The 72089-nt window shown below is 43.1% G+C and overlaps 1 protein-coding gene across 1 annotated transcript; it reads right to left on the bottom strand.

The window, feature by feature from the left end:
- Window positions 1-37181: 37181 nt before the first annotated feature.
- Window positions 37182-54657, bottom strand: LOC137209187 (Fc receptor-like protein 2). The gene is made up of 6 exons (XM_067710525.1): window positions 54631-54657; window positions 51234-51306; window positions 47956-47976; window positions 41601-41888; window positions 40877-41167; window positions 37182-37510 (listed from the first exon to the last, which is right to left on the bottom strand). Exons 1-6 carry the CDS (start codon window positions 54655-54657, stop codon window positions 37182-37184), a joined length of 1029 nt encoding a protein of 342 aa, XP_067566626.1.
- Between the last annotated feature and the right edge of the window lie 17432 nt (window positions 54658-72089).

The raw sequence follows: 72089 nt of genomic DNA, 5'->3' as shown, positions 1-72089 counted from the left end.
TCCTTGTAGTTGTGGGACTGAGGCCCTCAGCTCCTAGAAGCCCACCCTCTCTATAGGTGCTCACACTATGAATGTTTACTTTTTTAAGGCCAGCAGAAGCCTGTTTCTGTTGCTTTGAGTCTCTTCCTTCAGTGAGGGCCCAGCTCCTCTATTAAGGGTTTTCGTCTGATTAAGCAGGCTCACTCAGGATAATCTCCCTTTTAATTAACTCAGAATCACTGATTTGGGGCCTTAATTACATCTGCAATATCCCTGCACCAAGTTTGTGTCTGACCTGCCCTCATCACTGCCAATAGACTCCTACTTGGTACCAGCCAAGTTTCTTCTCCAGACACCCTTCTGGCACACAGGGCAGGCACCCAGGTCCCATCTCTTCCCTCCTTGGAATAAATGTCTCAGAATACCATCACCTTGTCAGACCTACATTTTTTTCTTTTTTGTTTTTTGGTTGTGTTGGGTCTTCGTTGCTTCGTGAGGGCTTTCTCTAGTTGCAGTAAGCGGGGTCTACTCTTCATTGAGGTGCACGTGCTTCTCACTGCAGTGGCTTCTCTTGTTGCAGTGCGCTCGGGCTCTAGGGCATGCAGGCTTAAGTAGTTGTGGCTCATGGGCTCTAGAGCACAGGCTCAGTAGTTGTGGTGCACGGGCTTAACTGCTCTGTGGCATGTGGGATCTTCCCGGACCAGGGATCAAACCTGTGTCCCCTGCATTGGCAGGTGGATTCTTAACCACTGTGCCACCAGGGAAGTCCCCAGACACACATTATACTATTTCCTATGGGATCAGGTCCAGCATTTACAGCCTCCATGACCGGCACTACCAAGCCTCCCAGTCCTATTTCCTAGTTATCCCTTACAGCAGAGGCTCTGGACCCACTAGCCTGCTTATTACTCTTCCACCCCACCACCATCAACTTATTCCAACTTCCATGCCTTTATTTGTCCTGACTACACTGCCTGGAATGCCTTTTTCATTTCTTTCCACTGATTCTGCTCTCTTCCATTGCTTATATCTTCATTTAGCAATTATTTTTTGAGAGACCTCTGGGTGTTCTGAGGATGCAGAGGTGCAAGGCACTTTCCAGGTCCTCAAGAACTTTGCAGACTGGAGGAACAGATGAGCAAGCGATAACAAAGCGCTGTGTTAAGTGCTGAGCTAGAGATAGACGTTGGCGAAGGGCACAGTGGGTTAACAGAGGGGAGTACAAAACCCAATGTGGGGGTCAGGGAAGGCTTCCTGGAGGAGGTGGTTCTTGAGCCATGTCTTGAAGATTGACTACATGTGAGATGGGTGAATAGAGGAGTTGGCTGGGCTTTATCTGGAGAGAAGAGCATGTTCACACCTAGGTCTATGAGCAAGAGGAATCTTGAGAAAGGCAGAATGCAAGGTGTGAGGACGGCCTTGGCAGGACCTGAGATTGGAGAAGATTTCCCAGCACCACAGAAGTCATTAGAGGTGTTTGGATTTTATCTTGAAGGCAAAGGGGAGTTTAAAGGCTAGAATCAGGGGAGCGATCTGTGTTGTAGTAAGGATATTAAACAGCGGACTTGCGGCTAGAGAGCTCACTGGCTGCAGTGGGCAGAGATCAGGCTGTAGATAGGAATGGTTAGGATGAGATGGCAACAGCCCAGGCTCCAAGTTCTACCTTCCCCAGGAAGCCTTCCTGGGGAACTCACACTGGCCTCTCCCTTCCCAGAATAATGATTGTGTCTAGTAGCAGCATCAGTTGTACTAGAAGCAATAGCAATTTAAATAACGACACGTTCATTCTTGTAAATGATAGCCCTGTGAAGTAGGCAGGAGAGTTATTATTTCTATTTTACAGATGAGGAAAACAAGGAAACTTACCCATAGCATAGAAGCAGCAGTGATGGACCATGAACTCAGATTGTCAGAATCCCAATGATATGTTATTGCCACTATAGCCAACTGCCTCTTGGTTTGCTTTGCATTTAAAGCCTTTTCTTAGTATTTAGTCTGTTTAATAAGTATATACATTGTGTCTGCTGACTTGTACACAGTGCCTGGCTCAGGGGCTGCACTCAGTCAAATGTGAGTTAATGAAGAATATGGTGGTTCTTGCGGGATCCAATGATACATTTTCTCCAATTCTGATGAATGAAGGGATGGTACATTCATTCTGTCTTCATACCCTCTCCCAGTACCTAGTTCAGCTGCAGGGTGAAAAACAGGCATTAGTAAATTTGTGTGGAATTTAACTGGCTGATGAGGAACATCAACCATTTAAAAGAGAAGTCAGGACTGTCTGTAGCAATTCTGGAAGGGAGGAGGGGTCGGGAGCCAGGCTGGGCCTATGGGGATTGGCTAGTGGGACAGAGAGCCACCCACCGAAGGTCCCCCAACCTGAGCAGCCTTGGCAGCCAAGTTGAGTCTAAGTAGCACTTTTCTGTTAAGTGCCCTGTGGGGAGGTGTATGGTGTCTCTATTTAAAATTAATTTTTCAGAACTGGAAGCCCTATTCTGAAAGGCAGTGCTCCCTGGGTAGCTTCTGGCAGGATTGGAAAGCCATAACTTTGTAGAGAAACACAATAAACCAGAAATTTCCTCCCAGGTGAGCAAGAAACTGCCTCTTTCTTTTTGAAGAGGGCATTTTCCAGAACTTTACTCACCAAGTAGCTGGTTTTCAAGTCATTTCTTCTATTTGTAAGTGAACTACATTCCAGTCGACTGTCTGATAGAGGGAATAGAGGCGTAGGCAATCCGCACAAACAGGAGAACAAACAAGTAATTTCTCTTTGGCTTGGGGCTATGTTTCTGTATTTACATGTGAATGGAGTGACATCTGATGCTTTGAAAATGTGCAGTGCTTGCTGCCAATGGAGAAACACCACTGTCACCGTACAGTGGATTTTGGAGGACTTGTTCAGTTCCACAAATGCTCGTCTAGATGCTAGGGTTACAAAGGTTCATTCATTCATTCATCCAATATTTATTGAGTGCCTACTATGTGCTAAGTATTGCACTAGGCATTGGAGAAACGGCAGTAATTAAAGCAAACCAACCAACCAAATAAAAACTTCTACCTTTCTGGAGGGGAAATAGACAATATTATAAGTAAGTTTATAATTATAATCTTATAAGTTTATGTAAGACAATATTATAAATAAGATAGATAGATAATTAGATATAACTAAGGAGATAAATAAAGCAAAAAGAGGGAATAGAAAATGTTAGGAGAGGGTTGCCAGGGAAAGGTTCATGGAAAAGGTGACATATAATGAAGAACCGTAGGAGGTGAGGGAGTTAGACATGCAGAAATCTGGGGAGAGCATTCCAGAGAGGGCACAGCAAATGCAAAGGCCATAAGCGGGGAGCACATCTAATGTGTCTGAGAAACAGCAAAGAGAGGAGAGTGTAACTTGAGCACAGAGGGTGAGGAGCACAATAAAAGGACAGAAAGGGAGAGGTCAGAAAGGCCTTAGAGATCGTTGCAAAGACGCTGACTTCTAATATGGGTATGATGTGCTGTGCTGCCAGTGGAAGGTTTAGAGCAGAGGAATGATAATGATACAGCCTGACATGTTTTCACAGGAACGTTTTGGCAGCCATGGGAAACAGGCAGAAGCAGACGGGCTGGGTTGGGGGTGAGGGGGTGGGGAGGCGTGGCTCACCAATCATGTAAGAGTGACTTGGACCAGAGTGAGAGCTGTGAGAGGGGTGAGAAGGGGATGGAGTCTGGTTTTGCTTTGAAGGTGGAATGGACATGATTCATTGACAGATTAGACGTGAGGTGTGAGAGAAACGGCGGAGTCAAGAATGACTCTCAGGGTCTGAGTGCCAGGAGGAGCCACGGTCATTTCCTGAGACAGGGAAGAACGCAGAAGGTGCAGGTCTTGATGGGAGAGGCTGGAGGGCACAAGGGAAGGTCAGGAGCTTGGTGTTAAATATGCTAAGATTGAGGCGTGTATCAGACATGTAAGTGGAGCTAGCCAGTGAATAGTTAGGTAATGGAATCTAGAATTCAGAAGAGGATATTCTGAGCAGGTAAGATAAATTGGGGAGTTGTTAGCATATATATGGTATTTAAAGCCACGAGACAGGATGAGATCACCTAAGATGTGAGTGTAGATAAGAAAAGAGAAAAGGTCCAAGGATGGAACCTGGGGACACTCCAATGTGTAGAGGTCAGGGAGATGAGAGGGAACCAGCAAAGGAGACTTGGAAGGAAAGTGAAAAGAAACACAAGGAAGTGCGTGTGGTGTCCTGGAAGCAAGGGAAGAGGGAATTTCTAGCAGGAACAAGTGGTCAGCTGTGTCAAAGGCTGCTGGTAGGTCAAGATAACAATGAAAATAAGGAAGTCCTGGGTGACCTTGACGTAAACCTTCTTGGTGGAGTGATGAGGGCTGAGGCCTGGCTGAAGGGGGTTCCAGAAAGAATGTGAGGAAAGACGTTAGAAACAGTGAGTACAGACAACTGTTTGAGAAGTTATGTTGTAAAGAGAAGGGAAAATACGGTGGTATCTGGAAGGGGAAGTAGGGTCGAGCTTTTCCCTTCAGTTTGGAGAAATAAAAGTGAATATGGTAGAGTCTGTCCTCAAGTTCCTTTCATTCTAAAAGGAGAGACAGACACATCAGCAGAAGTCATCACATAGAGATACTCACCTGGTTCCAAAGCAACACACTCTAGAAAAATCCAAAAACTCTAACCTAATTTAGGGGAAAAAAGATACTTTGAAAAGAAGTCCTACACCAGGACCTAAAAGATAAGTGATCTTTATCCAGGGGAAGAAAGAAGGAAATGATATTTTAGATAAAAGGAAGAATATAAGTCAAATCATGGAAGCCTGAAGCAGCTGGTTGGGTGTGGGGATCGCAAAGAGATCAGCATTTCTGTTCTAGAAGTCGACTTCCTGGGTGTGACTCCCAGGCTCTGCAAGATAATGTGACCTTGGGCAAATTACTAACCCACGCTGTGAATCTGTTTCCTTACCCATAAAGTGGGGATACAGTAGTATCTGTCTCATAGGGTTGTCATGAGGAAGAAACAAACAATACATGTGAAATGCTTATAACAGTGTCTGGTACATAGAAGATGCTCCGTAAATACTAGTTCTTCCAATTACTGGGTGCAGACAATGATACAGGGATTGATAGGCTGTAAGATTGAAGACATCGCTAGCCAGACATAGAGGGACTTGTATGTCATACTAAGGGTTTTGACTTCATTCTGGGGATGGGAGCCGTTGAAGGGTTTTAGGCTGAGGAACAACACAATTTGATGAGTGTTTTAAGAGTTTCACTGTGGCCGCCTATAGGATGGTTGTAAGGGGGATCGCAAAATCCTGGAAGCAGGATTCCAAAGACCTGATTGTGTGTCCTGGCTCATCACATTCATCAATGTGCGAGCCAGTTCTTTCCTTGAGCCTTGTTTTGTTGGGAAGCAGGGTGTACAAAATGCAAGCAAAGGGCTGCTGTGAGGAGTAAATTAAATCATAGAAGGAAAGTGTCTAACCCAGTTCATGAAACATAGTAGATATGCAACAAATATTTGTTTTTTAATTAACTAATTAATTTTTTATTGCATTGGGTCTTTGCTGCTGCGTGTGGGCTTTTCCCTAAGTTGCAGCGAGCGGGGGCTACTCTTCGTTGAGGTGCACAGGCTTCTCATTGCGGTGGCTTCTCTTGTTGCAGAGCACAGGCTCTAGGCCGCGGGCTTCAGTAGTTGTGGCGCTCGGGCTTAGTTGCTCCACGACATGTGGGCTCTTCCCGAACTAGGGCTCGAACCCGTGTCCCCTGCATGGCAGGCGGATTCTTAACCACTGCGCCACCAGGGAAGTCCTAAACATTTGTTTTGATTTTATTATGAGAAGGATTACATGTGAGGAGCAAAAATTTGTAAGTTTCCCCGTCTTTTTTTTTTCTTTTCTGGCTGCACCACGCAGCATGCGGGATCTTAATTCCCTGACCAGGGATCGAACCCTCCTCCCCTCCACTGGAAGCGTGGAGTCTTACCTTAACCACCAGACCGCCAGGGAAGTCCCAGTTTCCCCATCTTTATGCCCCATCCCACCAGGCCCAGATCTCCCTTGCTTCTGGAAACAAGAGAGGGGCCCCCAACCTACGCAGCATCATTCTCGCTCTCTCCTGTCCCACTTTTCTCACCTCTGTAGCTGTCTGGTTCCCTCCGCTCAGTGGTCAGACCCTGATAGCCCTAATGTGCCTGCCTTCTCCAAGGCCAGGACCATGTCCACAGGACTGGAAAGTGGGTAAGGAGAGCTTCTGAGGTCACAGCCTTTCCTTTACCAGCTGCTTGTTATCAGAGGGCTCTTGTTCTTCCACTGACCCTTTACACCTGTAACACCTTTTGCTTTAAGTCATTTCCCAACACACATGTGTCATTCTCCCCAGTAGCCGGCACATGTCCAGGAGGCCCAGACGGCACCGTAGAGATGCCTGAGGCCCCACCTCTCCCAGCACAGCACCTCGCTCAGGGTAGGGACCTGGTGTGGAATGAACTGAATAAAGAGTTGACTGATGCTCCTGCAGCACCGATAGCCTGCCAGGCTGTGAGTAAGTGTGAGTTGGTTGGATTGTGAAAGATAGGAAAGCACGTCTTCAGTTTTAGAGTGGAAATAAAACCTCGCAGCCGCCCCAGGCCTACTTAGACAGAGTGGGCAGGGCTACGACCTGTGGGCCCAGAATGGTACCTTTGGTAAGCTAAGCAACAGGCAGCTCATTAAGCCTTGTGGTCCCCATGAAAGTTGAAGAAGGCACGGAGCCTTGATGGTCAACGACAGTTCAGGGCCCTCCTCCCAGCAATGGGTTTGGGTCTCTACCAGTCAGCTTGAAACACTCAGAGCTAAACAAGCTGATTTACAAGATCTTTCCCTCCTGTTCCCTTGGCACACGGCTTAGGCTGCCGTGAGAGCCACAGGAACAGATGCCTCTCTGGCCTCTGGGAAGGCAGAGGAAGCCCATGCCACATCTGGTGTTTCTCTTCTTCTTCCCAGGCCACTGGGAACTTAGGCCTGAGTCATGCAGGACCAGTGCAGGGAGGTGGGCCAGAGAGCGGCAAGGCTTGAGGGTGATGACAGTTGGAAGGGAGAATCAAAGGCCTGGGAATGGAAGGGGAATTCAAGAGATCATCTGGTCCAGCTCTCAGGTCTTTAGGTGATATTGTTGTTCTGGATTTGCAGTGAAGTAGGTACCTGAGGCCTGGCGTGGGGGAGTGACCTGTATGAGGCAAATGCTTAGCGTGTGTGCAAAGAAGATGGAAGATGGTGGCGCAGCTGCTCAGGCCTGCTGCCCTGCCGTCACTGCCATCTGCTTCTGATTGAAGATGGTGCTGGTGGTGATGGAGAGCAGATGCTGGGAGGATGGTTCACCCAAGAATAAGTTCACCAGTGAAAGTCAGTGTGCATATACGTGTCGGTGCATGTGTGTTGGTGGGTGTGACCCATTCACTCTTCCATATTCAGCTTCTGCTAGGATACTACTACTGCGATGACTACTACTGCTACTACTGATAATGAGAACTGTAATAACAATAGCCAATCAAGCTACTGAGCACTTACCGTGTACCAGGCACAGTGCTAAGTGTATAACATGGGTGATCTCACTTAATGCTCTAAAAAATAGTACTTATTATTATTACCCCTATTTCACAGCTGAAGAAATGAAAAGATAAAGAAGTTCAGGAGTTTGCTGACAGCTGTATAGCTAACACATTCCTAGAGTCAGAATTTGCACTTGCGGTAAGCCTTCGGGCTGTTCACAAATATTTCTCCCTCTCAAACTGTCTCTGTCCCTGTCCCTGTCTCTTTCTGTCTTTCTTTCTCCAGGTTGTCTCCGTTGAACTGGAGCACAGCTATATGACTCCTCTGGCCAGTGAAATGGGAGTAGAAGGGACTCTTCCGGACAGCAGCTATAGGATCTGGGGTGTGCTTTGCCACATTCTCTTTTTCCTCGGCTGCAACGACTGGCAGTGTCCCAGGTGGTGCTGTACCATCAGCCTGGGTCCTGGTGGGAGGATGGTGGTGGGGTGGAGTAGAGCCCTCAGCTGAGCTGCAGTAAGTCTTTGTGGTTGTACGACACTGAGATTGTAGGGCTGTTTGTATCACAGTGACACAGTGCAGCCCATCTCGATTGAGTTGGAACCAGGCCTCTCTAGACAGTGAGCACTCTTAAATCCCACACGCAGGTGTCTTCCCCAATTTCTCCAGGTGAGTTCGCTATTTCCCCAATGGGCTCGAGTAGCACTCTAGCGTGGCTTTGATCACATTGTATGTCCATTCTTGTCTCCATCATTAGACTGAACTTGCAGGGCACACTTCTGTGTTTTTGTTCACTGGCACAGAGCCTGGAACACGGGAGGTGTTAAGAGCATGCTCACTGGGTGAATGTCTGTAGGAAAAGAACCCTGGGCACGGCAGTTACCCTGCATATAATGAACCTCCAGGTGGCCAAGAAGGCCAGTCTACCTCTGACCTCACATTCTTGTGAGGTGACACGGGAGGATGTCCTCATCCCTGGGGACTCTGCCAGGTGGCCTAGCACCTGGAAATCTACCCAGCTGGCTAGCAGAATTTGTCCCGTCTTGTCCAGACTGCAGCGGTAAATCAGCAGGTGTGAGGAATTTACCCCAGAGAGTGATTCAGCAATGGCACGAATGAGTAATTTACAAAGCCCATTAAGGCAGCACAGAACTACTTATTTATGAGAACTTTTTGACAGATCTGTGGCTTAATCATTTATCCCTCTGAACATTTAGCCAGGGTCACTAGTAAATAATTCACTTATTACACACTCTGGAGTGGTTTATGGTCCTGTGACTTATGATCTCACACAAGTACACAGCCAGGGGAACTGGAATGGGAAGGCCAGGGAAGGGAAGGGAATGGGAGCTGAGGGTCCTCCCCCCAGATCTCTGCTGAGCCTTCTGGATCCAGGAGGAAGACGACGTGCAGGCCCCAGTGATTTGCTCTAAGTCAAATCGATGTTACGGGGAGAAGGATGTGAGTCCCTAGTCTAATCTTTGGGGAGACAGTGAAGGGAGGAAATAAATGTGCAGAGACTGGTCTAGAAATGTTAGGTCTTACCTCTAGGTGGAGGGGAGACACACCCCAGCTTCAGGAGCTCTCCAGGGCCTCATGTGGAAATCTAAATGCCCACCTGACATTCAAGACCCTCCAAGAACTGTCCCCAGTTTGTTCCCAGTCTTATCGTTCCTCCTCTTCTTATCCCTGCACTAGCCATTGGAGCCCCCAGACAAGGTGTGTCTCGTCCTTTCTCTAAGCATTGGCTTGCAGCATCCCTCCTGCTTGCATTGCCCTTCTATTCTCTTGTCTAACTGCTACTTTTTTGTTCAGTCTTCAGCTCAAAGCCACCTCCTGCATGAAGTCTTCCCAGGCTACCTGAACTAGGCTTACTGCTCAAAGCCACCTCCTGCATGAAGTCTTCCCAGGCTACCTGAACTAGGCTTACTGCTCAAAGCCACCTCCTGCATGAAGTCTTCCCAGGCTACCTGAACTAGGCTTACTGCTCAAAGCCACCTCCTGCATGAAGTCTTCCCAGGCTACCTGAACTAGGCTTACTGCCTCCGTGAAGTTCTTGAAAACCTACGAAGTGCCAGGCATACATGAAATACATTACACATGCCATGGATTGGCCTGTCTCCCCGGCTATACTAGGTGTCTCCTTAAACAAGGTGACTCAGCATTAACTGAACATGACCCCTGCTCTAGCTAGCCCAGAGCCTGCCCCGCCCAGGGAGTTAAAAAATGTGGGCTGTTGTTGATGATGCTACTAATGAGGATGATAATAAAAACAATTGTGATGTTGACCTCCTCAGCCTCCTACCTCTGCTCGCCTTCTCTCTCTCATATCTTCCCCAGTCCCCAAAGGCAGTGGAAGCACATGGCCAATCTTGAAGGTTCTTTGAGTTTCTAACTGGCACTATAAATGGAGAGAGGAGCCCCTGTTGGGATGGAGAAGCGTGTTTGGGTGGAGTCACTGGAAAGGAAGCAAGTGGACGCAGATCCAAGTGCAAGTGTCGTGCTCTACACTTTTATCGAAGATCCTTTCCAAGCACACCTATCCCACCCATAACCTTCCAGCAAAACCCTACAGATTCCAAATGTGCTTCCCAGTGTCCTGACCTTGAGGGGGTTAGCTGTTTCCCGAGGTTGAGGCCACCTGAATGAGGTCTCTTCCCTTTGTATCAATACCATCTTGCCTGGATAGACGACAAAGACTTCAGTTTTCCCTATTTATAGATCTCCAGTGGGAAGAGAAAGGAGATAATTTACCCTCTCTCACCTTCTGCCTAATGCCTCTTGCCCACCAGCAAGTCCTTTCTAAAGTCTAGTGTTAGGCAGTCTTGCTATGACGTTCAAGAAGAAAGTGTAGGATATTAAACAGCTCATCTTTCAGGGAGGGAAAGCCTGGACCTGCCTGAGATGAGGTAGGAGAAAACAAAGGACACCATCATTCTCCTTCCTTCCTTAGGGAATTTTAAACAGGTCTCTAGTCACTGCCTAGAGTGGACAGAATCATACGGTTTGTTATGTATTTATTTTGATGGATTCCCATAACATCTATGTCAAATAGGTATTCTTGTTAGCTCCTGTTACGGACCGAACTGTGTTCTTCCCAGATCTGTATGTTGGAACCCTAACTGCCCAACGTGACTGTGTTTGGAGGGCCTATAACGAAGTAAGTAACGTTAAATGAATTTGCAAGGATGAGGTCCTAATCTGATAAGAATGGTGTCCTTGTAAGTGCAAGAGACAAGAGAGAGATTTCCTCTCCTTCTCCAGCGAGTCCCCCCACCCCCCATCCCAGAGGACACGTGAGGACAAAGCAAAACTCCAGGAAAAGAGGTCTCATCAGAAACTAACTCTGAGGGCACCTCCGTCGTGGATTATCCAGGCTTCGGGACTGTGAGAGAATAAATGTCTGCTGTTTCAACCACCCAGTTTGCGGTATATTGTTATGGCTGCCTGAGTGGACGATGACAGCTTCCTTTTACAGGTTGAGAGAAGTGAAAAGGCTTTGCCTAAAGTCACCCAAAGGGTCGATGACAGAGTGAGGTCTTAAAATTAGGACGGGGTCCCATTGGATGTACCAGATCCTGCTGACTCCATCCTGGGAGTGAAATTCCGGAGCTGAGGCTCAGCATCTAGCAGTCTCCCTACTACCCTCCCGCTGTGGGTTCTGGTCACAGCTTCTGCCTCTTCTCTCTGCTCCCTACTCCAAACCCATCCCACGCTTCCTGTTGTTCCTCCCAGTCTTCTTGTTCGGGACACTTTGGTGTCCCTTTAGCAGGGTCACATCATATTCTGTGGTGCAGTGCTGCCATCTGCTGGCCGGAGCCACCAGCCAATCCAGCTGCCAGGGCAGTCGTTTTTCTGTTTATTTTTCTTGTGGCAAGAACACTTGACACGAGGTCTACCGTCTTTAAAAAATTTCAAGTGCACAATACAATGTTGTACAGCAGAGCTCTAGAACTTATCTTGTGTAACTGACACTTTCTTTACCACTCTCTATTTCTCTTACCCCAAGATCCCACCCACCTCTCCCTCGTAATTCCAATCCCTCTAATCTTCTCCTGCAGGTAGGTAACTAACATGATAGGTCCCTGTTCAAAAAAACAGGAAAAGAAAAGAAGGCAGACACAGAAAACCGTCCTCTTGGGTCTGAGGGGAAAACTGACTGCAAAAGGGAAAACGCAGTTAATTCCCAAGGGTGAGGTCCCCACACTGTCAAGCAAGCCCCTCCAAGTCCAGGCCAAGGAGCTGGCGGAGACCTGAGGCTGTGGCTGTGGTGCCCCTTGACAGGAGCACTGAAGGCCTCCCTGTGTATCCTGAGGAGGTGAAGGGGGCAGGTGCTTCTGGAAAGGCTGTAGGAAGAGGCTGTCAGGAATCTAACACCCTCCCTTTCTTCCAGGAAAGGAGTTGTGTCCTGTTGTCTGGTTTCTCTTCGGCACCTTTCCATAGTGATCCATATGGTGAGTAATCTCATACTCATTTAACTGATGAGGAAACTGAGGCTCAGAGAGTTTATAACCCAGAGATTAGTGCAGATGAATGATATCAAACTGTATATCATAGTGTGAGTGTTGGGCCTGGATTGTAGTTCAGGGTCTCTGAGAGCTCTGACCCATCTGTCCATGCATAAGAAATGTTGACATCAGTGTTTATGGGGATCCCACAGTCTCTGCTCCACAAAAACCCCAGCCCGAGCATCTCTCTGTGAGGTCACCCGGTGTCTATACGGATAAGTGGGGCATGCTACAGCTGGTTGCTGCTCTCCCGTGTCCCCGAGGCTCAAGAGGGGCAAGTGTGAGCATGGAGAAGTGTGCAGAGAGGAGGAATGGCCAAGGAGAGCCACAGAAGAGAGGGGAAGGAGGCAGGAGGGGGCACAGAAGGAAAACACTGAGGCAAGATAGAAAGATAGACTTTGAGTCTGCAGTTACCAAGCTGGGTCTTCAGGGCAATGTTTTCATCTATGAAGTAGAGATAATACAATTGTACCTATTTCACAGTACTGTTCTGAAAGCTAAGTGAAATAACAGGGTGAAACCAGTAGCCCCTGGGTTCAGCTCATAGTCAGCCCCCAGTAAGTGTTTGTCGAATGTGAAACCATGAAGAGTAGAGGACGGATTCAGTGCTGCTTATGTCCTGTGACTATTAACTTACATTAACATTGAGCCACTCATTCACCAAAAGCACATCTGATGACTAGAGGCTTTGCGTCTGCCCCAGCCCATTCCAGGAGCCAGGAGGTGGTCTTGCGCCCTCCAACGTTGCTCTAGTGATCTCTGAAGATGCAGGCTTTGCCTCATTCCCCTAAATTCATCAGCATTCGCAGAAGCTGTGTCTTATACACTAGACTGAAGCAGGTCCTAATTAGGAGTCCCAGGGAATCACATGTTTTCCACTGGGAGGAGGTCATTTTGGTCATTTTGATTCTTGGGAAGGACAGCACGACTCTGGGGATTTGCAACATGACTAAAGAGCTCTCAGTGCACTCAGGAATCTGGATTATGGTCCAGGCTTGGCCACGTCCTGTGTTATCCTGGACATACCTCTTTCTTCCTTGGGGCTTAGCATTTTCTTCTATGAACTGAGGGGGTATGTCTACTAGGATGATCAGCCATTCTTGTTTACCTGACATCAAGGGAGTTCCAGGGTGTGGAATTTTCAGTGCCCAAACCAGGAAAGTCCTGGGCAAACCAGGGCAAGTTGGTCACCCTAACTCTAAGCCCCGTCTTCTCTAATATTCATGTTTCAATCGCTGGTTTACTTGATTTTACCTGTTGGAAATGTTTTTGTTCATGAGATATAAAATACTCAGCTAACATTGGCTTCTGATATGAGAGAATTTATGGTTTACAAACAAGCATTCTGGGCATAGGCAGTCTCTGTGCTGATGTGTCAGCTCCGTAGCATCATTGAGGACCTACGCACCGTCTTTAGCATCTTGGCTTTGCATTCTCATGACTGTCACCCTGAGGTCACAGGATAGCTACTGCAACTCTAGGTATCACACAGCTACTCAAGGCAGGAAGGAAAGCCAGTGCCACCAACTGCTCCTGTCACTTTTATGAGGAAGCAAAAGATTTTCCAGGGGCTTCCCTGGTGGCGCAGTGGTTGAGAGTCCGCCTGCCGATGCAGGGGACACAGGTTCGTGCCCCATCCGGGAAGATCCCACATGCCACGGAGCGGCTGGGCCCGTGAGCCATGGCTGCCGGGCCTGTGCGTCCGGAGCCTGTACTCCGCAGCGGGAGAGGCCACAACAGTGAGAGGCCCGCGTAACACACACACACACACAAAAGATTTTCCAGAAAACTCCTAGTGGATGTCTCCTTAGATTTCACCTGCCACCTCTCACTGTAATAGAAGCTTTCTAACCTCCATAAGTGGGAGGTGGAAAGGAAGGAGCCACAGAGTATGCTGCCCTGATGAACATACGCTCCCTAGTGTTGCTTTTCTGAGAGCAGGGATGAGGTACCAGTGAATAAACTGATACAGAGGGAGAAAGAGCTCTGAAAAGCCGTAGGCCTTCCCCTTGGAGTTAGACAGGGGTGACTGTAATATGAACATTGTGAAGTTCAGGGCTCTGGGGCCAAGGGTGCAGAACAGAGGTGTGGGAAGGCCTTGAAAACAGCAATATGTTTTTCCTGGATTTGCTATCCTCAAAGCTTGGAGGTATATCTAGGGGAGATTCCCCAGCTGTCCATATCTGGAGCATCAGCGGCTTTTAATGTGTGTCTATCTCTGTGGAGCTCAAGGAAACCTGGCAAGGGTATCCTCTTCTTTCCTCATCCTCCCCAGAGGCTCTGGAACCTCCAGGCGCCCAAACCTATGTAGCACATAGATGTTGCTGAGTCCTGATACGTGACACCCCTGTGCCTCCTTTCAGGAGCTCAACTACTTCCTGACTCCATCAAAATAGCCACGTGGGTTCTGCCCATTCCGGAACAACTGTGCCTGTGGGATCCCAATAAAGTAGGCTGTTTCTTCATCATCAGCACAGATATCATTTATTGAGGGTCCACTCATGCCTGAGACTGCACTGAGCTCCCTACATAGGCTATCTCAATTTTATCCTGAGAAGGGAATTTGGCACTATCCCTGACTTAAAGACCAAGAAACAGAGGTTTGGAGATGGGTTGCCCAGGGCCACATAATTCCGCAGTTCAGTCTGACTCCAGCGGCCCTCCGTTTCTTGTTGTAATAATGTGACTTCTGAGTGGGTTCCCCAGATCTTGTGAAATATCAGGCACTCTGTAGGCACTCAGTACATCTATGTGTGGAATTGCTAATTTCCTTGACCAATTCATCTCCCTTTTCTGATTTCTGAAGACCTCAGCTTTTTGTTAGAGAAGAGTGTATCCTCAATGTCTTTCAGAACCATGCCTGATGCGTACTGATATGTATTTGTGGAACGACTGTTACATAAAGTAGACACTCATTTCCCCAGGCTTCCTGGTATTCGCACTGTTAGAGAAATGGGTGTGTCAACAAGGGTCTGTCATTCTTAGAGATTATTTGATTCAATTCTCTACTTTTATAAGTGACACAGAGACTAGGAGAGATGAAATGACTTGCCCAAAGCTCACATAGCAACGTTAGAAAGCTCCTGGACTCTACTCTATCCCCAAGAAGCAGCTGTGCCCCGATCCACTCCCGTCCTGGGGGAGACCGGGAGGTGGCAGTTATATCTGGACATTTTCAGGTCAGATTTCCACATCTGCTACTGGATCCTGGTTTACTGTGGGGGACACTGCTTCACTCTGACATGAGACTTAATGCACCTGTGCAGAAATCAGCTTTGCTTTGGAATAAAACGTTGGTTTGAATCTCAGTTTTACCAGTAACGAACTTGAGAGTCTTGGACAAGTTGTTTAACCTAAGTCTCAGTTTCCTGTCCTGTAAGGTGGAAATGATAACAGCTCTTATCTTGTATGATTGCTGTGAGGGGTATACAGCGTTTTAGCACACAGTAAACACATAACACAGAGTGAGGTTTCAATAAATTGTCGTTGTTCTAAGTGCCCATCAACAGATGAATGAATAAAGATGTGGTGTATATATATATATAATATATATATATAAAATATATATATATATATATACACAATGGAATATTACTCAGCCATAAAAAGAATGAAGTAATGCCATTTGCAGCAACGTGGCTGGACCTTGAGCTTATCATACTAGGACCTTGAAGTTATCATACTAGGTGAGATTATCATACTAGAAGCAGACTCACAGTCATAGAAACAAATTTATGGTTACCAAAGGGGATAAGGCGGAGAGAGGGATAAATTAGGAGTATGGGATTAACAGATACACACTACTACCTATAAAATAGATAACCAACAAGGACCTACTATATAGCACAGGGAATTATATTCAATATCTTGCAATACCCTATAATGGAAAGGAATCTGTAAAAGACTATATATATATATATATATATATATATATATATATATATATAAAATATAGATTGTTATGGTCACATTACTACCATTATTAGACAGTGGCAGGTTGAAGTAGAATATTCAGTTTTGTGACTTTCCAACATTCTTCTCACCCTTGCTCCGGAGGAGCTCTATGGCTGCAAAGGGTCACTTATGACTGAGGTTTTGCACCGCTCCTCTGTCTCTTCTGACACACCGTTCTGCCTGTTAATGCCCTCCCAGCTCTCCTAGAATCTTCCACGTGGCTCAAATGGGCAGTTTGTTGGGGTCCAACTGCCCTGCTGGAATGCCCTGACATTTTCTGGGGACCCTTTTCTGGTCAGTCAGCTGGTAATTAACAGAGCCTGGAGACGAACTGCCAGGGTCCAGGAAAAGGACACCAGCCGCTGCCTCCTACGCGGTGCTCTTCTGCTATGCTGCAGCTGGATTAAGCCACTTGTTAAATAGCCAGGGATTTGGGGAGCCAGTGGTTAAACTGTTGGTAATTTGAAATCAACTGTGGTTGCAGTGTTTACACCATGGAAATCGGTAAATAATACAAATCCAGGAATGGTTTTCTCCTCCAGCCACTGGTTTACCATTGCATCACCGAACAAACCCTTCTCCTCCTAAAACTCACTAGCTGAGAGGGAGACTACAAGATTCTGGACTAGACACTTTGGTTAGCATACCCACATTTTTAGAAAATGAATTATTTAGATTATAGAGGTAATACAAGGTTGTTATGGAGCACCTAAATAACACAGGACAAGTACAAACTGAAAAGTCAAGCGCTCACTCCATTTATCCCTTCTGGTTGCAGAGATATCCACTGTCATTTCCTTTTGTGTTTCTCTAGAATTCTTTTGTGGATACAGAAGAATAGCTATATATATAGTTTTATTGAATGGGTTGAACTTGAAACAAGAAACAGCTTCATTTTTCTCTTAGCTCTGCTGTTGCTATCTATCACATTATATAGAAGCTTGCTTGCCCCTGAAGACTGGCTTGAGCAGACACAATAGCTTTCAGGCAGTGAAAAAATAGTCTAGTTTAGTTCCATTTAAAACTTAAGTGTCACATCCAGTTCAAAGCTTTTCTTTTCCCCTAATCATCGGCCTGACCTGTGGCTCAGACACCTGCAGTGGGAAAGGGGCCATTCATTCTCCTTCTGTCCCCTCCTCCTAGGACCAGAGGAAGAGGGATAAAGGGATAAAGTTCTTTTTATTTAGTGGCTGCTCTCTTGGCTGACGTAGTTGCTACACATCTTCTAGTGTGGCAGCAACTTCTTGGGAGGTCTGTCATAGGGGACCTCCTCACTCTCCAGTTTCCTGCTGGCTGACCTATTGGGAACCTTACTCGGGACCTGCCCCTACAGGTACAATCAATAGCTTCTTACCGGTGGACTCCATTTGCCCCAGAGGGCAGCCTTGTTGGGTGGGATCTCATCAAAGCGGTTCTAGTATGGCTACTTTTATTTTTTCAATTGGGATATAATTGCTTTTCAAAGTTGTGTTAGTTTCTGCTGTACAACGAAGTGAATCAGCTATATGTATACCTATATCCCCATATCCCCTCCTTCTTGGACCTCCCTCCCCGCCCCATCCCGCTCATCTAGGTCACAACAGAGCATCAAGCTGAGCTCCCTGTACTATACAACAGGTTAATTCAAAAAGACACATGCACCCCAATGTTCATTGCAGTACTATTTACAATAGCCAGGACACGGAAGCATCCGGGGTGTCCATCGACAGACGAATGGATAAAGAAGACGTGGTACATATATACAATGGAAAGTTAGCCATAAAAAGGAATAGTATGGTTACTCTTCATAGCATCCACTAGGCTTATAGGAAACTCATAGGAAAGCCAATGGAAAAAGTCTCGACCCACTGAATGCTGGAAGTGCAGCTTGCCCAACCACTGACCCCTCTCCCCGTGTCCTCCGTCATGTCTAGCTCCAGCCAGTGGTAAGTAGGCAGCAGTCCTTTGCTCAGAACTCTCACCTTGTTACACTGTGGTACACCTAGGTAAGCCTATGAGATGCAAGTGTTAAGCTAGGCAGTAAGAAGCCAGTCTCCCTTTCCTGTAGGTACCTCTTGTCTTGTCAATTATTCCCTTGGGATTTTCATCTATTGGCTGGTTTTGAGGGGAAAAAGAAAGCATCACAAGACTCTACTCATATGAGTAACCTAAACTTCCCTTTGATTTTCTAGTCTTCTCTCTAGGACACTTCTCTTTAGAATGCAGGGGTCTTTAACACCTACCGTTTTCAGCTTTGGGGCTTGAAATGAAACTTAAAGACAGTCCATATAATTTAATTCAGCAGATGGGATTATTCTACACATATTATTCTACCATTTGCTTTTCTTGCTAAGCAAAATACTATATCTTGGGCATATTTTCTGTCATTATATGTATATCTACTTTTTTCTTTTAGTTGCATTTTATTTTTCCTCACACATTTCTCTTCTCTCATGCGCGTGACCATTTCATAAACCAGTATTTTTAGAACTGCCTAGTATAGCAAGCAGTATTTTTTTCTTCTTTTTTAAGATTTTGCATTTTTTAATTGTTGTGGAGTGTCTTAAGAAAGGTTGGGGAATTTGAATATGCCTGTGTTCACTAGGGATGCACCGCTTTACCCTAAGTAGCATAGATCTTTAGAAAGAGTTTAATATGTCATTGTATTGATATATGGTGATATATTTAATCAGTTCCCTGCTGGTGGACATTTAACTGTTTCCAGTTTTTCCCTATTATGGACAATGTTACATTGAACATCCATGTGTCTTATATTCTCATGCACTCACTGACTTTAAGTAAGTGAGACATCATAATATCAGATCCTTTCCCATAGAACACTTTTTCAGAAACCACTTTGTAGCTAGAAGGCAGAGAGAAAGACTAGACTCAGGACACATGGGTTCCTGGAAAGGATACTTGAATGATGTTCATCCTGTTAACTTTCCTTTTCAGTAAGAATTCTGCAAGAGTTGCACCTGGTGGGCTCTGAATCCAGGTCATGGACCACTGATCTGAGGCCATTGAGCACCCAGTGCCTGTCATTCAGCAGGAGCTCAATGTGTTTGTTTACCCTGAAGCATGTGAACCATCCCTGTATAATGGCAGGCAGCTCAGGAACAGCTGTGCATATAGCTACAACTCAGACAGATTGACTTAACTGTACCTTGTAAATCAGGCTTAGTTTCAGCATCCTACTGGTCCTTGAGTTATGTCTTCACGGCTCAGCACCCCCAGTAGGGTCATGGGACCCCATGAAAGATGCTTGGCCCAGAGTGTAAATACTTGGAGCACAAGGGAGGAGGTGCCCACACAAAATGCGATCAGAGTATTACTTTTTGAGCCTGGACTAAGTCACATTTAAAGAAATAGCGTCTGGTAGAAAAATGCAACTGAAAGTATTTCAAGTGTTTCACCAGGAAGCGTATGTTCATACAGTGCAGTCCTCTTTAGACACCCTCTTAGCTTCAGTCTGTCTCTTTCTTCAGGCAGTGGGTCTAGGACCAACTCTTTCCTCTCTTTTCTCTCTCTCCTTTCCACGAACTCCCCTTATCTCTGAGTCCACTGAGCTCTCCTGTGCACTTCTCTGCCTTTCTAGGCATCTCCCTACTGTGGAGTTCTCCCTTGTTGATCACACACACACACACACACACACACACACACACACACACACACACACACACACACACCCCTCCAGACCTGTGAACTTGTTTTGCTGCACTGTATTCCCTGGGAAGTATAATTCACCCTACTCACACACATGACTGCAGCTTTTCTCACAACCATCAGAACCTTTGGGAATTCCAGGGAATACAATTTTCCACTGCTTTGCACAATAAAGTGTACATGGTAAAGGCATCTTCCCCGGGCTGTCACACATCCTCATCTCACATCTTCCTCCGTCTATGTGGCAGACACTCTTATTGGACCCTTCCTCCAAATCCTGCTGTACAAGAATCAGAGACATGTGCAAGGCAATGTTTCTGAAGTCTGGCACTTATGCCATGATTTCTGGATGCTTGGGAACGCACATGAATGTCTTCCTCCCAGGATCAAAAGCACCCCTGCTGTGTTCAGTGGCTGGAGCCATCTGGGGAGAGGTTAACATTGCTTCAAATGCTGCAGTGGATCCTGAAAGTTCATTCTTGGGGACAGGTTCTCTCTTAGAGGGAGATCTGAGCAGTGTACCTTCCAGGCTGTCACAGGGCGCCTTCTAACGCTCTCCAGGAGGGCCAGGAATGCTGCCCATCCTAGAAGCACGTGATGTGCAAAAGAGCTTAGTTCCTGTGGCTGGATGCAAACTGAGCAGGTCCATTCATAGGAGTCCCTAGCAGCTTCTCTTTAGCAGAACTGAGTGGGCAACTCTGAGCAGGTCCTCTCCAGGGACAATGATGTTCAGCTTCAGGTGATCTGACATGTGTGCTTGGGTGGGCTCCCAAAGCAGCCCAGAGCCCAGAGGATGCGCAACTTATTTTTAAGCAAATGTTTCATCTCTTCTACCATCAGTTATTGAATAGCAATGATGCAACTCTTGTACTAGTTACAGGTGATAGAACAGAAAACAAGAAGAAGCTTCTGCTCTCAATTTGCTTACAGTTTAATGAAGGAAAAAAGAACTAAGTAGTTAATTATATATCGCTTGGAGTAATAACTACAACTAAGGATCCTGATAAGCACAACTAGCATTTGTGAACAGTATAGGGGTCATGTATTAAAAGGAAGTGGAAAGAAGAGAGATGGTTTCTCATACAAGCTTCATCTGTTCGCTCCTTGGAAATGAAATCAGGAAAGTGGAAGTTTTGGAGTCTTAGAGGTCTCCAGAGGAGGGATGTCTAGGACCCAGACTCTGGTCCAGCCCACTGATACCCATAAATGTGGAAATTGGGAAGGGAGCATCGTGATGGGCATAAGGGGTAGAGGTGTCAGAGGCATCTGGGTCTTTTTTTTTTTTTTTTTTTTTTTTTTGCGGTACGTGGTCCTCTTACTGTTGTGGCCTCTCCCATTGCGGAGCACAGGCTCTGGACACGCAGGCTCAGCGGCCATGGCTCACGGGCCCAGCCGCTCCGCGGCACGTGGGATCTTCCCGGACCGGGGCACAAACCCGTGTCCCCTGCATCGGCAGGTGGACTCTCAACCACTGCGCCACCAGGGAAGCTCCACCCAAATTTTCTGTATCATGAAGTCATTGAAGTACTTTCCCACAGTCTTCCAACATGGATGGTCAGAGCTGGACTATTAAGAGGCCATGTAGCCAATGTTTTTTCAGGGAGTCTGCCCCTCTGGTGTCCAAAAGTCTCCCTCTCCTTCTCTTGTCCTGTATGGCCAATGGTTTGCCATGCTATATCTGGACCATGGCCATTGGGTAGATGCTTGTCTATGTTTGTCAATCTCTCTCTCTCTCTCTTTCTCGCAGTGCCCCTTGGATTCATTTTTATACCATTTTAAAGAATTTATGAAGGGGAAGTTAAAAAATGAATGACAATAATATCACTTGTCATTTTTCTTTTCCTTAGAACCTCAGCAGGAGCTGGAGTGGTTAGGAGACCCCTCCAATCCTCACCCAGTGGTGACTTCACCACATCTCTCCTCCCCCTTGGGTTCAGTTCTGGAATTTAAGCCCAAAGGAAATCATCATCATTGCTACACACTGAATGCAGCCCCACTGGAGCAGGGGAATTGGAATAGGGGGGCCTCTGGGAGCCATCCCAGGCTGCATGTGGACCCCTGTGGCAGCAAGGAAAACATAGTATTCACTGAGACAGTAAGTGAAAATAGGAGAGGAGCCGGTAAGAAAATAGGGCTCAGAGAGAGAATCTCAGAAAGTCAGCAGTCAGGAAAACCAAAGACCCTATACTGCTAACAAAGGGATGCAATTTGTGTGGGATTTTTCAGTGTGGACCCCGTAGTGGGGGAGGGGCAGGAAGAGGCAGAAGATGGCCAAGGGGTGCCTCAGCAGGAGGAACGGACAGGCAACAAGGCTCAGGGCCAAAGCGTGCTCATTATGCAGTAACCTCAATTCTCCATCTGGCTTGGTCTTAAAATTAATCTGGATGCAGCAGCAGGAGGTGATGTGTCCAGAGGGCTCGGGCTGGATGGAACTGACTGAATGTTTTTCACAGCTCACATTGCAGTACCAAAGGGATGCACACAACAAGAGCTGGTCTGTGTCAGCAGAGGGCACTCTTTCCTAATGGATGGGGCTGACTCTGGAAGACTGGGCTGAGGGAGGAAGGCTCAGCCAGAATAAGAAGAAACCCAACTAGCCATTCTTTTCAGCCAGAGGGGATCAGGGTGCCTCAGTCAGAGCTGGGACAGTGGCCACCTATGTGGTGCAACCAGCGGGACTACCTGATGCTGAAAGAGTCATAGAATTGGGCTCTTGTCTGTTGATGTGGCATTTATTCTATAAATATGGATTGAGTGCCGTCTATGTGTTAGCTGTGGATACAGAAGAGATGGATGAAGAGGCAGTATTTTATGGTGAATAAGAGAGTGGGTTCTGCATATGTATATGTATAACTGATTCACTTTGTTATAAAGCAGAAACTAAGACACCATTGTAAAGCAATTATACCCCAATTAAGATGTTAAAAAAAACAAAAATAAACAATATATAACATCATTAATATCTTATTAGTGTCTCTATCTGCCTGTACCAAGTTTACAGCTCTAGATAAATCTCCTGCCTCGTCTTAATGAATATTTCTGGAAATAAACAAGAGATGTCTTACTGTCAGTCATTAAAAAAAAAAAAAGAGAGAGTGGGTTCTGATATACAATGCCTGGGTGAGAGACACAGGCAGGCCACTTCCTGTGTGATCCTGGGTAATTTACTTAATCTCTCTGGGCTGTACTGTCTTCTCTAAGATGGCAAAGATGATAATGACTCAGGGTTATTCTGAGGGTTAAATAAACTAACACAAATAAGTTCTTTGAACTCTGCCTGGCACACATAAGCTCTCATTAAATGCTGACTATTAGTCTTGTTCTCAAGAAGCTCTCACTTTAGTGAGTCTGTCAAAAAATATTTATTGAGTATTCTGTAATATTTCAGGGACTCTGTCAGGGGCTGGGGATGGTGTGGTGAAGACAGATGTGATAGTACCTGTATGGAGCCTACAATCTAGATGGTACAAAAACCCCTTATACATAAATGAAATAGTTGGAAGTATTCTAAATGTGAGAAGGAAGTATGGGATGTTACAGAGCTAGTGCCAGCTCTGCTCCCACCAAACATGGTGAGCTTGGGCAAGTTACTTCATCTCTCTAGCTCTCAGTTCTCTTCATCTAGAGAGGGGGAAGATCAGCTTGATCACGGGTTTTGCAGACTGGTTGCCATCATGATAGTAGCACTGTCAGATCCACCTGGCAGTTCAACGGGTCCATCATGGGGTGGTTCCACTGAATCTGAAGGGCCCCCCCCATACATCTTTTTGTCCCCTCCTTGCACATATTAGAAGCCACTATGGTCTCCCATGATGCTTTTAGGGTGAGCATTGTCTTTCCATCCACAAAGGTGGGGATCCTTGACCAAGCTGATCTCTGAGATTCTTTCTAACTTCAATATTCAGATTCCATGAAAACTTCTTCCCTGTGGATCTGCTAGCAGGTCTGGAATATTCTGTTCTTTCTCTATCAAGATGCAATTATTACTTGTATGGGGTATTATCTTTTGCTGTAACTTCAGTTGATCAGATGTGAGTTGCCTGTAGCCATAGGTCTTAGAGCCATAGGAACTCTCAATAGTGATGCCCTGGAGGTCAGTATCATAATAGAGGACCTCTGCAGAGGGAACGCCACTCGATGTTCTGTGGTAACCTAAATGGGAGGGAAATCTGAAGGGGAGTAGCTATATGTATATGTGTGGCTGGTTCCCTTTGCTGTACAGCAGAGACTGGCACGGCATTGCGAAGCAACTGCACTCCAATAAAAATTAATAAAAAAAATAATAGAGGGCCTCTGGGTCCCGGCTGTTAGAACCCAGCTGAGGGTGAAACTAGCTTTCCACTTCTGAATGACAACTGAATAATTGGCTCACGTTGAAAGCCTTGAATGGGCAATGGCAGCTCTGGCTGTGATTTTCAGAGTTTCTGATTGATCTGTCCCCCATCTGACTTGAAAATCGTACTGTTGTCTGAACCATCCTCATGAAGCAGCACAAAACTCTGCAGTGTCATTTGTGTGAACAAAAGTCAGGTAGGATGATGGCCTTTTGGGGTGCTGGCAGTTACAGAAAAGGCACCTGGTATCTCCCTTTCACTCACGAAGGATGTATATGAACTTCTCGGAGGGGTCAGTTCTCTCCAGGATGTCTCATACATCTGATAGGTCAAATGCTTTTATCAAGTACAGGAAATGCAAGTAGAATCTGCTGGGGTTCCTGGTTGTTCTTAGTCATGAAAAGGAGACTATGGTGCCCACTGTTTGCTGATCCATCCCAAAGCTGCCCTGATGTTCAAATTAGATGCCTGAATGCCTATAGCAAATCAGCAAATCTTCTGAGTGTGCACTGTGCTGGTGCCTTCTCCCATGGTGAAACATGGGTTAAGCTATAATGACTGTGATCAGGGCTGATGGACTCTGTACTGCTGGCCTGGACTTGGGAAAAGTGTGTTATCTGTGTTCTCAACCTTCTCATCAGTCTCTCTACTCTTCAGACTCTCCATATACCCACCAACAGGGTATTCGTAAAATAGGATGAACAGTGTTTCTTATCCTCTTATCAACCTTCAGAGGTTTCCTGCACCAACCAAGTAAAGAGCTCCTTATTGGAGCATTCAGTGCCCTTTACAGTCAAGTTCCAACTTGCCTGTCTAATGTCTCTGTATCATTTTACTCATTGACCTCTGTATCTGTCAGCCCAGGATGCCATACTGAATACCACAGACTGGGTGGCTTAAAAAACAGAAATTAATTTTCTCCCAGTTCTGGAAGCTGGAAGTCCAAGATCAAGGGGCTATCAGGGCTGGTTTCTGGTGAGGCCACTCCTCCTGGCTTGCAGGTGGCCGCCTTCTCACTGTGTCCTCACGTGGCCTTTCCTCTGTGCAAACACACTCCTGGTGCCAGTTCTTCTTCTTCTAAGGACGCCAGTCATATTGGTGTCCTTACGACCTCATTTAACCTCAGTTACCTCCTTAAAGATCCAGTCTCCAAATACAATCACATTGGGGGTTGGGTCTTCAACATATGAATGGTGGGTGAGGCACAATTCAGTCCATAACAACCTCTAAACACATTGTGACTTTTCATATTTCTGTGGCTTTTTCACCTGCCAATCCCTAATGGTACTATCCTGTTCCTTACTTCCTATCTACTGAACTTTTACTTACTCTGCCCAGTTTAAACGTACCTTTGAGGAGGTCATAGAAAGCAGTGGTTACCACCTGGGGAGACAGACCTTAGTGTGAACCCTAGCCCACCATCTCTAGTCATGAGACTTTGAACATATTACCTACTTCTTACTTAATAAAATGGGAAGAACATAATTTTCCTTAGAGGGCTGTTCTGATAGTTAAAAGTCATAATGCTGGTAAAGTTGCTCATCCCAGTGTGGGGCACACAGTAAGCCTCTAAGAGAACTATTCTTGGTAATTTTATAGAATCTTAATAAAATTCACCATCTGTAAAGATAGATTCTATTTCTGTCAGAATACTGGATTTATTTATTTATTTAGGCTATGCCACGTAGCTTTCGGGATCATAGTTCCCTGACGAAGGACTGAACCTGGGCCATGGCAGTGAGAGCACTGAGTCCTAACCACTGGACCCCCAGGGAACTCCAGAACACTGGATTTAAAGAGGAATCTTTACATATACGTGTCTGATACTAGATTATGAAACTCCCTAACAGTGAAGAACTATGTCTGACTCATCTTTCTCTATATATACCTTAGGCCATGCATATTATATAACAGAGGTTTCATGACAACAGCTCCAAAGAGTTTGCAGTTGGTAAGTCAGTTCTGAACATTCCAGCAGACGTTTAGCACCGAAAACATCGCTTTCTCTTTGAGTATCTATTCAGTTCTTTGCTTGCAGAGTCATGAAGACAAGAATCTGTTGAAGAATGCCTTCTGCATTCTCCCTCCTTTTGCATAGGGAGAAGGCAGGTCTGTTCAGGGCAGCTCCAGTATCTAAGAACAGAAGCCACTGGTAGCTATGGTCAGCCTGACACAAAAGGACAGCTTAAGTTACTGTGACCTCTGTAAAAACTAAGAAACAAGGTGCCCTTTCAGGACAAGTTTTCTCTACTCAGCATCTGGTTGCTTATTTTACCATCCAGTGTTAGGAGGGGGAGAGAAAGAGGTGTTTTGAGATTGATTTTTCTTGTCTTGCTCACTGAAACTGACTCTGTGAGAGAGTGGAAGTTCTCAAGAAGATTGAGAGATGTGGGTTAGATATCAGATCACTTGGAAGACAGAGATTCAATCAACTCCCACCTCAACACACACTAGTGCCCTTTTTCTTGCAGGGTGGAAGTGTCCATGTTCAGCTGTGTGAGTCAAGGGTGGAGATTCATGTCCCCCATAGGGACTATGTCGTGTGAGTTGGAGGGGTTCAGTAGCCCACTCTGTGGTTCCCATGGGGCTCTGAGCTCACAGATATGAGCTAGTAGGGACCACAGACAGACTCTCTGATCTAAGAGAGAACCTCAGTCTCTGTGCTGATGAGGACACTTTTCTAGGAGTGAAAATGATACAGGGAAGAGGGGAGAACTATGATGAAGGGAGATTGACAAGAGTTTAGAATAAAAGGTAGTGACAACTGCTGTCCTTACTGACTTGAGGCAAGGAGCAGGAAAGGATAGGAGTGACTCAGAGATGGCAGCTGGGGCCAGTGAGAGAACGTTGAAATCTACAACAGAAATAGGACATGAGGAAGAGAATTAGTTCTGTAGAAGAAGAGGTTTTTGATTCTAGATGAGTTAAGTTGAGATGACTGAAATGCCTGAACAAAACTTCTAGTAGTGGAACAGTCCTTTAAACATGGAGCTCAGGAGAGAAGTTAGGGGATGCAGATTTTTGAATTATTCGCATAGAAGCCATAGTTAAAGCTCTGAAAGTGATGGGATTCTTGAGAGTAGAAAGGCTAGAGGGAAGAACCAGGCCTTGAGAAACAATCCATCAAAAGGATGAGGAAGTCCACAAAGGACCGAGCAAATGTGAGGTTGGAGTAAGATTGAGCCCCGAGAGATTTAGGGAAGCAAGGGAGAGATTTGCTGGAGAGATGAGGTTGCAAACTAAAAGTCAATTGCTGCAGAGAAGGTAAGAATGGGAAGTCCTATCAGGCTATTGTGGTTAGACATTAGGTGGTCATGAGTAAGCTTTAAATCGACCAACAGGAGATAACAGATGAGACTTGCTATGGGCTGAGTCGTGTACTCCAGAAATTCATGTGTTGAAGTCCTAACCCCTAGGACCTCAGAATGTGACTGTATTTAGAGATAGGACCTTTAAAGAGACAATTAAGTTAAAATGAGACTATTAGTGTGGGCTGTAATCCCAATATGACTGGTGTCCTTATAACAAGAGGACATTTGGATACAGACACATACAGAGAGAAGTCCATGTGAAGGCACAGGAAGACCACGACCATCTGCAAGTCAAGGAGAGAGGTCTCAGAAGAAACCAACCCTGCCAACACCTTGACCTTGGACTTTCAGCCTCCAGAATGGTGAGAAAGTAAATTTCTATTGTTTAAGCCACCCAGACCCTGGTACTTTGTTATGGCAGTCCTGGAAAAAACGAATACAAGACCAAATATAGTTTATCCATCACTTTCTTTTCTGGATCCAAAGAAAATCAGAATATCAGCAGCATGGAGGATGATCTAGTGAATGAGGACACAATCCCTCTCAGGGCCAGCAATCAATGTAGGGGTCTGTAAGATCTTAAGTAGTTTTCAGTTTGTCTAAATATTAGAATCACCTGGGGAATAAAATGAATTAGAAAATCTTGATTCCCGGGCATCACGTCAGATTCTTAAAGAATTTGGAAGGGAGTTCCAAGCATCCATACCTTTTAAAGACCCTCGGTGATTCCAATGTGCAGTCAAGATTGAACCAATGACCTCATGAGATATGCATCCACCACAGGCCAGGGAAACAGACTGCATGTCTGAAAGTCCCCTCAGGCAGTGAAGGCCTAGCCATGCTGGGAAGTCCACAGGGCCTGGGAACTCTAGGAGACACAGACTCAATGATCACTGCATTTGGAAGGCCCATGGCATGGGTAGGACTTTTAGGTGATAGAAGACACACTCCCTCTTTGTCCCCCAGAATGTAGTGAATCCTTGAGAAGTTGTCAGGGGGAAAATGTGACAGGTGCAGATTGAGCAATAAAGATATTAATTAATCTTTACTCCAGTAGCCTCTAAGAGAATCAATAATTGGTGGAAAAGAAAGAGAATCAATGCTTAGTAGGGTAGTTTTCATCTTCACATTCAAGGCCAATTCCCATTTAACAAACTAGGAATTGACATGCCCATGTTATAGGAGAGAAAGCTGAAAGGCTCTGCAGGATTAGATAATTTTCCTAAAGACCCATGTCTGGTAGAGATGGATTTTGAATCCAAGTCTGTCTGACTAAAAAAATTCATGATATTGTCATCATATCATGCTTCCTCCCCAGTTAGGGGGAGTGGGCCAGGATGGGAAGTGTGGTAGACTTGCACTGTGTCAACTTAGTTAAGCAGGAATTAAATTCCCCAGAATTCCCTCCCCTGCATAGTTCTATGTAAGCGTGGATCACACAAGATATTTGTGGAAGGTTCGCAAGGTGGAAGTAAAGTAGTAGCTCTCTATCCTTTTTCTGCTTTGAGAGGCATAGCTGTACCCAAGACGCTGTGTGGTTCTCTCTCTAGTAGCTCACTTTGCTGGTGTGGGGCAGCAGTCTGCAGCTCAGCTCCTACCAGATCTTCTCCTTCAGCTCTCTGACCCCTGGGCCTCGTTCATGTCTAGCTTAATGATGAAGGGTGCTGACTTCTCCTGCAGGGCAACCTCATCATCAATGTGGATGGCTTGCAATTCTCAGCGACTAATGCATGTCTCAGCTCATTCTCATAGGTACCACTCATTCATGCAGGTTCCAGAGTGTCCTTGCTTCTCATAAATGCCTGCTCTGTGGACGTCAGCCTGCCACATCAGACACAGAAAGCTCTTTAACCAGTCCATCTTCAACCCAACCATAGACTGTTTGACAGTTCCCAGAATTGTGTAATGCCAAATATCTACAGTAATATTCTTTATTCTATATATTGCCTAGTGGTTCTGTTTCTTTAACTGAGACCCGATGACACAGGAAGCATGGTGCCCAAAGCTTTTTAAGTGCACAAAGTAGAATCACTATACTGAGAAATCTTGTTCTTAGATATCTCTCACTTGGGTAACTTGTCAGAGGTACTGCCACATGCTCTCAAATCAGACAGTAGTTTTGGGCCACAAGGGTTGAAATTACGTGTCAGATCAGTGGCTTGTGGCTCATGACCCAGGGATAGCCAACCAGTGACAAAAAGTGTCTCTGCCTCACTGCACTGGGTCCTGGGGCCTTTGTCAGCCTCACAGGCATAGTTCCCAGATGTTCTGGGTCAGAGAGAGGTCGAAGGATGGTCCTTCTCCAAAAGGGGCTGAAATGTTATCCTCATGATAAAACTGATACAAGTTTGTGGGAGAGACTCTCTCTTTAGGCCTGGCAGTGGAGCTCCACCATGTTCCCCATGTCATTTTGAATCCCAGGAGCCCTGATGGTTATGGCAGAGTGAGAATCTGGAGATGACAGAGATAAAGGAGCTGTTAGAAAAGGCCTCACTGCTTCCACAAATACCCTGTCCTATCTCTCCATCTACTCAAGGGGGCTAGAGTAGGCAAATAGTCCATTCCTAATATACAGCATCCCCACAGTCCTGACCTTACGTTCAGAGGAATCACCCCTAGAGCTCTTATGAGGAATTTTGGACAGCATTTTTCTGTGCAACCTTCCTGATCTTGGATTTCCATAAATTCCACATGGTGATCTTCCCAGGGCCTTTCAGTACCTTTTTTTACCATCACCACAAATAATAGCAGTATCACCAAGGAGGTAGCAAGGTACCTCATAGGCTCTGCCATGTAAAGTAGCTAAATGTGGACTTCCCTGGTGGTCCAGTGGTTGACTCTGCACTCGGGCCTTGGGTTCGATCCCTGGTCGAGGAACTAAGATACTGCATGCTGCACGGCATGGCCTGAAAAAAGTAGCTAAATATGTTCTGTAGGACTGGTCTCTGGGTCACCCTTGAAAAGTTCTCATGATCCCTCTGGGGACAATGACCCTAGTTTGGGAATTGCTCGTTGAGATGAGTGAGTGCAAATGTACTTCTCATAGTGACATTTACCCATCCCCTAAAAATATGGTCATGGCTATTCCCAGCTGTACAGAATCACTCTCCCTCACAACAGTTCACTTTCTGGAAGTACTGAAGGCTCCTCCCTGGAAATTCTCTCTGCCTGCTGTGCACCAGGAGAATGTGGCACTCTTTTTCACTGAGAAGACAAGAACAAGCTTCTCTCAATAACTTACCCCTGCTCTGGGGAAGGGGCTGGGCTGGGACTCAGTGATCACTCTAGATTCAGAGCTCACTGGGTGAGCACAAGATGTCACAGGTTGGGTTTCCAGAGAAGCAGACCTTGACATGGAAATTAGCATGTAGGAAATTTATCAGGGAGTGATCTCAGTATCAAAAATTGCCAGAGGAAGCAAGCTTGTACAGAGGGAGAAGCTGAAGCTGGGCTTTGAAGCAGTCTCCACAAAGGTCTCAGCCAACCCCCATAGATAGCATGGGCTGGGATGTTCTCTCAAAGTGGTCCTGAGTTGGAGTGAAGGGACCCTGCTTCTATACCCCAGTGATGATCAACCACTGGATGCATTACTGTGGGAAAGGAAAGTGATCTTGAATAAAGTGACCAAGGCACTTTCCCAAGAGGGCCGATGACTGCAAGCTATCTGCCAGTGGAAATTCTAGCACCTGGGGGAATAAGCCCTCCATTCCTGACCAAGGATCTGGGCAGTGTATCACAGCATCCATTACACAAAATCAGAGTTGATTTTAACCATATATCTGTGGAGATGGGCAGAATTCTTACCTCCTTGCTTAGGAACATATGGCCTCCTGAAACAAGAACTCATTTCAGGAATTCTGATTTCCCTAGGAGGGTCAGGGTAGGCAGCTACAGTGACATCATTGGGCATGTGCCTGGAGGCTTATCGGGTAGATCTGGGGGAGGACACTGGACAACATTAACCCTCATTTGAAGGACACCCCAAGGACCATAAATCCCTCTTTCTTCTCATGTTTCCACACTTATCTCAAGCCCAAGTGTTTCCAGTGTGGCCATGACCCCATCTTCTCTCTGCTCCAGTCTGTACTGTCTCTCTCTCTTCTGTAATGTTCCAGGTTTGTGAGTGGTGGCTCCCAATTGTTTTCCAGTTTAGTGTCGGAAGGGATCACTCCTCATACCCCCACAACCTCTGTGGTCAGCTGATGGCACCTCATCCCCATAATTACTGTAAATACTTGGTGGTTTGACTGATTGGAAGGAGCAAGGTTACAGGGATGCAGAGGAATTATGAATCTTGAGATTACTGTAATATCATGATAACTTCCCCAGTTTTATGCATCGATGAGAAATAGAGGAGACCAGGATGGCTGACAGGACCTATCTGCTTTCAAGCAGAGCCCCATTTCCAAGATCAAAACTGAAAAAGAAGAAACAAATACAGTCCCCCTCTTCTCAGCCCCAGTCTGGCAGACTGGTCCCTCTGACACTGCTTATACGAGCCTGGGATTATTGATTCTCTTCCCATACACGGTGACCTTTGCATTCTCTCCCAGTCATCACTACACCAGAGGCTTTTTTCCCTCTATCCCCAGAATGTGAAGCTCCTGAGGTTTGCTTCAGTCTTTTGCCAGAGCTCTGCCCATTTTGCAGGAGCTGGTGTAAAGTTGGGTTACTCATATCTGGAAGAATCTGGTGCTTGAACTCCTCCATAGACTACTAGTATCTGAATATATCTATATCTATATCTATATCTATATCTATATCTATATATATCTATATATATATCTGAATCATTTTGCTGTACACCTGAAACTAATGCAACACTGCAAATTAAGTATACTTCAATTAAAAAAAGGTTTTAAAAATGGGCAAGCAGTTATTTCATAGAAAAGGAAAGGCTAACACACATGTGATAATTAGAAAAATGGAAACAAAAATGCCAGTGAGATCTCTCTTTATGCCCACTGGGTTGGCAAAATTGAAGCACTAACTAATGCCAAGTGTTACTTGGGATGTCAGTTTAGGGGATGGTCATGCACTCATAAAGGTAGTAGCAATTTGGGGGTCAACTTGGCAGTACTTGTTGCATTAATCCCACTCCTGGATATATATTCAGAGAAATTCTCACACAGGTTCTTGGTGGGACATGAAAAAGGAAGTTTGTCAGTGTTTGCAGTAGTGACAAGTTGGGGGATTAGATAAGGAAAGTGTGGTGAAATAATGTGCAGAAGTTAGGAGCAATGAACTAGATGTACACACAGCAGCATGGATGGATCAAAAAATAGCACCAAGTGAAAAACAGAGCAATACCATAGGTAAATAAAAAAGTTAGGCTCACCAAAAATAATATTCAACACATGTAAGTGAAGGAAACACATCAAACATATTAGAATGATTGGAGGCCAAGGAATGAGAATAGCCACTAAAGATACAAGGCCGTAAATAAAGAAAACTGGAGAAGATAGGTATGGGCCCACAGTGGGAGTGAGCATGAGCTGAGGAGTGTGATTAACTAGGCACCAGAGGTGACAAAATAGAGACGAAGGAAAACAAAACACACCAAAAAATGAAGGAAGTAATAAGAAGAGAAAATATAGAATAAAAAAGCAAACTGCTAATAAAATAAATGTTGTATTCAGTACAAAACCAAAAAACTGTATGTTACATTAACACAACACTGTAAATCAATTATACTTGGATAAAATAAATGAAAAACCAAAACCAAAACCAAAAAAAAACCCTATATGGTACATATAAGAGACATCTAAAGGAAAGTTGCTCAGAAAGTTAGAAGTGAAAGATTGGACAAAGACATATGAAGCCAAAAAGCACTGGATGAGAGTGGAAAAGGCTAAAATATATGAGAAAGCTCTAAGCCTCATAAATCTTTGGAATTAAATACCATGCCATCAAAATACTTGACACATGGACTGCAGGAAATGGAAGGAGAAATAAACTTAATCACAATGACAAAAGCAAATGATGCCTGTAGACCCACAGCAGATCAAGTAGATAAAAAATAAGGGTGCATATGATTCAAATGATATATGATTAATAAGAAGTGACTAATGAATATATATTGAACTCCTGATTCTGGTAACAGAGAATTCACTTCTTTTAAGTACTCATAGATGATCTACCAAAATTGACCATATTTTAGGTCACAAAGAAAACCTTTAAAAATTATGAAAGCAATCAAATTATTTTAAAAATCACAAAATTAAGGGAAAAATCCTTTCATCAGGCAATTAAAAAATTCCTCTTTTAAATAACTTTCAAGGTCAAAGAAGAAAATAAAACTGATATTACAGACTTGAAAATAATTATAATCAAAACACTACCTATCAAAACTTAAGGGATATGATTAAAACTCGTCTTTAAACAATTGGAAAGAGTACCAACAAGGAAAAATGAAAATAAATGAACTAAGCATTGAAATTAAGAACAGGAAAATATCAACAAAACTAATTAAGATAAAAGCAAACATTACTGAATAAAACAAACAGAAAAACCCCAACAGAATATGTGAATAAACTCAAAAGCTTTTCTATGAAAAATAGATACACCACTGAATAGACTGATCAAGAAAGAGGGGACAATGAGTAAATATACAACTTTTGAAAACCTGCATTAAATGGATGACTTTCTAAAAAGTATAAATTACCTTTTTTTTTTTTTTTGCAGGTAGAGGCAGTTAAATAAACAGAACAATAATCATGAAAAACAATGAGAACATTGTTAGGAGCCACACGTTACAAACATATCAAGCCAGATGGTTTCACACACTAATATTTACTAGTCTTCAAAGAAAAGATAAATTTAGTAGTATTTAAACATTTTTTGAGCAATCACAGAGAAAGAAAACTTCCAAAATAATAAGAAACCCTAATATGTATAAAATGGAAAACTAATAAGAACCTGCTGTATAAAAAAACAAATAAAATTAAAATAAAAAAAAAGAAACCAACACAGCATTGATCAAAGCTTTTCAAAGAAAGCATAAAAAGCTACAGAGAAATCCTCATTATGAATATCTATGCAAAAGTTTTACATAAGATATCAATACTATCAAATTGGATTCCGTAGGATATTAATATATGTCATAGCCAGGTAAGATTGCGATAATTATTCATTATCAGGAAAACTGTTAATGAAGGAATATATATTTTCAGTTTTCTTCTTCCCATATCCACTAAGATTCAAAACTTAGGTACAAATTTCTAAAAGAAAACACCCATTCAAATATTTTTTGAGACTTAGACACTACTGAAGTTTTGGGGGGCTCACAGGATAGGTTACATCATGGAGCACGTGGCTTTTTCCTTTTCTTCAGTTTGCACACCCAAACCCAATCAAGATACTCAGCAGAACAAAAGACCTTATGAATCAACATTCTCCTGAGGGGAGCGATCAAGATGGTTAAGTAGTAGGACATGAAGCTCACCTCCTCCCACAAATACATCAAAAATACATCTACTGATACATGTGGAATGATTCTCACAGAATATCTACTGAATGCAGGCAGAAGATCTCAGACTTCCAAAAGGGCAAGAAAATTTCCACGTAACCGGGTAGGACAAGATTCTCCTGAGAGGTCAGTTTTTGTGAAAACACACACACACACACACACACACACACACATATGTATAAAATATACAAACAAATATACTCATTCATATATATTTATATATTCACAGAACATTTTAGAATTATCAGAATATTAACAGCAGTTACTTCTGAGTATTAAAATTTTGGCTAATTTTCATTTTCTTTTTTGCATACTATTCTTTTTATAATATGCTTTATATTTGTAATTTAAGAAAATATTTTAAAAAGAAATTATTTAGGACCTAGTTTCTTCCCAAGTCACTTGTAAACAAAATTAAATACTGTACCCACATTTTCTTTTCTTTCTTCATTTTTAAAAATTCTTTATTTTTCTTTATTTTAAATTTTTGGCTGCATTGGGTCTTTGTTGCTGCACGTGGGCTTTCTCTAGTTGTGGCAAGCGGTGTCTACTCTTTGTTGCAGTGCCTGGGCTTCTCATTGTGGTGGCTTCTCTTGTTGTGGAGCACAGGCTCTAGGCACGCAGGCTTCAGTAGTTGCGGTGCGCAGGCTCTAGAACTCAGGCTCAGTAGTTGTGGTGCATGGACTTAGGTGCTCCGTGGCATGTGGGATCTTCCCAGATCAGGGCTCGAACCCATGTCCCCTGCATTGGCAGGCGGATTCTTAACCACTGCGCCACCAGGGAAGTCCCCACACTTTCTTTCATTTTGTCTGTTTTATATGCCCACATGTCTACCATCAGATGTAGGGCCCACCTCAATTAATTCCTTGCTTGTTTCACCTCAGGAGCCGCTACATCTGCCCAAGAAAGTAGTATTGGGATCCCCAGACAGTTCTGGAAGAGACTGGAAAAGCCAGGGCCGGGGCCAAGGGGTCAGTATGGAGGGAGAATTTCTTCAAGCTTGGCTTCTTTGGGAGCTGGATTTTGCCCCAGATGCAGGCACAGTTGAAACTTTGGCTCAGAAGAGCAATTTAGAATCCTGTTGAGGGGAGCCTCAATGGAGCTGCAGGTAAAGCATTAAGGTCTGTCCAGAACTGTTGGACCAACCAGGCCTGGGAGGCCAAAAAGGAGAGAATCTGAGGCCTGCTCAGTCTCCAGTCTCTAGTCTCCCTATCTTCAAAAAGAACTAGGCCAGAATGCTGTAGAGAAAAGGGAAAATGGTGGTAAGAAGAGGGAGATCTGAAAAGGGATTTTCCAGACAAACTCACGGTGTCTCCCTGGTGAGGTGAAGCCCAGTATAAGGAAGAAGGCCAAACATGAGCCCCAGACCTGTCCCTCTCATGGAGACCATCCCAAATCAGTAAGCTGGCCCTGGGGCTTCTTCCTGGACTTTGCTCTTTCCAAAAGGTCTTTATGAGTGATGAGTGTTCAATCTTGTCCCAGCTCTGTCAGAAAGCTGGGCCAGGTATTATCCCACTTTTCTGACAGAGATAATGAGCTTCAGAGAAGTTTGCTGCTTCTATGGCTGGTAAGTGGGTGAAGCAGGCAGGTCTCAAGCTCTGCATAGCTGACTATAAATCCTGGATCCTTTCTGGTTTCCAAAGCTGATTCATTTCCCTGAATGAGCCACAGGCCTTTAGATGCTCCTAAAACTGGGCATGGGCTCAATAGTTCTAAAGACCCTTCTTTTCACCACCTCTCGAGGGCTGCTTCTGCACTCCTGGCTCAGGGCACTGGGGTGCTCCGCCAGAGATAGGGTCTGCGGCTGGGCCTGAGGGAGCAGTCCCACTGGCTTCTGCTCTAGTCACAAGTGTTATAGAGGCTTTGGGATCTGCAGTGGGCTTTCTTTATTTTACTTCCACCCTCAGTTTGTGGTCTGGTTTCCTTGACGGACCCAGAGTCTTTCCAATGTCCTTCCCATCCCCCACCCCCTGTCCCATCAGGATCTTGAGAGAGACGGAGCATCTGGATCTTCCCCACCCTGTGCTCTTTCTATTCTGGGATTCATTTTGGTGAGTAGAGTTGTTTAGGGGACAGAACGCAGAAGAGCTGCTGGGATTATAGAACAATATAAGCAGTGTGACCTGGATTAAAATCACTCAAACTGTGTAATTCTATGGTTTCATAATTATTTTCCTGGTATTATGGCCAAACTCATGGCTGTGAAAATGCCAACATCTTATCTTTTGAGGTGGCAGATGCAGGCTAATAATAGCATGCATAAGAGAGTCCTTTATAATTCTGGACTACCTAATGTGAACTAACAGTGTTGTCCTGACCACATGCTAGTATAGAATGGGTGAGTGGTTCTAAAGGCAGCAGGGGCAATGGGGAGTATCAAGGTGGATTGGAGGCAGCATAGAGAAGGGCCTCGGAGGGGGGTAAGCCAGTTCCCATGACCCAGGCCCTGCCATCACCCACCTTCACACACTACGCCTGTATCCTCATCGTGCCCACAGTCAAAGGTCTCCACCTGTTCACATTCAGCCAGGGCCTCTTCTGTCCCATTGCACAGGGCTACCTGAATAAATAAAGGTCGGTCATCTTCTGCCACAGGCAGATACAATATGCCTGCAGGTGTGTGTCTGGCTGCTCCACAGCCCAGCTCCCGGCACACCACGGCCACATCCTTCATGTCCCAGCCATCATCACACACAGTGCCCCAGCGACCTTCCTTTTCCACCTCCACCCGCCCATTGCAGTGGTGGGCACCATTCACCAAGCGGATTTTAGGTGGATGTTCTGCAAACAGAAGGGGTCAGAGCACACTCAGAAATGTCCTCTTGGGCTTCCCTGGTGGCGCAGTGGTTAAGAATCCGCCTGCCAATGCAGGGGACATGGGTTCGAGCCCTGGTTCGGGAAAATCCCACATGCCATGGAGCAACTAAGCCCGGGCGCCACAACTACTGAGCCCATGTGCCAAAACTACTGAAGCCTGCGCGGCTAGAGCCCGTGCTCCGCAACAAGAGAAGCCACCGCAGTGAGAAGCCTGCACACCGCAACTAGAGAAAGCCCTCACGAAGCAACGAAGACCCAACGCAGCCAAAAATAAATAAATAAATAAATAATTAAAAAAAAAAAAAGAAATGTCCTCTTAGGGCAGTTCCCAGTGTTAAGAGAGGTTGTTTGATAGTGCTGGTGATATGTGGTGTGGGGGTAGGGGGCCTGCTGAGTTGGGAACCACAGAGCTTTGCTCTATCCCATGCTATTACCATCTCCTAAGAGCATCCCACTCCACCTAAGGCCCTCACTCAAAGACACCTAGGAAAAGTTTTTGCTTTCTGAAAACAAAGGAATATGGGCACATAGAGACTTATGGTTTGATTCTTATGAGCTCAGAAAGATCTTAGAAAAAGAGAAGGTTAGAACTAGATCTTTCCCAGAAATGGACACCGAGGCTTAGAATAGGGAAAGGCCTAGAATAGGTCAGTTGAGTTACTCAGTTTCCTTTTGCTCCACTCTATTACTGACTTCACCAGTCACAGGCTCATATTCTCTGCAGAGAGAAAGGGGTGAACACATCACACAGACTGGTCAATCCCTAATCTTTGCCTATTTTTTTTTTGTTGTTGTTGCAGTACGCTGGCCTCTCACTGTTGTGGCCTCTCCCGTTGCAGAGCACAGGCTCCGGACGCGCAGGCTCAGCGGCCATGGCTCACGGGCCCAGCCGCTCCGCGGCATGTGGGATCTTCCCGGACCACGGCACGAACCCGTGTCCCCTGCATCGGCAGGTGGACTCTCAACCACTGTGCCACCAAGGAAGCCGTCTGTCTATTTATTTGGTTTTTGTTTTTTAAACTGGAGTAATGTGTAAAGAGACTCTTTTCTCTAGGATATCTAGCAGAAAGGAGGGATATAAGCCTGGAGATGTCAGCGGCCAGCTTTGCCTGTCTGAGAGTTAAGCTAATGGAGAAATGCAGAGGAAAGAGGGGAGGCAAAGACAGAATGCTCGGCCAGTCGCACATTAGCCATGTCCATACTTGACCCCTCCCACCAACTTCATTTCTTTTTTTTTTGGGACCAAGCCCTTTTGTATGGGATTTCTGTCATTAACAACCAAAATGTCACATCTTACACAGTCAATTACCAAGTTCTTGGCAAAGCCTCTGTAAAAAGCCAAATTTAAAAGAATTATAGGTAATAATGTGAATATGATTCTCAAAAATTAATAGATTAAAAAGAGCAAACATATGTAAGACTCTGTAGAAACTGAATAGATCAAGCAGCTAGCTTAATTTAATAAAAAAATAAATACTGACCTTTGTATATCCTAAACAGAAAATTCACATTCTTTTCAAATTCCATATATAGTATTTAGAAAACTGCTGACTGTGTGTTAGGTCATAAAGAAATTCTCAGTAAATCCCCAGTGTAAAAACTATGCAGACCATATTCTTTGATAAAATTTAATACAAGGATAATACAAAAATCTATAATGAAAAGTTTAAAAAAAATCTATAAGAAATTAATAAAATAGAAGATAAAAATGTATTCATAAGAAATGGTTGTCTCAAGTTATAAAATAAATATGTGAAACATATTTCACATGCTTTGGAAATTAGACAAATAAAAATATTATACATCAAAACTTGTAGGATGAGATAAAATGGTACTGAGAAGAAACCATGCAGTTTTTAATGCACTTATTAGGAAACAAAGATGAAAAATGAATAAGACATTAAAGAACCACATAAAATAAACTTAAAAAGGAAGAAAGATATACTGAAGATAAAGGAGAAATAAATGAATTAGAAAGCCAAAAACCAAATAGATTTGAATTAAAAAAAACAAACCTAGGGCTTCCCTGGTGGCGCAGTGGTTGAGAGTCCGCCTGCCGATGCAGGGGACACGGGTTCATGCCCCGGTCCGGGAAGATCCCACATGCTGCAGAGCGGCTGGGCCCGTGAGCCATGGTTGCTGAGCCTGCACGTCCGGAGCCTGTGCTCCGCAACGGGAGAGGCCACAACAGTGAGAGGCCCGCGTACCACAAAAAACAAAAACAAAAACAAAAAAAAACCCTGGCTGTTTAAAAAGAGGAATAAAGACAAACCTCTGGCAAATATGATTAAGAAAGGGGTCACACAAACCAGAAATGAGAAGAGTGCATAATCACATCTATAAAGGCTGTCTGAAAGTTCGATGAGAATACTATGTATTAAATTTGGGTAAAAACATCCAAATTATTTTAACAAAGGATAGAAAATTTGGAGAATAATAAAAAAGAGGATTTGACAATGGAGGTAAAGATCTAACAGGCTCAGAATGTTGTTTGGGCTAGTTCAAAAGACTTATCAAATAGCAGATAATTCCAATATGGTTTTAAGCTGCAGGGCACAGAAAATATGGAAAACCTCTGAAAACATTCTTATGAGGCCAACCTATCCCTGAAACCAAAACTAGTTCAAAAAATAAAACTCACTTTTAAATACAGATGCAAACATTTGAAATAAATATTAGTAAGTTGTATGTAGCTGCTACCTATGATGATATAACAACTAAGAAGGGTTTATAGCAGGAATTCAATAATTGTTCCATATTAGGAAATCTATTAATGCACTTCTCCACAATAATAAATTAAGAGGAAAAAAATTATATAACCATCATATTAAAATAGTGGCAGGGAGCAAAGTTTTTCAATTCTGTAGCCCTAGCCTAAAGTTCTATCTTTGCACCTATTAGCTGTGTGACGGTGGGCAAGTTACTTATTCTAAATTTTGTTTCCTCATTAGTAAAATGAGAGCTGTTAATGGAGATTAAATGAGATAATCCTAGTATCGTTTGGAATCCTAGAATCTGGTTTGTTCCTGGGGTTTCTACTTTTTCCTTAAGTATTTACAAGGTTTGGTTGTAACTCCTTGCTCACTGAGAGCTCTGAGCATACACTTACCCCACTTCCAGTACTGCCTTGATCCTAGTACAGTACCTATTTCACACCTATCTGATGAGGTAAGTGACAGGGAAACAGGAAGGCCAGTGATGCTGTTGTTTAGACCAATGAGAAGGAGAGACTGGAAGAGCTGACAGGCTCTTTAGGCTAGCTTCGATTCCCTGAGGGAGAAGAAAATCCATGGAAAGGACGCACAAGCCATGGTTTGGCATAATGGCAACTAGTACTGTGGAAGGAGATGTTGGACTTGTCCTTTCCGTGACGTTGGGCCCCCAGGCCACTGTCGGCTTCGCAGGCATGGTTCCCAGAATGCCCTGTGGTCAGAGAGAGGTTGAAGGATGCTCCTCCTCCAAAAGGCACCGAGGTGCTCCCCAGGGTGACATTTTCATGATAAAACCGGTATAGGATGGGGGGAGATGCTCTCTTGTTCTCACAGCGAAGCTCCACCATGTCCCCAGTGAGGGCCTGGGCCCCAGAAGTACTGAAAGTGAGGACAGGATGTGACACTGGAACTGATAAAGGCAGGACGGTCCATCAAAGAGGGTCTCTCGTGCTGGCACAGACTTATAACCCACTCCATCCTCACCCAAGTGTCCACACAGTATCCCTCGAGCCCCGGGGATTCTTTCTCACTGTCGCACCTCCTGATCTAACAACACTGCAGAGACAGTTCCCGTAGAGCTTTGATAAGTTCTGGAGAGCGTGCCTCTGGCCGTGCCACGTAGCCTGCCTCCTGTATCCCCTTGTCATCTCCTTTAGCTCTTCTGCCACTGTAGCCAGTGTCACCGCCGCCAACACCATTACAGTAACAATCCTAGCATGTTCAGACAGCTTCTAACCCTCTTCACGGCCCTGTTCCGTATCATCCTTGGAACATCCTCACTGCCACAGAAGGAAACTGACCCCAGTTGGGACTCTCTGGCTAATTAGGAGAGTGCTACTTACTTCTCATGGAGACGTTCACCACCTCGCTCTGGATGAGGCCGTAGCCATTGTCAGCTGTGCAGTAGTAGCCCCCTGCGTGGCTCTCCCTGATAACAGGGATCTGCAGCTCTGCTCTCTGGGGGCGCTGACTTTTCTGCCCCAGACTCTCCCTTGTGTCCTCTCTGTGCCAGGAGAACGTGGTGTTCCCCGTGCCCTCAGCCACAGAGCAGACAAGGACCAGCATCTTCCCTTCGACCGCCTGGTCCCCCTGGGGCTGGGTCTCCAGGAACACTCCAGACATGGGGATTCCTGTGTAAACATAAGAGGGCAGGTGAGGGCCTGATGTGGAGGCTGTTACTACCTGCTGAGCGTTATGGCAGGTGGAGATGGTAGAAGGTTTAGGCAGAGACGTATTTTTCATCGGGAAGGTGCATGCTGAGGGCCTTCAGGAAGGATCACCCTGCTACTGAACACTCCAAAACTTCAAACTTGCACTTTCTCCACACTCATTAGCCTTCACTAATGCCCATAGCCTACAGTGATCTTGCTCCTTCCTGATCTCCAGATAAACTTGGGGCAGTGGGTATGGTGGGAGGGGGACAGGGGGAGTCCCCACCCACCTCTGCCACTTATTCATTGCATGATCTTGGTAGATAAATTAATCTCTCTGATCCTCAGTTTTCTCAAAGATAAAGTGTGGATAACCATACCAACTTTATAGAGTTCTCATGAAGATGAAACAAGATATAAGATGTATAAAGAACCCATTACACGGGAGATGTCCAGCAAATGGTAGCTATTACGGGTACCACCCTCCACGGGCCTGGCTGAGGTAGGAAATGTAGCAAGGTGGTTAAAAGGGCAAACACTGGTACCAGAGTGCCTGGGTTTAAATTCCAGCTGTGCCATTTGTTTGCTGGGTTCCCTTGGTCAGGCCATTTAACAACTCTGTGCTTTCAATTCCTCATGTGTAAAATGGGGATGACAGTAGTATCCATTTTACAGATACTTTCACCCTACTTCACAGGGTTGCTGTGAGGACTAAACATAAAACTGCTCTGAGCAGTGCCTTCCTAGTACTTGGTAAACTTTCTACAAGTCTTCCCCTCTGCAAATATTTCTGAGCATCAGAGGGGTTCTGAATTGAGTGCAACAGCTTGGGTTAAGGCTTAGCATTTAGTAAACTTATTATAAATGCGGGGGATCCTTATTGTTGTTTCTATCATCATCATCATCATCATCATCATCATCTCATCATCATTATCACCATCATCACTTTGTTCCTTCATTGCTCTACCTGGGTTAAATGTGCCTCCTAGTTGGGAGTCATTCTCTGCAGACAGAGACCATGATTTATTTATCTCTTGGTTCACTGAGCATACTTCAGTGCTAGGCATACATAAATGCTCCAGAGAGGGATTATTTTCTGACAGGGAGAGCAAAGCTATTGGGAAATGGTGCCATGGTAGCAGTTAATAAAGCAGAACCCAGATGGTTCATTGTAGCCCCCACACACACGGGGATGGGGGGAAGCACAGTTGAAAAGACAAACACAGGTCTGAATGGGAGCTACTGTTCTTCTCTGTGCCACCCAGCCCGGCAGTCCAGCACTGAAGCTCAATCTACACTTGTATATAGGATTGGTGACTCTGTTTTGAGATACTGTGAGATGCTGTCATCACTTCACACCAGTAATATCCTGAGTCTTCCTTCCGTATTGATGAGATCCAAAACTCTGTGAGCTCCAGTCTGACCTCAGGGTGTGGCCATCCTTGAAGAAGGAGTAGCCAGCCACCACACTGTTCTGTGACCCAGCCCTACAGCTTGGGCTTTTTGGGGGGGAATTTTTCAGTTGGCAATGGAGCTAGAAATTATTAAAAATCAATTTGGAATTGTAGCACATTGGAATGAATTGCAGAGAAAATGTTTGTTGCTCTGATAAAAATCTTAATCCAATGGAGCTGGAGGAATCAGGCTCCCTGACTTCAGACTATACTACAAAGCCACAGTAATCAAGACAGTATGGTACTGACATAAAAACAGATATATAGGGCTTCCCTGGTGGCGCAGTGGTTGAGAGTCCGCCTGCCAGTGCGGGGGACATGGGTTCGTGCCCCGGTCTGGGAGGATCCCGCATGCCGCGGAGCGGCTAGGCCCGTGAGCCATGGCCGCTGGGCCTGCACGTCCGGAGCCTGTGCTCCACAACGGGAGAGGCCGCAACAGTGAGAGGCCCACAGACCAAAAAAAAAAAAAAACAAAACAGAGATATAGATCAATGGAACAGGATAGAAAGCCCAGAGATAAACCCACACACATATGGTCACCTTATCTTTGATAAAGGAGGCAAGAATATACAATGGAGAAAAGAAAGCCTCTTCAATAAGTGGTGCTGGGAAAACTGGACAGGTACATGTAAAATTATGAAATTAGAACACTCCGTAACACCATACACAAAAATAAACTCAAAATGGATTAAAGACCTAAATGTAATGCCAGACACTATCAAACTCTTAGAGGAAATCATAGGCAGAACACTTTATGACATAAATCACAGCAAGATCCTTTTTGACCCACCTCCTAGAGAAATGGAAATAAAAACAAAAATAAACAAATGGGACCTAATGAAACTTAAAACCTTTTGCACAGCAAAGGAAACCATAAACAAGACCAAAAGACAACGCTCAGAATGGGAGAAAATACTTGCAAGTGAAGCAACTGACAAAGAATTAATCTCCAAAATTTACAAGCAGCTCATGCAGCTCAATAACAAAAAAACAAACAACCCAATCCAAAAATGGGCAGAAGATCTAAATAGACATTTCTCCAAAGAAGATATACAGATTGCCAACAAACACATGAAAGAATGCTCAACATCATTAATGCAAATCAAAACTACAATGAGATATCATCTCACACCAGTCAGAATGGCCATCATCAAAAAATCTAGAAACAATAAATGCTGGAGAGGGTGTGGAGAAAAGGGAACACTCTTGCACTGCTGGTGGGAATGTAAATTGATACAGCCACTATGGAGAACAGTATGATTTCTTAAAAAACTACAAATAGAACTACCATATGACCCAGCAATCCCACTACTGGGCATATACCCTGAGAAAACCATAATTCAAAAAGACACATGCACCACAATGTTCATTGCAGCACTATTTACAATAGCCCAGAGATGGAAACAACCTAAGTGTCCATCATTGGATGAATGGATAAAGAAGATGTGGCACATATATACAATGGAATATTACTCAGCCATAAAAAGAAATGAAATTGAGTTATTTGTGGTGAGGTGGCTGGACCTAGAGTCTGTCATACGGAGCAAAGTAAGTCAGAAAGAGAAAAACAAATACCGTATGCTAACACATATATATGGAATCTAAGAAAATAAAAGAAGAACCTAGGGGTAAGACGGGAATAAAGACACAGACCTACTAGAGCATGGCCTTGAGGATATGGGGAGGGGGAGGGGGAGGCTGTGATGAGGTGAGAGAGTGGCATGGACATATATACACAACCAAGCGTAAAGTGGATAGCTAGTGGGAAGCAGCCGCGTAGCACAGGGAGATCAGGTCAGTGGTTTGTGACCACCTAGAGGGGTGGGATAGGGAAGGAGGGAGGGAGGATGATGCAGGAGGGAAGAGATATGAGAACATGTGTATATGTATAACTGATTCACTTTGTTATAAAGCAGAAACTAACACACCATTGTAAAGCAATTATACTCCAATAAAGATGTTAAAAAAAAAATCTTAATCCCAGGCCTGAACTTTGGATCATTCCCCTTCAGTGTAAAACAGAGGTGGTGTCAGACATGACGGAATGGAATGGAGAAAGAGACTGGACTTGAGAGGGTTTGCTTAGGCTGTCTGCCCAGCTCACCCCTCCAGCCACAAATTTATGGTGGAAGGAAGGAGTGCCAGCTCTCAGGGTCTTCTCTCATTGTGTCAAGATCCAGTCTTCAAAGTGGGATCTGTGAAACTCTAATTCAAAAGATACATGCACCCCAAAGTTCATAGCAGCACTATTTACAATAGCCAAGACACGGAAGCAACCTAAATGTCCATTGACAGATGAATGGATAAAGAAGATGTCGTATATACAATACAATATATACAATGGAATACGACTACTCAGCCATAAAAAAGAGTGAAATAATGTCATTTGCAGCAACATGGATGGACCCAGAGATTATCATACTAAGTGAAGTAAGTCAGAGAGAGACAAATATCATATGATATCACTTATATGAGGAATCTAAAATATGATACAAATGGACTTATTTACAAAATAGAAACAGACCCACAGACATAGAAAAAAAATTTATGGTTACCAAAGGGGAAAGGGGGAGAAGGATAAATTAGGAGTTTGGGATTAGCAGATACAAACTATTATATATAAAATGGATAAACAACAAGGTCCTACTGTATAGCATAGGGAACTATATTCAATATATTGTAATAACCTATAATGAAAAAGAATATGAAAAAGAACATATATGTTACATATATTCAGTTATATATGTATAAATGAATCACTCTGCTGAAAAGCAGAATCTAACAGAAAATAATAAATCAACTATACTTCAACTTTAAAAACATGCAAAGTGGGACCCATAAGGAGGTGGAGAGAAAGCATTTAGAACTTTCATATTATATTAAACATTGCCTCATCTTTCCTCATCAAAACATTTTCTGTTTTCTTTTTAAATTTATTTAATTTTTTGGGCTACATTGAGTCTTCGTTGCTGCGCGCAGGCTTTCTCTAGTTGCAGTGAACGGGGGGTACTCTTCGTTGTGGCGTGTGGGCTTCTCATTGCAGTGGCTTCTCTTGTTGTGGAGCTCGGGCTCTAGGCGTGTGACCTTCAGTAGTTGTGGCATGTGAGCTCAGTAGTTGTGGCTTGGGGGCTCTAGAGCACAGGCTCAGTAGTTGTGGCACACGGGCTTAGTTGCTCTCTGGCATGTGGGATCTTCCCAGCCCAGGGCTCGAACCCGTATCCCCTGCATTGGCAGGCGGATTCTTAACAACTGCACCACCAGGGAAGCCACAAATGTTCTGTTTTTGTGTATGTTTTACAACATTCACCATCAATACAGGGATCTATATCTATGTAATACATTTAAAGTACATGCTGAAAATTTTTTTCTTGATAGAGTGAAGTGATCAAATAAGTTCAGAGACAACTACTCTATACCTTTTAGCCACTTTGAAAGTTCCACCATTAGACTAGGAGGTTGGGGTGGAGGGCGAGGGGGGCATAAATACTGATAAAGAAAAAGAAGTCTTAAGCCCTCCTGGAGGCCAAAAGGTTTCTTCCTCCACATTGAGACTGGGTAAGTTTTCCAGTAAAGATTATAGAGATGAAATCTATTTGATTAAAGAAATATTTGAGAAATAAGATTTATGTGACCAACTTGGTAATAATGACAGGGCAAAGGAGAATAAGAAATGATGACTCCAGGTTACACTGAGCCTGGAACAAGGATTAGACCATAAGTGGCCTTTAACTTTGACATATTACTTACAGACCCTTTCCTTAGACGAAGGTACAATTGGACATATGCACACATTTTTACCATGATTTCAGGGAGTTCACTGGATCCTATGAGGCTGATTCAGAGACCCTCTAATGTGTTAAGAACACTCTTGCTTAAAATTATATCAGATATAATATAATTTATATCATCAGACATACAAGTACTAAATTTATAAGTATCACTTCCCCTCCCTATAATATAATGAATACTTTCTCAAAGGAATGATTCAGGAAGAAAATGTAACTTTCCAGTCTAATATAAAACAAAGCTTTCCTCTTTATTTCATTACATTAGAATTCTAATTAAAAAAAAAAGAAAGAAAGGGAAACAAGTTAGGCACAGATAGTTTGTAATCCAAATAAAAGATTGAGGGAAGTTCTTGTTTGACTCAGAGCATCTCCCTTGCACACTGTTTTTCTCTCTGTTATAAATATTTTTCCATCACTGTCTCCAGTGCTTCTGGTGGAGGCCGTTGAGCTCCTGTGGTCAGAACCAGGAGAAAGTTTTCCCAACAGTACATTGCATTGTTTGCTTTTCCTTCACAGTTAACTTCTTTCCTGTCCCAGGGCTTAATAGTAAAGGGAAAAGAATTCATTGCCTTGGAGGGTCAGGATAGGGTCTTTCACCCATCAAACAGGCAGGTAACAAAGATGAATGTGACACTGGAGTATTCCTACCCCGGCTGGAACTAGGGTGAGACACTGGCCTCCTGCTCTCTTTACCCCAGTCCAGGCCCTGATCCCTGGGAGGCTGAGAGAGGCGGTACCTTCCTTGCATGGAAGAATAAGTATGATTCCCAGAGACTGAAAAGAACGAAAAAGCAAGTAACTCACCTGACTGCACCCTGAGAGGAGCTGTGAGAGAATAGAGTCAGAGAGTTACCACAGGACCAGGATAAAGATCTTTTTTAAAAAAGTTATAACCCTCTAAGAACCTTCCCAACAACTCTCTTTTTCCCTTTCTTTCTATCCCTTCTTCCCTCTACCCTCATCCTCCCTTCCCTTCTATCCTCCCTCCCTCAGTTCCTCTATTTATTTTCCCTCCTATTTTTCCCCTCCGTCTTTCCTTCTTCCCTGACTCACAAGCAACGCTCTCGTAGAATCAAATACTTGTTTTGTAAGACCCACAGTTTATAAACACAGTCCATCTCATTTACCAGAAGCTGGTTATTTTGTAGGTAAAATCTCAGAAGTTTTGTGATTTATTTTCTCCTCTTTCACCTTCTCTTTTTAAGACTTTTTTTTTTTTTTGAGACATTTTGCCTGCCTGGTGGCAACACACAAGCCAGGAAGGACCAGGAAGGAAATGCAGGTGTCCTCTCACATCTAGTTGACACTGTTTCTCCCTTTATCCCTGTTTAGATCTAGTACTGCATTTGCATCCATATACAAGAGTCATATTAATCAGCAAAAACCACAATCTCATCCCATCATCTTTGAAACCTCTCCAAAATTTAAGTCTAGGAAAGTTAGAGCTTAGCCAAAAATATGGTAGCTTGAAGTGGAAGTGGGGTTGGGGGCAGAGTAGGATTTACATGGGCTAGAAATAGAATTTACCCTAACAGAAAATTCCTTTGATGTCCTTTTAAGAAGTTTTCCAATTTTCCTAGAGATCAAAGTAGAAATGGTTATTAAACAGAGGGAGAAGGCATCAGTATTTGGAAAAGAAACTCACAGTACTTTATTTTTCCTAAGACCCCTGCTCTGCTCAGTACCCATCTGCATATTACCTATTGGTCCTGAGTTAGAAGTTGAAGTCCATTCCTACTCATCCCAGCAGAAGAAGAAGAGGTTCTGTGATGCCCAGGCACAGGTGGTTCTGCCCTGGCTGCCCCCAAATCCTGCTCCAGCATCCTACCCACCAAGGACCAGAAGCAATGGCCACAGCAACATAAGGTTGGAGACAAGAAGTTCTCCCAGTGACAAGTGCAGCTCAGGTCCTAGAGCAGAATCCACAGTCTATCCCCATGGACTGTGAAGCCAGGATTGGGCACTGTGGTTCAGCAGGGATTTTATAGAAACAGAAAAAAAGGAAGTAGGAAAGCTCTCTGTTTGACAATCAGCGTTGTCCCCACCCCCAGCCCCACATATGCTGAGAAAATAAATATTCTTCTTTACAGAGTTTCTCAGATATGTGTGTATTGATTAGAAATTCTCCTTAAAATGTAAGATGTCTTCACCTTATAGCTAAAGTCCCCCTAGGGAAGCTTTCTAACTTGTTTTGACTTTGCCGATTTAGTTCTGTACCTGCTAAAGTTCAAATTATGTGCATGGTCTCTTTCAAAGGGAAATCCCCTTTACCACTCAGAATGCATGGTCCGTTATGCAGTTCCTAATATTGTGACACCACGCTAACACTGCATGGCTGCCACTCTTTGGAGATATGCCCAGATGACGTGAAGAAATAAATAAGCATTTGTTAAAAATAATGGTGGATTAGGATGATATTAGTTGGTATTATGTAGTCCGGGGACTCAGGAAGATACAAATTCTACCCAACCCAAGTCATCCCTGCCCATGAGACGTTCCAGACTGGTACAAGCAGAATGGAAGAAGTAATACACTCTGTGGTATTAACCTTGAGGCATTAGCCCCAAATTACTTTACAGTGGTCTGAAGAGCTTTAACACACAGAGGGCAGGTCACATCTCTCTCCTCACACTTCAAAGTTCAAGAATAAATTTTGAAAGAGAGCTCTTATATCAGGCTGGAAATAGAATCAGTCTAGTGTTTAAAAGAAGCGACTTTAATGAAAGGACTGACTCACAGAGATGGGGACAGGGTTGAAACAATAAACTAAACACGATGGGTCACCCCGAGGCCAGTCACAGTGGGACACTGTTTCAGCTGAAGAAGCAGTGTGAAGAAGCAAGGGGAGGAAGGACTGTTACAAGAGCCCAGTGAGAACTGGAGTCACCAAGGAGGGGCCGCCAGGCGGAGCTGTGACTGTGGAAGGATGAAGCTACTGCTGGAGATGAGACGCTGAAGCTGAGAGGGAGGGGGAAAATGCCCTGGCCTCTGCTTGCTGCCTGGTCTCCCCTTAGCACCTCCTACTGATGGAGTCCAACTGTACACCAGAGAGGCTGGCTGATGCAGTCTGCAGGAGTCAGCATCCCAGGGCACAGAGCAGCAGAGAAGGGCAGAGCATGGGTCTGGGGTGAGGTGAGAGTGGCTCAAATCAAGAGTAACTAGTGTAGACCTAAATGGGGGGAAAAAGGTTATACCAGCATTAGAAGCTCCTTCCCAGCAAAAACCTTTCTTTGTCCATGTTCCCCTCCTGATACTGTCAATGTGTGGGTTGCTGAGATGAGACCAAGAAGATATTTGGGTGAGGCAAAACCGAGCACCTTGATGATCCTCAGTCAGCCACGTTAAGGAGGAATTTTTTTTTTTTTTTTTTTTTTGCGGTATGCGGGCCTCTCACTGCTGTGGCCTCTCCCACTGCGGAGCACAGGCTCCGGACGCGCAGGCTCAGCGGCCATGGCTCACGGGCCCAGCCGCTCCGCGGCATGTGGGATCCTCCTGGACCGGGGCACGAACCCGTGTCCCCTGCATCGACAGGCGTACTCTCAACCACTGCGTCACCAGGGAAGCCCCAAGGAGGAATATTGACAATGGAATAAACAAGGCAAATGAACTCTTCTTTACTAGCAATTTGTTGGCTCACAAGTGGCCCCTGTACGTGGAGGGCAAGGAGAGACCAAAGTAAGAGGTAGACCACTCCAGACGGGTACGTGACAGGTTTAATAAGCAAGGCAACTTACTCACGAGGCTTGCCTTGGGTGGCCACAAGTGAGTGATTTTTGCCCTCACCCACCATATCTTAAGAGTTTGTTTAGAGGCCTTAACTGGGTTTAGGCACATATACTGTCAAGACAGTCTCAAGAACACACTGCTCTCTCAAAGGCTGTGTACTTGAAAATGGCTCCCACTGTGGGAGCACAGGGAGGGGGTGAGGCACCTACGATTGTCTGGGTCCAGTACTTGGGTCAAGTGGCAGTCATGTGCTCTGGTTATTTCCTCCAACATTTTACCCCTCGTGATCGACTCTTACAACTTCACAGAGCCCCCTCTCCAACGATGTGCCCTGAGTGGTCAGCAAGGGGTCTCACCAGCATGGAGGTGGCTCGTTTGGCGGTTATCTGGCTGCACCAGAGTCAGATACCACAGCAGCAATATGGGCACCTGTAAGAGAAAACACAGATCAAGATAAGGATTCCTAAAATAAGTAACAGTTTTTTCCACCAAGAGCCCCATGATCCAAACCATTGATTTACTAAGTCCCCTAGGCTGGGGGTCCGATCACTCAGGATGTTCGTTTACTTGTGTTTTTATATGATTTAAAGACGATAACATTGGCAGATTCAGCTCTGAACATACAACACTTTTTGGATCATGGCACCAGGTTTCTTCTTGCGAGGCAATAATAACGTTCAAGGCTATTTTATTTTGGAGAGCAACTTTTCTCCTCCATTGAGAGCATTTCAGTGTTTGGTAAGGACAGGCTTTGCTGGCTGTCATTTAAGGCTTGCTGGGTCAACTTTGTAAGGACTTCTATATATGCTGTATTGTCCTCCAGGCCAATGGAGGGAACAAAGACAACAGCCAAACTGACCGTACTAATGGAAAACAGAACATGCCCACCCGACCTCGAGGAGAATGAGGTTGGCAGCTTCAGGAACTTGACTCAGGTGTGCTCTGGGTGAGGCAGCACGGTCAGGCATGAGGACATGGTCTGGGGGTAGGATATGCCACACCAGAACCCTTACCTTTTCTCCTCTTTTAATGGTGTGTATCCCGTTCCAGTTACAGTGTGTTTCAGCAAGTCCAGTTTGTAGCAGGGCAGTTGGGCCCCAATGGAGATCTAGTAGTTCTCCCTCACCCAGGGGTGTGAAGTATCTCACCCATCCTGGCGGGACTGAGACAGGAAGACAAGAATGCAGCCATTTTGGAAAAGGACCAGGGAACGGCCTTGAGCAAAACAGGCCTTGCCAGCTAAGGAACAAAGGCCCTGGGGGCCAGAGTTCCAGAGATAAAAAACTAGGAATAAAAAGTTAGCTTTATCTCTGTTACACTAATGAGTATACCTGGTTGCCACAAGACAAAAAACTCAACTATACATTTTAAACTTACCTCTTCCTGTACTTTCTTGCAGAAAAGTCTCATGCATTTCTTTCCCCTCACAGAAGCACTCCCTATTCCTGATAGCCACCCTTTGATCACCTGCTGCAGATCAAAGAAGTCTGATGATTTCTGGAAATGAGACAAAACCTCACTTTTGTTATAAAAGCAACTCGGCCCTTCTACAGGGGGAGCTGGCACTTTTCTTCTGCCTTCGCCCTTCCGCGCAAGTTAACTCTTTAAATAAAAAGCTCTGCTTGCCTAAGAATCTTGTGGAGGCCATATTCAATTCTATGATATTGCTGTCTAAGAATCTGGAAAGGGCCCGATGACAGGATGTCCCACTGAAAATTTCAGTAGACAATTCCTTACCTAGGCGTGACGGGGCTTGATGTTCTCAGCAGCATAGCTCATTGATCCAATGGCTGTTTCTTGTGATTCCCATACCCTTACGATATTTAGTGCCTCAGCAGTGGTCCCCAGTCTGGCACATAGGGCAACAGGCCCTGCTGGTTAATCATTCAAATGTATGAAAGCCTGGGACATGACTTTGGTCCACCCAGCCAAGGTGGGTTTTCCTGTTAGTAATTTACTCTGCTGTTTTCTGTTTTTGTTTGTTTGCGATACACGGGCCTCACTGTTGTGGCCTCTCCCGTTGTGGAGCACAGGCTCCGGACGCGCAGGCTCAGCGACCATGGCTCACGGGCCCAGCCGCTCCGCGGCATGTGGGATCCTCCCGGACCCGTGTCCCCTGCATCGGCAGGCGGACTCTCAACCACTGTGCCACCAGGGAAGCCCTGCTGTTTTAATATTCTATTTTTCTTTTTTATTAACCTGCTGCTTGCAGGTTATAGGGGAGATGGAACCTCCATTTAAGGTCTTGTTCTTCTTCCCAGTCTTGCATATCATGACTTTTGAAATGTGACCCTTAAATAATGTCTATTTGATGAGGGTACCTCTACATGGTTCTCAGCTTCTTTAAACCCCTAATGGTGGTAGCCTGATTTGCTTGGCAACGGGAAAGAGCTTGAGTTAAGCCAGACACAGTATACACACTCACCAAGGCATACTTAGAAACCTCACTCAGAGGGAGGGGGTAATATAATCAATCTGTCAATCCCTCACCAATTGGGAACTCTGCTGGATGGTTCCAGACTACTTTGGCAGTTGCCTTGGATGTTGTTTAGAGTACACAAAACATGCTGTTACTGTATTAACCAAGTCACTATATTTTAAAGGCAACCTGGCATCCTTGACACTACGTCATCCTACCCAGGTGTTGCGGTGGCCACTCTTTTTGTGCACTCAATCCGCTGTATCTACTGAAGGGTCAGTTTGTAGGGCTTGTACCTAAGCTAGGGCAACAGCTTCCTGATTGCCAAGAGATGTCAGTGTCTGATGAGCTGGAACATGGAAGACAGTGAGGATGGCCTCAGGCTCTTGCAGGTGAACCCAAATGTCTTTCCACATACCCTGACTCCCAGGGGCTTACTTATGATCGTCCACCCCTCGGCTCCCCATTGTTCAAGCCATAGGGTTAATCCCATTAGAAAAGCCCAGCAGTCAGTACAAGGGGTTAATGGCCCGAGTTCATGAATGATCCGCCAGCCAAACTGCTTGAGGCTAGCCCACTGGCTGCTGTGTTTGCAGGCATCTGAATACCAGACACAGAGGGAATGTTTTTCATTCACTTTTTATAGGCTTCAGGGGGCTACCACAGGAATAGAGGGGTGCTATTTGGAGAATCTACATACTCTACAAGGCCTAGTAGTGCCCACATTTTTAGAGACAGTGGGCTGGCAGATAGGGTGCTCCTTTGCTGCAAATAGGCTGCAGCTAAGTTAGAGTGGGGGTTTGAGCCATGGCGGAGGTGGGTTGATGGAACATATTTTTAATCCACCCCCTGATAGGAAGGGAAGTTCTTACCATGATGTGCTGTTCCTTTGTGAGATGCCGTACCTTGAGGAGTGCTGTGTACACTGCTAGGGGCTGTTGCTCTGTGGGAGTCTATCGGATTTCTGCCCCCTTCCAGAATCCTAACTATACTCTCTCCTTCTTTTGTCTCTGCCACAGTGCCTAACTCACACCTTCCAGAATCACCGATACATCTAAATCAAATGGTAGCCCTGCTTGGGTGATGCCCAGAGCTTTAATTTGTTTCATTAGTATTTTTGCCTTCTCAAAGGTGGCTTGCTGCTCTGATCCCCAGCCCCCTATATGCCTTCTTTTTACTAGGAAGTATAAGGGACAGAGGCACTGTGCCAGGTGGAATAAAACTCTTCCCAAACCCCCAAATCCCTGCAAAGCTTTTCATCTCGTTTACATTCTTAGGAGTTTGATAGGCTTGCATCTTATCAATTACAGCTTCTGGGACAGCGCACATCTTACCTGACCAGACAACTTCCCAAACTTCATGGTAGTGCCTAGGCATTGAATTTTTGCAGGTTCACTGCTTATCCTCTGTCTTGCAGATGTTTCAGCAAAGCCTACAGAGTGTCCTGCAGCAGAGGCAAGTCTTCACGTGAACATTATATAATTAATGTAATGGGCCAATTTTACTGATGTGAGGAAGAAAAGGAAGGACAGATCTTGAATTATCATCCCATGACATATTGTGGAACTGTGCAGGTAACCTTGGGGAAGTTCTTGAAAGGTCCATGTGAAAGCAAAATGATCTTAGTTATCAGAAACCTTATTTGTAAGATATCTTCCTCATGAATCTCTTGAAGATGAAGCACTTTTGTAAGAACATTTATGTTAATAACATATATTTATATAAAATAAACCTAAAGAAAGTTTAGCATCAATTTTTATTTGACCAATAATATAAGAAAATTTTGTCCTTTTAGTAGATGAAATAAAATGAAGTTTCAGTTTTCCATAAGTATATTATTGACATCAAGTTTCATTTTTTCTTTATGTCAGTTAAATAGAGCTCTTAAAAAATAATTTTGGCAATATCCTTCAGGGTAGAAAAATACCACATATACATAACATATAGCCATAGATATATGTAAACATACACAGAAATTTAAACATAGACCCCACAGTTTTTTTTTTTTTTTTTGCGGTACGCGGGCCTCTCACCGCTGTGGCCTCTCCCGTTGCGGATCACAGGCTCCGGACGCGCAGACTCAATGGCCATGGCTCACGGGCCCAGCCGCTCCGCGGCACGTGGGATCCTCCCGGACCGGGGCACGAACCCGCGTCCCCTGAATCCGCAGGCGGACTCCCAACCACTGCGCCACCAGGGAAGCCCAACCCCACAGTTTTTATTCAAAAACTTTAGCCATGAATCAGGTACCCACTTAAATGGCAAATGCTTTTTATTAGTAATTTTGGGGAAGACTTTTAAGATTTGTATTTGTCCTTGATGAATAACCTTATGGAGGCTGTGGATTAGATTTTGAGCAAGAGAGATTCTATAGCAGTCTGTATTTAAAAAATTCTGTCCCCCCTCCCCAGACTTCTTTCAGTATTTGCCCACTGTGTTGGGCAGTGTTTTAGTTATCTCCTGGGGTGTTTATATTTTAAAGACATGATAAGATTTACAACTTCGAAGGACAGAGAAAGAATGCAAGTTTTCTCCTAGGTGTTTTGGGCTATATTTCTCTATTATTGTAAGTCTAGAGTAATTGTTATTTAAAATTTTCCTTTGTATGGGGGCTCAGATGGCATGAGGAGCACCGTCTGTTTTATGGTCAATCATCATAATATCCTTCCCCTTGTTCTGTTCACTTTCCCAGGGATTTTACCTCTTAGCATCTTAATCAGGCTTTGTCACAAGCACTTGGACCTTAACCTGTGGCAGCTTGTGCCCTCCTACCTTTGTAAAACAGTGCGTCAAGGTCTCCAACTGATTATTCTGCTCTTCCACCTTTCTGCCAGTCCTGAGCTAGCAGAGCAGTGGACAACGGCACATCTTTCTCTAACTTCACCTCTTGTTCCAACTTTCTAATTCAGGCTTCAGCTTCCAGTTGGGTATTGGTGGCCAGCCTAACTGCCCAAGTAGAGGCCAGCCCACTGAAGCAGCCATTCATTTCTCTTCCTTGCCACAGTGCACTCACTATGTGTACTTTCTCAAACAAATGTATTAAAGCAGCTGGCATTTTCAGGGCATTCCTGTACTCACTTGGCAGTCCACACACATCTAACACAGAAGCCACCCCTCCACATGTAGAGGTCGATGACCAACTCAGGATTTCCCCCATAGATGTCAGTTTCCCAAGGCCCTTTATGTTGGTTTCCTGGCTGGCTCACCAATTGTTGGTTCACAAACTGGCCCCCATACACGGAAGGCAAGGAGAGACAGAAGAAAGAGGCAAAGCACTCCAGACTGGTAGGTGGCAGGTTTAACAAGCAAGGAAACTTACTTAGGAGGCTTGTCTTGGATGGCTACCAGATGAGTAGATTTCTGCACCCTCTCGCCAAATCTTATAAGTATATATAGAGGCCTTAACTGGGTTCAGTCATGTATACTCTCCAGATGCTCTCAACAACACATTGTTCTGTCAAGGCTGTATCCTTGAAAACAGCTCCCACTGTGAAGACAGTCGGCAGGACGTATACTTCAAATACAGTGGAGGGCATGAAGAGCTTCTGATTGCCCAGGTCTGCGTCTCAGGTCAACTGGAGGTCACGTCCTCTTGGTTACCTCCTCCAACACAATTTCAGATCCAGATTCCAAAGGTAGCTCTTTTTAGCCTATGTTATAGACCTTTATGACTTTACAAAGCCTTTTCCTTGAGTCAATCTACCCCTGGAATACAGATGTGTGCATAAGCATTGAAACAAGCTAGAGCTTGTCTAAGCTACTAGGTGCAGGTCTTTCTCTGTTGATTTGTTTATGTTTAGCATCTGTGAGGATCAGGAGGCTGGAGGAGGCAGCATCTGAGGGCACAGACTCCAGGCCTGCCTTGTTGAATATATGGAAGAAGAGAGGGTAACAAAGAAATTCCATCCATATAGATACATATACATTCTGTTTTATAACGCCTTTGATATTTCACCCTCTAGAAGAGTGACAAGTAAATGTTCTGGGTAAGCTTTTATTCAGAGGTAGATATATAAAGGTGGTTTAAGTCAAAGCAATGTTTGAGAAAGAACAAGATTATATGACAAAAATGGGAATGAATGACAGAACCAGAGACAGAGAAGAAATGGTGCCACTGGAACATTCCAACCATGAATCAAGGATTTAATAGTAAGACATGACAGTTAAGGAGCAGATGAACTGCAAACTTGATGGATATTCATTATTACATGTTCCTCTGAGATCTTACTATAATATATGGACACTTTATCTTCTCAAATATACAAAGACACAAAGGTAGACATTTTTCAGATAACTTGGGAGGCTCAAAACTTTCATAAATGATCCAGGGACATCAGATTAAGAGCCACTAGGCTACTGCTGTGCAGCACAAAGGCTAGCCAAGATAGAGATGGACTATTATACAAAGGACAAATTCCTGAAAAATACAACTTTGTTAGTGGATGGTAAAAGCTGGCTCTTCTCTTTGTTAATTAGAATTTTAAGACATGAAAAGAAACCTGGTTTGCTTTTGCCAGTTATTATCCAAATGAGAGACCATAGGGCTCCTAAGCTTTCAGAGCTGCCATGGCTCCTATTCTCCGGAGCATCCTCCATCCCTCTTGGTAAGGACGCACAGCTAGGGAAAATAGAGATCTTGGAGCATCTTTTAGCCCCACATCTTCCAGCTCCACACACAACATCTTCTCTATAGATGTGGTGACCCTCCCAGGTTGGGTGAGGAAAACCTCACTTAAAACCAAGAGAATGGGCAAATGTCAGAGGTAGGGACTAGTATGTCCTCAGAGCAATCATAACCTGGAGAGCAGGAGAGCTTATTCCTGCAAACTTTGGCAAAAGGGACTGGACAGTCAATTGCCACTGAAAGAGGCATCTGATAGATTTCTGTCTTATGGTGTCATAGTACCCAGAGTTTCAAAAGAATGAAGAGGAGGGGAACTCATGAAACTATTTATACACTAGGGGGTGAAGGTTCTTCAATTAGCATAGGAAGGACTTTTCAAACTTTAAATCTTGCAATGCTCTGAGAAATGTTGTGAATGTTTACCTGTCTTGCCTCCACGTCTCCAGAATGGAGGAGATTGCCAGGAGAATGGGAAGAGTCATGAAGGCAATGAGTCAATTCTCTTGACAGCAGACCTTGTTTGGCAGGTCTATCATACCCACTGGAGCAGAGAGACTGGAGATTCAGGGAAAAGATCCAATTAAATGTGAAATAAGCTCCTCTCAGGTTCTAGGGAAATTTGAGAGAGAAGTAATCTTTCCCAGGATCTCTAGGAATACTGCAGGTGGCAGACTTTATGAGTGATATGTCCAGTCTCTATTGGTGCTTTCCCTACAATGGTCTCCTGTCCTCCACCTAACCCAGGTCACTGATGCTGACATAGAAATATTTTCAAAATCTTCCTTTTCCCTTTGGAGTGGTATCTCAAGGTCTAGTACAGAATGTGAAGGGTCAGCCTGAAATCTGTGGTACCTTTGGCCAGTAGGTGATGTATTCTAGGTTGTATTCTAGATATGGCCATTAGTCTAAAGTAAACATGGGGAGACCCATGGTGAATTCAGTGACTATAGCAAGGTCATATTTATAGTAATATCCTAAATCCTCAATGTTCTCACGCCTCCTTGCACTAGTAGGAATTCCTGTCTTTCTCCAGGACTGAGGACGATCAGGAAAGGGTATAAGTACAAGCCCAAAGGCTCTGAGTCAGGCTCCAGAAGCAGGTGTCATATACGTATTGTCCAAGAAGATGAGGTCATGTTGGAATATGGGGGTATCAAAGTCCCACTTCCAAGAGTAGAGATACCAAAATAAAATTTAAACTGATGTTCAGGCCACAACTAGAAATATACAAATTATGAAAGGAAAAATCTCATTGGTAAAGGCAAAATATACAGTAAAGGTAGTAAATTAATCATTTATAAATCTACTGGAAGGTTAAAGAGTCATAAAATCTTCTATATCTGTAATAAATATTTGAGATACACAAAATAAAAAGATGTAAAATATGATGTCAAAAACAGTAAACACATGTGTGGCAGGTTGTAAAAATGGAGGGTTAAAATGCATTTGAACTCAAGAGTTAGCAACTTAAATAATCATATATATATATAAAATATCGCTATATATAAACTTCATGGTAACCACAAACCAAAGACCTGTAATAGATACTCACACAAACAAGAGAAACGAAACCAACATAACAATAAAGGTAGTCATCAAACCACAGGGAAGAAAGCAAAAGAAGAAGAAGAAAGAAACAACAGCAACAAAAAACCCTGCAAAAACAATCCCAGAACAATTAACAAATTGTACTTATTAACAAATTAGTAAGTACATAGCATGTGTTAAATTTATATTTCTACCTGTTTACTGTCAGTATACGGAAATGCAGTTGATTTTTGCACATTGATCTTGTATTCATTGACTGTACAGAACTCATTTATTGGATCTAGGAGGTGTTTTTTGTTTGTTTGTGTGTTTGTTTTTTGGGTTTTCTTTCTGTATATTCTTGGGGATTTTCTATGTAGACAATCATGTCATCTGCAAACAGAGGTAGTTTTATTTTTTCCCTTTTCAATTTGTATGCCATTTTCCCCCTTGTCTTATTGCAGTGGTTAGAACTGTCAGCATTATTATTATTTTTTAAATTAATTAATTACTTTATTTTTGGCTGCATTGGGTCTTTGTTGCTATGTGCAGGCTTTCTCTAGTTGTGGCGAGCGGGGGCTACTCTTCGTTGCAGTGCGTGGGCTTCTCATTGCAGTGGCTTCTCTTGTTGCGGAGCACAGGCTCTAGGCATGTGGGCTTCAGTAGTTGTGGCATGCAGGAAAGCCTACACTCAAGCAGCTGAACAGGGATTGAGAAAGATTATGTTTGTTTTCTCTTAAAATGCACCCACTGATTTTCCATCTCACATTAGAGAAAGAGTACAAAGGTTTTCACCGTGTTCTATTAGACTCTACCAATGCCATCTAGCTATCCATATATACTTTTCTGACCTCATCTCCTAATGCTTTCCCCTCATGCTCTCAACTTCAGCCACAGGAGCCTTCATGTTATTCTGTGAAAATGCTCAACACACTCTTGTCTCAGGGCCTGTGCACTGCCTGTTCCCTCTGCTTAGACTATTTCCCCCCTAGATAACCGTGTGGTCTACCCCTTCATTTTCTCACATGTCTGTTCATAGGGCACATTATCAGTGAGGCCTTGCCTGACTAACTCATATGGAATAGCAACTCCCTCCTCCATTTCCTTTACATTCTTTAAAAATAGAATTTATCAATATATGAAGTGTTATATATTTTATTTGTTTACATTTTCTCTCCCCACTAGAATATAAGCTCCACAAGGGCAAAGACTTTCTCCTTTGTTTCCTGTTATATCATCCATGCCTAATAGTGCCTCCTACATGCAAATGCTCAACATCAGTGGAAAGAATGAATAATATCAGTGTTTGAGAGTTTAGTCTTATTGTACCCTCAATTCACTGACTTGGAAAAGGATTATGCTTCAGCTATGTCAAACTCCATATGTTACTTCAGATGGCCTTATGCAGGGTGTCTCTGTTTTTTTCTTTCTACCTGGGAGGTGTTCTGTGCCTAGACAGGAGAAGAAAGGACAGTACATATGAATTGCTGACAGAGACTAGTGTAGCACAAGAGAGTAGATTGGACTAGAGGCACAGATGTCAGGAGGTATTGCTGAAACCACTTCCTTTTCTCTACCCCCCAGGAAGCAAATATCTGGACACAGAACCAGTACACAACTTCTGTGTTTCTGAATAAAGCTGCTGTAGTTTCCCAGAAGGAACAAGGGCATTTCTGATTTGTGAGAGGCTGCGTGTGAAGGAGGAAGCTCAGGGACCCTGCAGCCCCTCTACTTCTTCCCTCTTCACTCTAACAAAAAGTAGTCATGATGATCTTGGAGCCAGGGTTTTTGTTGGGTCAGGACTGATAAATTTTGAAAACTGTCATCTAGAGACAGAAACCATGGGTTAGGAGAGGCATTAGTAACTGGGTAGATGGGATTTCCAGGGATGAGTTGTATCTTTTCCTAGGGAGATACTTCTGAATAGGTAATTATCATTGCTTTCCCTTCATGGAAAAATACTGATTAAAAACTTGATGCTAAATACAGTGTTTTTTTGTTTTTTTGTTTTGCGGTACGTGAGCCTCTCACTGTTGTGACCTCTCCCGTTGTGGAGCACAGGCTCCGAACGTGCAGGCTCAGCGGCCATGGCTCACGGGCCCAACCGCTCCGCGGCATGTGGGATCTTCCCAGACTGGGGCACGAACACATGTCCCCTGCATCGGCAGGCGGACTCTCAACCACTGCGCCACAAGGGAAGCCCCTAAATACAGTGTCTTTATGTTTGTAAATTCCTAACTTAAAAAATCTAAACTACTATATGTCCTGCATTTAATCCCAAAATATCCAAAATATATCAAGCTAAGGTGGTTGTAAAAGAACTTCATTACTGGGGTATTAATTATACTAAAAATAATGAAACTGTCTAATTTCAGGGAATTGGTTAATCATTGTACATTAAAAAAATGAAATGTGTTGTTATGTATGAAGGAAAAATCCTTTTTTTTTTTGATGTAGAGCTATACATGTTTGCTTTGTAACTAAGCAAACAAAAGCAGGTTATAAAGCAGCATTATAGTCTGATCCTATTACATGTCTGAAGAAATTACTATTTAATTTCAACTTAATATCAATATCAACTTATATCAATTAGTCTAGAGATTGGAAACAAAATTTATCTTAGGAAGATAACAGGCCTTTTATTAGAGAAAAATACTTTACTGTGCTCCTTGATTATGTTAAGAAATTTATCATCTTCCCCACTTCCACCCTAATGCCACATCTAGGCAGTAGAAGGTAGGCAAAGAAGAGTTAAAATTCTTCTGAATGTTACAATAAAAAGTTAAGCAATATGGAAATCATTTTCAAAAATATTATACAGTTGCTTTTCTCATTGCTGGGTTAGAAAGTCAGAGATCATTGTTTCAGGCTGGAACTTCCTTATGTGGTGGTTGTCATTTGTAGTCATACTCATGACAAACACAACATATATGCAGCGTTTCACAGGTACAAAGAGCATTCACATCATTTGAAGTATTGGGTCCTCAAAATGGCCTATAAGATTGGCAGAGGAAAACATTCATTATCATTTGGTGAATGAAAAGATCATATCCAAGAGTTTCAATGACATATCCCAAATCTCAGAGCTGGTAACTACTAAAAAATGTTTGTGTATGTCTTAGATTTAGTAACTCAAATTTATTAGTTTCAGAGCTAAACACATACAGCTTGATTAATTCTCATTGGCCAGACTCACAGAAGACACATTTACAAACCGAAATATCAATTTTTAAAAGTTTTGTGTATTGAATATATCACTCAAGGTTTAGAACACTTGGTTGAACTATTATACCTTAGTCCCAAGGTAATTGAAAGATAGAATTAATTAATTAATTCAGTTATTCATTAAAAAATTTGAATATTTACTGATTGCCTACTTTATGCTGAATTCGGTGGTAGATGCTGACTTTTTAGTAATATACAAAAAATATATGGCCCTTATTCCCATGATGCTTAGAGTCTAATGCAGGAAGACAGACATTAAAAATTGTGATAAAGTGATCAAAGAAATATTATAGGGTGCTAGGAACCAATCCAGTGGTGTAAACGTTTGTACTGAGCTTACAGTTGTCAGGGTTCTTGATCGCACGTGAGAAAAATACAACTCAGCTTAGGTAAAAAGAGAGAAAACATGAGAGAAAGTGTAATGGCTGTTTTAGCCCGAGGTTTCTAGACATTGGAACCTGAGGCAAGGATTAAATTGTTGACCCTTTATTTGGGCAGCATTAACTCAAGTGGACAAGGGCTTGGGAGAAGGGCATGAGACCAGCAGAGATGTGAGACCATGAAGTGGTGCATTGTCATGCTGGTCTTGATCATAAAAAGGCGTGAAGAAAGGCAGTAAGGTCACAAAACAGGTACAGCCACTTGGCTGGCAAGACTTCTCTGGAGAGGCTGTAGTGAAACATCTTGCTACCAAGTGGTCCGTGAGAGCAACGAGGGATGGAGGATTTACCTGCTCCTCCTACACGCTGTGTTGGGGTGTTTCATCCAGCCATTGGAATGTTTAAAAGACAAAGAATCAGAGTAAAGGGCTTATGATAGATAAGTCACTTGGACTGTGGTAGATCTTGATCCCCTCTCCTCTAAACAGACTTTCCCAACTTTTGTTATACTGTGACCCAATGCTCCAGGTGAGATATTGATCTCCTAAGCCCTTAGTTGATTGGGGTGGTGCCTGAAGTCGTTGGAACCATTGGACCACTCATTTCCTGCTGCAGCAGCCTCACTAGGGCCTTCAGATCCCCTCCAGTTTATACCAAATTACCCCCAAAATATCATGACATGGAATACTTCTGGAAGCATTGACTGGAAGTACAAGTGTTTTCTAACTTTGTCTTGTATCAGTTGAGAAGGATGTTTCTTCTCTACAGATTGTACTGGAGATGCATATACACATACTTAAACTTTGATCCTAGTGTAGGACAGTGATTCTCCAAGGCTAAGTAGGGTGGTGGTGAAGTGACCTGCGGGTTTGTATCAGTATCAAAATCTTGGAAGAAAGTGGATTTTTCTGACTACACAGGTCTCAGAAGCTCAAGGAGACTAATTTGCTCTCTTCTTCTCTTTTTACCTTCCACCTACTACCCATCTTTGCACATCCTTGCCACATCCAACTAATTGAGAAAAACTTTTCTAGTTCTAGTGAGCTTCTCTGCCTGATTGGAGCATATGATATCCATTAAAAGTATTAGGGAGCAAAAATGATTGAGAACTATTTGATAGTCAATCCAGATATTTTACTTGCTATTTGATATTATGGTTTCCAACATTATAGCTCACTGATTGCCACTTGATACACTTTAGGCGCCCTCTTGGGAACTGGGAACTACCAAGCCGTATCAAAACAAATCTACAAATGACTCTTCTGGACTCCTGTTGGGGAGAACTAGACCATGGCATATTCCTTCTATTATATGTTGAATCTTGTTTGCTTATATTTCACAGCATGGGAGTACTTTATTTTTATTCAGATTCTGGGGCTTCATCCTATATAGACAGCTCCTATTATTATTTTGACTGTGAATCAGGTATCGTACTTATGACACCCTCTGTTACCTCACTTCACAGTGCACGGCTTCAGACATCATTATACATTTTGACATTTACTTTCCTCTTGGGGGCATATTTCTGAAATGGAATCACTGAATGAGAAAGAATTTGAATGAATCCTTTCACATACTGTAAGATTATTTTTCTGAAAAACTATGATTTTCCAATGCCACTAGTGATATATTTGTTTCTGAACAATCTGTTATCACTGCAATGTATTCTTTATGTTGATTTTTGTTAATTTAACTGCATTGTGCCTAGGAAGATATTGAAATATAACTATACATGCCTTTCCTCTAATTCCTCTTTCTAAGTAAAATTCATTGGTTGCTTTGCTCAGTGTCTAGGCCTGATTGAGGTCACAGGAACTAGAAGAAGCTGAGAGGGAAGTGATTGATTTCTAGAGAAAGAACACAGTAGAAAAAACATTCTGAATGAAAGAGAGTGGGAGGTTAGAGATAGGAGAAGAGGTGATGAAATAGAAGAGTTAGGGAAAACAGGGTTGGAAGAGATATTTGAAAAGTTTTGGAAGGAATAGCTGTTATGCTGAGTGCAATTTTGAGGGAGAAAGATATAGAAACAAGATACTGAGGAAAGGCTGACTTTGTCTTGTGCAATGAAATTTTTTAAAATGTAGTTAGGCAAGAGATAACCTTCATCATGACTCCCACACTCTTTGGCTTATAGTATAAATAAGTAGAAATATATCCCCATTAAGTTACAATGGTCTTCAAAATACACCCTCAAATTTAAAAGGATATTGTAGAGAAAATTATGATATCTTAATAATGCTTATTGAGGAAATAATTGCAGTTTAGATCTGGTTATATGAGATGGAGAACCAGAATTGCAGTGTTCAGTGAGCTCTTTCATATGAAGTCTAAGGAACTCCCCCTACAGGAATTTGTTTTTTAACTCACTACCTTGGAAATACAATTTCCTAATAGAGTCTTTCTTATAAGGAGAAAGGTTTTGGGTACCTCTTTGCCCTTCTGCACCATGTAAGACAAGACTTCTGGGGACTGAATTGCTGTTGTGTGCACCATTAAACAAATTCTGGAACCACAAGTAGAGACCATGTGCTACCATAGACGAGAGAAACTCATGGGGGGAGATGGTAGAGGAAGACAAGGAGTAGTGGTAAAAGCACCCTGCTGAAGTTTACAGGTTGGCCAACCTTGGAGGTAAAGAAATATTGCAGATTAAGTGAGATTTTGCAAGGTCCTGTTGATGCCTGCAATGCCCCCCATGACTGGCACAGATTTGGTAACAAATCCTGGACGTCCCAGGATTTGGGAAGCTAAGGGTACCTGCATTAGCACTGACCTTAGTTTTGGAGAAGAGTGACACTTGGTGGCACCCATGAAGAAAAAAGTGAACAGATCCTCTTCCTCACTCACCAAGAGGCCCGATATTGTCAGATATTCATACAATAGGAGCCAGATATATCTGGTAATGTAATTTTTTTCTGAATTTTATTTAATTTATTTTTTATACAGCAGGTTCTTATTAGTTATCCATTTTATACATATTAGTGTATATATGTCAATCTCAATCTCCAAATTCATCACTCCCCCACCACCACTTTCCCCCCTTGGTGCCCATACATTTGTTCTCTACATCTGTGTATCAATTTCTGCCCTACAAACTGGTTCATCTGTACCATTTTCCTAGGTTCCACATATATGCATTAATATACGGTATTTGTTTTTTGCTTTCTGACTTATTTCACTCTGTATGACAGTCAATAGATACATCCATGTCTCTACAAATGAACCAATTTCGTCCCTTTTAATAGCTGAGTAATATTCCATTGTATATACATAACACATCTTCTTTATCCATTCGTCTGTCGATCAGCATTTAGTTGCTTCCATAACCTGGCTATTGTAAATAGTGCTGCAATGAACATTAGGGTGCATGTGTCTTTTTGAATTGTGGCTTTCTCTGGGTATATGCCCAGTAGTGGGATTGCTGGATCATATGGTAATTCTATTTTTAGTTTTTTAAGGAACCTCCATAGTGTTCTGCATAGTGTATCAATTTACATTCCCACCAGCAGTGCAAGAGGGTTGCCTTTTCGCCACACCCTCTCCAGCATTTGTTGTTTGTAGATTTTCTGATGATGCCCATTCTAACTGGTGTGAGGTGATACCTCATTGTAGTTTTGATTTGCATTTCTCTAATAATTAATGATGTTGAGGAGCTTTTTATGTGCTTCTTAGCCACCTGTATATCTTCTTTGGAGAAATGTCTATTTAACTCTTCTGCCCATTTTTTGATTGGGTTGTTTTTTTTTTATTATTGAGCTGCATGAGCTGTTTATATATTTTGAAGATTAATCTTTTGTCCGTTGATTCGCTTGCAAATATTTTCTCCCATTCTGAAGGTTGTCTTTTGGTCTTGTTTGTAGTTTCCTTTGCTTTGCAAAAGCTTTTAAGTTTCATTAGGTTCCATTTGTTTATTTTTGTTTTTATTTCCATTACTTTCGGAGGTGGATCAAAAAAGATGTTGCTGTGATTTATGTCAAAGAATGTTCTTCCTATGATTTCCTCTAAGAGTTTTATAGTGTCTGGCCTTATATTTAGGCCTCTAATCCATTTTGAGTTTATTTTTGTGTATGGTGTTAGGAAGTGTTCTAATTTCATTCTTTTACATGTAGCTGTCCAGTTTTCCCAGCACCAGTTATTGAAGAGACTGTCTTTTCTCCATTGTATATCCTTGCCTCCTTTGTCATAGATTAGTTGACCGTAGGTGCGTGGGTTTATCTTTGGGCTTTCTATCCTGTTCTATTGATCTATATTTCTGTTTTTGTGCCAGTACTGTATTCTCTTGATTATTGTAGCTTTAAATATAGTCTGAAGTCAGGAGTCTGATTCCTCCAGCTCTGTCTTTTCCACTCAAGACTGCTTTGGCTATTCAGGGTCCTTTGTGTCTCCATACAAATTTTAAGATATTTTGTTCTAGTTCTGTGAAAAATGCCATTGGTAATTTGATAGGGATTGCATTGAATCTGTAGATTGCTTTGGGTATAGGCATTTTCACAATATTGATTCTTCCAATCCAAGAACATGGTATATCTCTCCATCTGTTTGTATCATCTTTAATTTCTTTCATCAGTGTCTTATAGTTTTCTGCATACAGGTCTTTTGTCTCCCTAGGTAGCTTATTCCTAGGTATTTTATTCTTTTCGTTGCAGTGGTAAATGGGAGTGTTTTCTTAATTTCTCTTTCAGATTTTTCATCATCAGTGTATAGGAATGCAAGAGATTTCTGTGAAATAATTTTGTTTCCTGTTACTTTACCAAATTCATTGATTAGCTCTAGTAGTTTTCTGGTGGCATCTTTAGGATTCTGTATGTATAGTATCATATCATCTGCAAAGAGTGACAGTTTTACTTCTTCTTTTCCAGTTTGTATTCCTGTTATTTCTTTTTCTTCTCTGATTGCCGTCGCTAAGACTTCCAAAACTACGTTGAATAATAACAGTGAGAGTGAGCATCCTTGTCTTGTTCCCGATCTTAGAGGAAATGCTTTCAGTTTTTCACCATTGAGAATGATGTTGGCTGTGTGTTTGTCATATATGGCCTTTATTATGTTGAGGTACGTTCCCTCTATGCCCACTTTCTGGGGAGTTTTTATCATAACTGGTGTTGAATTTTGTCAAAAGCTTTTTCTGCATCTATTGAGATGATCACATGGTTTTTCTTCTTCAATTTGTTAATATGGTGTATCACATTGATTGATTTGCATATATTGAAGAATCCTTGCATCCTTGGGATAAATCCCACTTGATCATGGTGTATGATCCTTTTAATGTGTTGTTGGATTTTGTTTGCTGGTATTTTGTTGAGGATTTTTGCATCTATATTCATCAGTGATATTGGTCTATAAATTTCTTTTTTTGTAGTATCTTTGTCTGGTTTTGGTGCCAGGGTGATTATGGCCTCATAGAATGAGTTGGGAGTGTTCCTTCCTCTCCAATTTTTTGGAGGAGTTTGAGAAGGATGGGTGTTAGCTGTTCTCTAAATGTTTGACCGAATTCGCCTGTAAAGCCATCTGGTCCTTGACTTTTGTTTGTTGGAAGATTTTTAATTACAGTTTCAATTTCATTACTTGTCATTGGTCTGTTCATATTTTCTATTTCTTCCTGGTTCAATCTTGGAAGGTTATACCTTTCTAAGAATTTGTCCATTTCTTCCAGGTTGCCCATTTTATTGGCCTGAAGCTGCTTGTAGTAGTCTCTTAGGCTGCTTTGTATTTCTGCTGTGTCTGTTGTAACTTTTCCATTTTCATTTCTAATTTTCTTCATTTGAGTGCTCTCCCCCTTTTTCTTGATGAGTCTGGCTAAATGTTTACCAATTTTGTTTATCTTCTCAAAGAACCAGCTTTTAGTTTTATTGATTTTTGTTTCTATTTCATTTATTTCTGCTCTGATCTTTACGATTTCTTTCCTTCTACTGACTTTGGGTTTTGTTTCTTCTTCTTTCTCTAGTTCCTTTAGGTTTAAGGTTAGATTGTTTATTTGAGATTTTTCTTGTTTCTTGAGGTAGGCTTGTATTGCTATAAACTTCTCTCTTAGAACTGCTTTTGCTGCATCCCATACATTTTAGATCCTCATGTTTTCGTTGTCATTTGTCTCTAGGTTTTTTTAAATTTCCTCTTTGATTTCTTCAGTGATCTCTTGGTTATTTAGTAACATATTGTTTAGCCTCCAATGTGTTTGTGTTTTTTACATTTTTTTCCCCTGTAATGATTTCTAATCTCAGAGTGTTGTAGTCAGAAAACAGGCTTGATATGATTTCAACTTTCTTAAATTTACTGAGGCTTGATTTGTGACCCAACATGTGATCTGTCCTGGAGAATGTTCTGTGTGCACTTGAGAAGAAAGTGTAATCTGCTGTTTTTGGATGGAATGTTCTAAAAATATCAATTAAATCTATCAGGTCTATTGTGTCATTTAAAGTTTGTGTTTCCTCATTAATTTTCATCTGGATGATCTGTCCATTGGTGTAATTGAGGTTTTAAAGTCCCTCACTATTATTGTGTTACTGTCGATGTCCTCTTTTATAGATATTAACAGTTGTCTTATGTACTGAGGTGCTCCTATGTTGGGTGCATATATATTTATAATTGTTACATCTTCTTCTTGGATTGATCCCTTGATCATTATGTAGTGTCCTTTCTTGTCTCTTGCAACATTGTTTATTTTTAAGTCTATTTTATCTGATATGAGTATTGCTACTCCAGCTTTCTTTTGATTACCATTTGCATGGAATATCTTTTTCCATCCCCTCTCTTACAGTCTGTATGTGTCCCTAGGTCTGAAGTGGGACTCTTGTAGACAGCATATATATGGGTCTTGTTTTTGTATCCATTCAGCGAGCCTGTGTCTTTTGGTTGGAGCATTTAATCCATTCACATTTAAGGTAATTATCGATTTGTACGTTCCTATTACCATTTTCTTAATTGTTTTGGGTTTGTTTTTATAGGTCCTTTTCTTCTCTTGTGTTTCCCACTTAGAGAAGTTCTTTTAGCATTTGTTGTAGAGCTGGTTTGGTGGTGCTGAATTCTCTTAGCTTTTGTTTTTCTGTAAAGCTTTTTATTTCTCCATTGAATCTGAATGAGATCCTTGCCTGGTAGAGTAAACTTGTTTGTAGTTTCTTCCCTTTCATCACTTTAAATATGTCATGCCACTCCCTTCTGGCTTATAGAGTTTCTGCTGAGAAATCAGCTATTAACCTATGGGTGTTCCCTTGTATGCTATTTATCATTTTTCCCTTGTTGCTTTCAATAATTTTTCTTTGTGTTTAAGTTTTGTCAGTTTGATTACTATGTGTCTCAGCATGTTTCTCTTTGGATTTATCCTGTCTGGGACTCTCTGTGCTTCCTGGACTTGGATGACTATTTTCTTTCCCATGTTAGGGAAGTTTTTGACTATAATCTCTTCAAATATTTTCTTGGGTCGTTTCTCTCTCTCTTCTCCTTCTGGGACCCCTATTATGTGAGTGTTGTTGCATTTAATGTTGTCCCAGAGGTCTCTTAGGCTGTCTTGATTTCTTTTCATTCTTTTTTCTTTATTCTGTTCTGTGGCAGTGAATTCCACCATTCTGTCTTCCAGGTCACCTATCAGTTCTCCTGCCTCAGTTACTGTGCTATTGATTCATTCTACTGTGTTTTTCATTTCAGTTATTGTATTGTTCATCTCTGTTTGTTTGTTCTTTAATTCTTCTAGGTGCTTGTTCTTTAATCCTTCTAGGTCTTTGTTAAACATTTCTTGCATCTTCTTGCTCTTTGCCTCCATTCTTTTTCTGAGGTCCTGGATCATCTTCACTATCATTATTCTGAATTCTTTTTCTGGAAGGCTGCCTCTCTTCACTTCATTTATTTGTTTTTCTTGTGTTTTTACCTTTTTCCTTCATCTGGTATATAGCCCTCTGCCTTTTCATCTTGTCTATCTTTCTGTGAATGTGTTTTTTGTTCCACAGGCTGCAGGATTGTAGTTCTTCTTGCTTCTGCCCTCTCCCTGGTAATGTATTTTTTTCCAGACTGTTGCAAATTTCCAAAATATAAAATTTTCTAAAACAAATTTTGCAGACAACTCTGGGATGAATTAGTCAAAACCACCCCTAAAATGATAGAGAGAATCCATGAAAACCCAATAAGAGCAAGATAATATCAAGGATGAGAATGAAGTTTGAAATTGAAGGGACTCTAAGAGACCCAATGAGATTTTTTAAACTTCTTTAAAAAGATTGTAATAGTTTTCCTGGGTAGAAAATTTGTCAGGACAAAACCTACAGTGTTCAGTTTCTGACATTTCCCTCATCCTTGTTTTTTGTGAGAAATTCTTTGTTTGCACTGCTCTATTGGGCTGATCAATATAATCCAAGGAGAGTGTCAATGTGAATTTTGGAATTTACTGAAAGTAGCTTGAGGACGCATAAAACACTTTGTAGATATTTATGGTTAGATATTTTAAATATACTGAGTAACAACAGCAGCAAAAACCCAAACAATAGGGGAAGAAAGCAACAGAAAAACAAAAGTGATACTTAACAATGTAACTTTATGTTAATGAAAATTTAACAAGTATTTTTAAGTGGGATTTTTATAGCTTAGTTAATTATATTTCCTAGGCATTTTCAACTGCATTTATAAATTTAGTGTACTACATTCTTTTTTCTTTCCTAGTAAATGGTCAATCTAACAAAACTTCTCACGTATTTAAGTAATCACAAATCAAATAAATTGCTCTTAAAAGTATGGTGACTCTGTAGAAATGAAAAAGGAGAAGTAACAACAGACACTGCAGAAATAAAAAAGATCATGAGAGATTACTACAAGCAACTCTATGCCAATAAAATGGACAATCTGGAAGAAATGGACAAATTCTAAGAAATGCACAACCTGTCAAGACTGAATCAGGAAGAAATAGAAAATATGAATAGACAAATCACAAGCACTGAAATTGAAACTGTGATTAAAAATCTTCCAACAAACAAAAGCCCAGGACCAGATGGCTTCACAGGCGAATTCTATCAAACATTTAGAGAAGAGCTAACACCTATCCTTCTCAAACTCTTCCAAA

This window comes from Pseudorca crassidens, chromosome 2 (assembly GCF_039906515.1).
Source record: "Pseudorca crassidens isolate mPseCra1 chromosome 2, mPseCra1.hap1, whole genome shotgun sequence".
In the NCBI taxonomy this organism is placed as follows: domain Eukaryota; kingdom Metazoa; phylum Chordata; class Mammalia; order Artiodactyla; family Delphinidae; genus Pseudorca; species Pseudorca crassidens.
The sequence above is the reverse complement of the archived record's forward strand: the minus strand, read 5'-3'. Positions and strand labels throughout refer to the sequence as shown.

Bases quoted from the DNA above. Each gene is read 5' to 3' on its own strand.
- LOC137209187 (XM_067710525.1), bottom strand. From the start codon at position 54,657: ATGAAGTTTGGGAAGTTGTCTGGTCAG. The intron at 47,977-51,233 runs GTGAGACCCCTT...ATTCTCTCACAG, and splicing joins AACGAGCCACCTCCATGCTG to CTCCTCTCAGGGTGCAGTCA. The intron at 41,889-47,955 runs GTGAGTTACTTG...ATGTTTACACAG, and splicing joins TCCTCTCAGGGTGCAGTCAG to GAATCCCCATGTCTGGAGTG.